This window comes from Taudactylus pleione, unplaced genomic scaffold (genome assembly GCF_031769625.1).
Source record: "Taudactylus pleione unplaced genomic scaffold, aTauple2 ptg000244l, whole genome shotgun sequence".
Lineage (NCBI taxonomy): Eukaryota > Metazoa > Chordata > Amphibia > Anura > Myobatrachidae > Taudactylus > Taudactylus pleione.
In genome coordinates this window covers 3,544,184-3,616,272 of record NW_028284646.1, presented here as the reverse complement: position 1 = coordinate 3,616,272, position 72,089 = coordinate 3,544,184, and positions in this window count along the sequence as shown.

Sequence of the window (72,089 nt, the reverse complement as noted above, 5' to 3'; positions counted from 1 at the left end):
TGTCGCTGCTGCTTTGAGGATGCAGGTGTAGCTACAGCCCACACAATTCACAAAGACAGAAAAAAAAAGAATAATTTTTTTATTGTTTGTGGAGAGCACTTTCAGGGTTACACCACCCTTTGACAGACAGATGCACGCTTGTCGCTGCTGCTTTGAGGATACAGGTGCGGCTACAGCCCACACAATTCACAAAGACAGAAAAAAAAAGAAATTTTTATTGTTTGTGGAGCGCACTTTGAGGGTTACACCACCCTTTAACAGACAGACGCACGCTTGTCGCTGCTACTTTGAGGATGCAGGTGTGGCTACAGCCCACACAATTCACAAAGACAGAAAAAAAAAGAATTTTTTTATTGTTTATGGAGAGCACTTTGATGGTTACACCATCCTTCAACAGACAGACGCACGCTTGTTGCTGCTGCTTTGAGGATGCAGGTGTGGCTACAGCCCACACAATTCACAAAGACAGAAAAAATAAGAATTTTTTTATTGTTTGTGGAGCGCACTTTGAGGGTTACACCACCCTTTAACAGACAGATGCACGCTTCTCCCTGCTGCTTTGAGGATGCAGGTGCGGCTACAGCCCACACAATTCACAAAGACAGAAAAAAAAAGAAGAATTTTTTTATTGTTTGTGGAGCGCACTTTGAGGGTTACACCACCCTTTAACAGACAGACGCACGCTTGTCGCTGCTGCTTTGAGGATGCAGGTGCGGCTACAGCCCACACATTTCACAAAGACAGAAAAAAAAGAATAATTTTTTTATTGTTTATGGAGAGCACTTTGAGGGTTACACCACCCTTCAACAGACAGACGCACGCTTGTTGCTGCTGCTTTGAGGATGCAGGTGTGGCTACAGCCCACACAATTCACAAAGACAGAAAAAAAAGAAGAATTTTTTTATTGTTTGTGGAGCGCACTTTGAGGGTTACACCACCCTTTAACAGACAGACGCATGCTTGTCCCTGCTGCTTTGAGGATGCAGGTGCGGCTACCGCCCACGCAATTCACAAAGACAGAAAAAAAAAGATTTTTTTTATTGTTTATGGAGAGCACTTTGATGGTTACACCACCCTTTAACAGACAGACACACGCTTGTTGCTGCTTTGAGGATGCAGGTGCGGCTACAGCCCACACATTTCACAAAGACAGAAAAAAAAGAATAATTTTTTTATTGTTTATGGAGAGCACTTTGAGGGTTACACCACCCTTCAGCAGACAGACGCACGCTTGTCGCTGCTGCTTTGAGGATGCAGGTGTGGCTACAGCCCACACAATTCACAAAGACAGAAAAAAAAAGAAGAATTTTTTTATTATTTGTGGAGCGCACTTTGAGGGTTACACCACCCTTTGACAGACAGACGCACGCTTGTTGCTGCTGCTTTGAGGATGCAGGTGCGGCTACAGCCCACACAATTCACAAAGACAGAAAAAAAAAGAATTTTTTATTGTTTGTGGAGCGCACTTTGAGTGTTACACCACCCTTTAACAGACAGATGCACGCTTGTCGCTGCTGCTTTGAGGATGCAGGTGCATCTACAGCCCACACAATTCACAAACACAGAAAAAAAATGAATTTTTTTATTGTTTATGGAGAGCACTTTGAGGGTTACACCATCCTTCAACATACAGTCGCACGCTTTTTGCTCCTGCTTTGAGGATGCAGGTGTGGCTACAGCCCACACATTTCACAAAGACAGAAAAAAAAGAATTTTTTTATTGTTTGTGGAGCGCACTTTGAGGGTTACACCACCCTTTAACAGACAGACGCATGCTTGTCCCTGCTGCTTTGAGGATGCAGGTGCGGCTACAGCCCTCACAATTCACAGACAGAAAAAAAAGATGAATTTTTTTATTGTTTGTGGAGCGCACTTTGAGGGTTACACCACCCTTTTACAGACAGACACATGCTTGTCGCTGCTGCTTTGAGGATGCAGGTGCAGCTAGAGCCCACACAATTCACAAAGACAGAAAAAAAAAGAATAATTTTTTTATTGTTTGTGGAGCGCACTTTGAGGGTTACACCACCCTTTGACAGACAGATGCACGCTTGTCGCTGCTGCTTTGAGGATGCAGGTGCGGCTACAGCCCACACAATTCACAAAGACAGAAAAAAAAAAAAATTTTTATTATTTGTGGAGCGCACTTTGAGGGTTACACCACCCTTTAACAGAGAGACGCACGCTTGTCGCTGCTGCTTTGAGGATGCAGGTGTGGCTACAGCCAACACAATTCACAAAGACAGAAAAAAAAAGAATTTTTTTATTGTTTGTGGAGCGCACTTTGAGGGTTACACCACCCTTTTACAGACAGACGCACGCTTGTTGCTGCTGCTTTGAGGATGCAGGTGTGGCTACAGCCCACACAATTCACAAAGACAGAAAAAAAAGAATTTTTTTATTGTTTGTGGAGTGCACTTTGAGGGTTACACCACCCTTTAACAGACAGACACACGCTTCTCCCTGCTGCTTTGAGGATGCAGGTGCGGCTACAGCCCACACAATTCACAAAGACAGAAAAAAAAAGAAGAATTTTTTATTGTTTGTGGAGCGCACTTTGAGGGTTACACCACCCTTTAACAGACAGACGCACGCTTGTCGCTGCTGCTTTGAGGATGCAGGTGCGGCTACAGCCCACACATTTCACAAAGACAGAAAAAAAAGAATAATTTTTTTATTGTTTATGGAGAGCACTTTGAGGGTTACACCACCCTTCACCAGACAGATGCACGCTTGTTGCTGCTGCTTTGAGGATGCAGGTGTGGCTACAGCCCACACAATTCACAAAGACAGAAAAAAAAGAATTTTTTTATTGTTTGTGGAGCGCACTTTGAGGATTACACCACCCTTTAACAGACAGACGCATGCTTGTCCCTGCTGCTTTGAGGATGCAGGTGCGGCTACAGCCCACACAATTCACAAAGACAGAAAAAAAAGAAGAATGTTTTTATTGTTTGTGGAGCGCACTTTGAGGGTTACACCACCCTTTAACAGACAGACGCACACTTGTCGCTGCTGCTTTGAGGATGCAGGTGCGGCTACAGCCCACACATTTCACAAAGACATTAAAAAAAGAATAATTTTTTATTGTTTATGGAGAGCACTTTGAGGGTTACACCACCCTTTAACAGACAGACGCAGGCTTGTCCCTGCTGCTTTGAGGATGCAGGTGCGGCTACAGCCCACACAATTCACAAAGACAGAAAAAAAAGAAGAATTTTTTTATAGTTTGTGGAGCACACTTTGAGGGTTACACCACCCTTTAACAGACAGACGCACGCTTGTCCCTGCTGCTTTGAGGATACAGGTGCGGCTACAGCCCACACAATTCACAAAGACAGAAAAAAAAAGAATAATTTTTTTATTGTTTGTGGAGCGCACTTTGAGGGTTACACCATCCTTCAACAGATAGATGCATGCTTGTCACTGCTGCTTTGAGGATGCAGGTTCAGCTACAGCCCACAAAATTCACAAAGACAGAAAAAAAAAGAATAATTTTTTTATTGTTTGTGGAGCGCACTTTGAGGGATACACCACCCTTTAACAGACAGACGCATGCTTGTCGCTGCTGCTTTGAGGATGCAGGTGCGGCTACAGCCCACACAATTCACAAAGACAGAAAAAAAAAGATGAATTTTTTTATTGTTTGTGGAGCGCACTTTGAGGGTTACACCACCCTTTAACAGACAGACGCACGCTTGTCGCTGCTGCTTTGAGGATGCAGGTGTAGCTACAGCCCACACAATTCACAAAGACAGAAAAAAAAAGAATAATTTTTTTATTGTTTGTGGAGAGCACTTTCAGGGTTACACCACCCTTTGACAGACAGACGCACGCTTGTCGCTGCTGCTTTGAGGATACAGGTGCGGCTACAGCCCACACAATTCACAAAGACAGAAAAAAAAAGAAATTTTTATTGTTTGTGGAGCGCACTTTGAGGGTTACACCACCCTTTAACAGACAGACGCACGCTTGTCGCTGCTACTTTGAGGATGCAGGTGTGGCTACAGCCCACACAATTCACAAAGACAGAAAAAAAAAGAATTTTTTTATTGTTTATGGAGAGCACTTTGATGGTTACACCATCCTTCAACAGACAGACGCACGCTTGTTGCTGCTGCTTTGAGGATGCAGGTGTGGCTACAGCCCACACAATTCACAAAGACAGAAAAAATAAGAATTTTTTTATTGTTTGTGGAGCGCACTTTGAGGGTTACACCACCCTTTAACAGACAGATGCACGCTTCTCCCTGCTGCTTTGAGGATGCAGGTGCGGCTACAGCCCACACAATTCACAAAGACAGAAAAAAAAAGAAGAATTTTTTTATTGTTTGTGGAGCGCACTTTGAGGGTTACACCACCCTTTAACAGACAGACGCACGCTTGTCGCTGCTGCTTTGAGGATGCAGGTGCGGCTACAGCCCACACATTTCACAAAGACAGAAAAAAAAGAATAATTTTTTTATTGTTTATGGAGAGCACTTTGAGGGTTACACCACCCTTCAACAGACAGACGCACACTTGTTGCTGCTGCTTTGAGGATGCAGGTGTGGCTACAGCCCACACAATTCACAAAGACAGAAAAAAAAGAAGAATTTTTTTATTGTTTGTGGAGCGCACTTTGAGGGTTACACCACCCTTTAACAGACAGACGCATGCTTGTCCCTGCTGCTTTGAGGATGCAGGTGCGGCTACCGCCCACGCAATTCACAAAGACAGAAAAAAAAGAAGAATTTTTTTATTGTTTGTGGAGCGCACTTTGAGGGTTACACCACCCTTTAACAGACAGACGCACGCTTGTCGCTGCTGTTTTGAGGATGCAAGTGCGGCTACAGCCCACACATTTCACAAAGACAGAAAAAAAAGAAGAATTTTTTTATTGTTTGTGGAGCGCACTTTGAGGGTTACACAACCCTTTAACAGACAGACACACGCTTGTTGCTGCTGCTTTGAGGATGCAGGTGCGGCTACAGCCCACACAATTCACAAAGACAGAAAAAAAAAGAATTTTTTTATTGTTTATGGAGAGCACTTTGAGGGTTACACCACCCTTTAACAGACAGATGCACGCTTGTTGCTGCTGCTTTGAGGATGCTGGTGTGGCTACAGCCCACACAATTCACAAAGACAGAAAAAAAGAATATTTAATATAGTTTGTGGAGCGCACTTTGAGGGTTACACCACCCTTTAACAGACAGACGCATGCTTTTCCCTGCTGCTTTGAGGATGCAGGTGCGGCTACAGCCCACACAATTCACAAAGACAGAAAAAAAAAGAAGAATTTTTTTATTGTTTGTGGAGCGCACTTTGAGGGTTACACCACCCTTCAACAGACAGACGCATGCTTGTCGCTGCTGCTTTGAGGAGGCAGGTGCGGCTACAGCCCACACAATTCACAAAGACAGAAAAAAAAGATTTTTTTTATTGTTTGTGGTGCACACTTTGAGGGTTACACCACCCTTTTACAGACAGACGCACGCTTGTCGCTGCTGCTTTGAGGATGCAGGTGCGGCTACAGCCCACACAATTCACAAAGACAGAAAAAAAAGAATTTTTTATAGTTTATGGAGAGCACTTTGAGGGATACACCACCCTTCAACAGACAGACGCATGCTTGTTGCTGCTGCTTTGAGGATGCAGATGTGGCTACAGCCCACACAATTCACAAAGACAGAAAAAAAAGAATTTTTTTATTGTTTGAGGAGCGCACTTTGAGGGTTACACCACCCTTTAACAGACAGACGCACGCTTGTCGCTGCTGCTTTCAGGATGCAGGTGTGGCTACAGCCCACACAATTCACAAAGACAGAAAAAAAAAGAATAATTTTTTTATTGTTTGTGGAGCACACTTTGAGGGTTACACCACCCTTTAACAGACAGAAGCACGCTTGTCGCTGCTGCTTTGAGGATGCAGGTGCTGCTACAGCCCACACAATTCACAAAGACAGAAAAAAAAGAATTTTTTTACTGTTTGTGGAGCGCACTTTGAGGGTTACACCACCCTTTAACAGACAGACGCATGCTTGTCGCTGCTGCTTTGAGGATGCAGGTTCAGCTACAGCCCACACAATTCACAAAGACAGAAAAAAAAAGAATAATTTTTTTATTGTTTGTGGAGCGCACTTTGAGGGTTACACCACCCTTTAACAGACAGACACATGCTTGTCGCTGCTGCTTTGAGGATGCAGGTGCGGCTACAGCCCACACAATTCACAAAGACAGAAAAAAAAAATAATATTTTTATTGTTTGTGGAGCGCACTTTGAGGGTTACACCACCTTTAACAAACAGATGCATGCTTGTCGCTGCTGCTTTGAGGATGCAGGTGCGGCTACAGCCCACACAATTCACAAAGACAGAAAAAAAAAGATTTTTTTTATTGTTTGTGGTGCGCACTTTGAGGGTTACACCACCCTTTCCCAGACAGACGCACGCTTGTCGCTGCTGCTTTGAGGATGCAGGTGCGGCTACAGCCCACACAATTCACAAAGACAGAAAAAAAAAGAATTTTTTTATTGTTTATGGAGAGCACTTTGAGGGTTACACCACCCTTCAACAGACAGACGCACGCTTGTTGCTGCTGCTTTGAGGATGCAGGTGCGGCTACAGTCCACACATTTCACAAAAACAGAAAAAAAAGAAGAATTTTTTTATTGTTTGTGGAGCGCACTTTGAGGGTTACTCCACCCTTTAACAGACAGACGCACGCTTGTCCCTGCTGCTTTGAGGATACAGGTGCGGCTACAGCCCACACAATTCACAAAGACAGAAAAATAAAGAATAATTTTTTTATTGTTTGTGGAGCGCACTTTGAGGGTTACACCACCCTTTAACAGACAGATACATGCTTATCACTGCTGCTGCTTTGAGGATGCAGGTTCAGCTACAGCCCACACAATTCACAAAGACAGAAAAAAAAAGAATAATTTTTTTATTGTTTGTGGAGCGCACTTTGAGGGTTACACCACCCTTTAACAGACAGATGCATGCTTGTCGCTGCTGCTTTGAGGATGCAGGTGCAGCTACAGGCCACACAATTCACAAAGACAGAAAAAAAAAGAATTTTTTATTATTTCTGCAGCGCAATTTGAGGGTTACACCACCCTTTAACAGACATATGCACACTTGTCGCTGCTACTTTGAGGATGCAGGTGTGGCTACAGCCCACACAATTCACAAAGACAGAAAAAAAAGAATTTTTTTATTGTTTATGGAGAGCACTTTGATGGTTACACCACCCTTCAACAGACAGACGCACGCTTGTTGCTGCTGCTTTGAGGATGCAGGTGTGGCTACAGCCCACACATTTCACAAAGACAGAAAAAAAAGAAGAATTTTTTTATTGTTTGTGGAGCGCACTTTGAGGGTTACACCACCCTTTAACAGACAGACGCATGGTTGTCGCTGCTGCTTTGAGGATGCAGGTGCGGCTACAGCCCACACATTTCACAAAGACAGAAAAAAAAGAATAATTTTTTTATTGTTTATGGAGAGCATTTTGAGCGTTACACCACCCTTCAACAGACAGACGCACGCTTGTTGCTGCTGCTTTGAGGATGCAGGTGTGGCTACAGCCCACACAATTCACAAAGACAGAAAAAAAAGAAGAATTTTTTTATTGTTTGTGGAGAGCACTTTGAGGGTTACACCACCCTTTAACAGACAGAAGCACACTTGTCGCTGCTGCTTTGAGAATGCAGGTGCGGCTACAGTCCACACATTTCACAAAGACAGAAAAAAAAGAAGAATTTTTTTATTGTTTGTGGAGCGCACTTTGAGGGTTACACCACCCTTTAACAGACAGACGCACGCTTGTCCCTGCTGCTTTGAGGATACAGGTGCGGATACAGCCCACACAATTCACAAAGACAGAAAAATAAAGAATAATTTTTTTATTGTTTGTGGAGCGCACTTTGAGGGTTACACCACCCTTTAACAGACAGATACATGCATGTCGCTGCTGCTTTGAGGATGCAGGTTCAGCTACAGCCCACACAATTCACAAAGACAGAAAAAAAAAGAATAATTTTTTTATTGTTTGTGGAGCGCACTTTGAGGGTTACACCACCCTTTAACAGACAGATGCATGCTTGTCGCTGCTGCTTTGAGGATGCAGGTGCGGCTACAGCCCACACAATTCACAAAGACAGAAAAAAAAAGAATTTTTTATTATTTCTGCAGCGCTCTTTGAGGGTTACACCACCCTTTAACAGACAGATGCACGCTTGTCGCTGCTACTTTGAGGATGCAGGTGAGGCTACAGCCCACACAATTCACAAAGACAGAAAAAAAAAGAATTTTTTTATTGTTTATGGAGAGCACTTTGATGGTTACACCACCCTTCAACAGACAGACGCACGCTTGTTGCTGCTGCTTTGAGGATGCAGGTGTGGCTACAGCCCACACAATTCTCAAAGACAGAAAAAAAAGAAGAATTTTTTTATTGTTTGTGGAGCGCACTTTGAGGGTTACACCACCCTTTAACAGACAGACGCACGCTTGTTGCTGCTGCTTTGAGGATGCAGGTGTGGCTACAGCCCACACAATTCTCAAAGACAGAAAAAAAAGAAGAATTTTTTTATTGTTTGTGGAGCGCACTTTGAGGGTTACACCACCCTTTAACAGACAGACGCACGCTTGTTGCTGCTACTTTGAGGATGCAGGTGTGGCTACAGCCCACACAATTCACAAAGACAGAAAAAAGAAGAATTTTTTTATTGTTTGTGGAGCGCACTTTGAGGGTTACACCACCCTTTAACAGACAGATGCACGCTTCTCCCTGCTGCTTTGAGGATGCAGGTGCGGCTACAGCCCACACAATTCACAAAGACAGAAAAAAAAAGAAGAATTTTTTTATTGTTTGTGGAGCGCACTTTGAGGGTTACACCACCCTTTAACAGACAGACGCACGCTTGTCGCTGCTGCTTTGAGGATGCAGGTGCGGCTACAGCCCACACATTTCACAAAGACAGAAAAAAAAGAATAATTTTTTTATTGTTTATGGAGAGCACTTTGAGGGTTACACCACCCTTCAACAGACAGACGCACGCTTGTTGCTGCTGCTTTGAGGATGCAGGTGTGGCTACAGCCCACACAATTCACAAAGACAGAAAAAAAAGAAGAATTTTTTTATTGTTTGTGGAGCGCACTTTGAGGGTTACACCACCCTTTAACAGACAGACGCATGCTTGTCGCTGCTGTTTTGAGGATGCAAGTGCGGCTACAGCCCACACATTTCACAAAGACAGAAAAAAAAGAAGAATTTTTTTATTGTTTGTGGAGCGCACTTTGAGGGTTACACAACCCTTTAACAGACAGACACACGCTTGTTGCTGCTGCTTTGAGGATGCAGGTGCGGCTACAGCCCACACAATTCACAAGGACAGAAAAAAAAAGAATTTTTTTATTGTTTATGGAGAGCACTTTGAGGGTTACACCACCCTTTAACAGACAGACGCACGCTTGTTGCTGCTGCTTTGAGGATGCTGGTGTGGCTACAGCCCACACAATTCACAAAGACAGAAAAAAAGAATATTTAATATAGTTTGTGGAGCGCACTTTGAGGGTTACACCACCTTTAACAGACAGACGCATGCTTTTCCCTGCTGCTTTGAGGATGCAGGTGCGGCTACAGCCCACACAATTCACAAAGACAGAAAAAAAAAGAAGAATTTTTTTATTGTTTGTGGAGCGCACTTTGAGGGTTACACCACCCTTTAACAGACAGACGCATGCTTGTCGCTGCTGCTTTGAGGAGGCAGGTGCGGCTACAGCCCACACAATTCACAAAGACAGAAAAAAAAGATTTTTTTTATTGTTTGTGGTGCACACTTTGAGGGTTACACCACCCTTTTACAGACAGACGCACGCTTGTCACTGCTGCTTTGAGGATGCAGGTGCGGCTACAGCCCACACAATTCACAAAGACAGAAAAAAAAGAATTTTTTATAGTTTATGGAGAGCACTTTGAGGGTTACACCACCCTTCAACAGACAGATGCATGCTTGTTGCTGCTGCTTTGAGGATGCAGATGTGGCTACAGCCCACACATTTCACAAAGACAGAAAAAAAAGAATTTTTTTATTGTTTGTGGAGCGCACTTTGAGGGTTACACCACCCTTTAACAGACAGACGCATGCTTGTCCCTGCTGCTTTGAGGATGCAGGTGCGGCTACAGCCCTCACAATTCACAGACAGAAAAAAAAGATGAATTTTTTTATTGTTTGTGGAGCGCACTTTGAGGGTTACACCACCCTTTTACAGACAGACGCATGCTTGTCGCTGCTGCTTTGAGGATGCAGGTGCAGCTAGAGCCCACACAATTCACAAAGACAGAAAAAAAAAGAATAATTTTTTTATTGTTTGTGGAGCGCACTTTGAGGGTTACACCACCCTTTGACAGACAGATGCACGCTTGTCGCTGCTGCTTTGAGGATGCAGGTGCGGCTACAGCCCACACAATTCACAAAGACAGAAAAAAAAAATTTTTTTTTTGTTTGTGGAGTGCACTTTGAGGGTTACACCACCCTTTAACAGACAGACACACGCTTCTCCCTGCTGCTTTGAGGATGCAGGTGCGGCTACAGCCCACACAATTCACAAAGACAGAAAAAAAAAGAAGAATTTTTTATTGTTTGTGGACCGCACTTTGAGGGTTACACCACCCTTTAACAGACAGACGCACGCTTGTCGCTGCTGCTTTGAGGATGCAGGTGCGGCTACAGCCCACACATTTCACAAAGACAGAAAAAAAAGAATAATTTTTTTATTGTTTATGGAGAGCACTTTGAGGGTTACACCACCCTTCACCAGACAGATGCACGCTTGTTGCTGCTGCTTTGAGGATGCAGGTGTGGCTACAGCCCACACAATTCACAAAGACAGAAAAAAAAGAATTTTTTTATTGTTTGTGGAGCGCACTTTGAGGATTACACCACCCTTTAACAGACAGACGCATGCTTGTCCCTGCTGCTTTGAGGATGCAGGTGCGGCTACAGCCCACACAATTCACAAAGACAGAAAAAAAAGAAGAATGTTTTTATTGTTTGTGGAGCGCACTTTGAGGGTTACACCACCCTTTAACAGACAGACGCACACTTGTCGCTGCTGCTTTGAGGATGCAGGTGCGGCTACAGCCCACACATTTCACAAAGACATTAAAAAAAGAATAATTTTTTATTGTTTATGGAGAGCACTTTGAGGGTTACACCACCCTTTAACAGACAGACGCAGGCTTGTCCCTGCTGCTTTGAGGATGCAGGTGCGGCTACAGCCCACACAATTCACAAAGACAGAAAAAAAAGAAGAATTTTTTTATAGTTTGTGGAGCACACTTTGAGGGTTACACCACCCTTTAACAGACAGACGCACGCTTGTCCCTGCTGCTTTGAGGATACAGGTGCGGCTACAGCCCACACAATTCACAAAGACAGAAAAAAAAAGAATAATTTTTTTATTGTTTGTGGAGCGCACTTTGAGGGTTACACCATCCTTCAACAGATAGATGCATGCTTGTCACTGCTGCTTTGAGGATGCAGGTTCAGCTACAGCCCACACAATTCACAAAGACAGAAAAAAAAAGAATAATTTTTTTATTGTTTGTGGAGCGCACTTTGAGGGATACACCACCCTTTAACAGACAGACGCATGCTTGTCGCTGCTGCTTTGAGGATGCAGGTGCGGCTACAGCCCACACAATTCACAAAGACAGAAAAAAAAAGATGAATTTTTTTATTGTTTGTGGAGCGCACTTTGAGGGTTACACCACCCTTTAACAGACAGACGCACGCTTGTCGCTGCTGCTTTGAGGATGCAGGTGTAGCTACAGCCCACACAATTCACAAAGACAGAAAAAAAAAGAATAATTTTTTTATTGTTTGTGGAGAGCACTTTCAGGGTTACACCACCCTTTGACAGACAGACGCACGCTTGTCGCTGCTGCTTTGAGGATACAGGTGCGGCTACAGCCCACACAATTCACAAAGACAGAAAAAAAAAGAAATTTTTATTGTTTGTGGAGCGCACTTTGAGGGTTACACCACCCTTTAACAGACAGACGCACGTTTGTCGCTGCTACTTTGAGGATGCAGGTGTGGCTACAGCCCACACAATTCACAAAGACAGAAAAAAAAAGAATTTTTTTATTGTTTATGGAGAGCACTTTGATGGTTACACCATCCTTCAACAGACAGACGCACGCTTGTTGCTGCTGCTTTGAGGATGCAGGTGTGGCTACAGCCCACACAATTCACAAAGACAGAAAAAATAAGAATTTTTTTATTGTTTGTGGAGCGCACTTTGAGGGTTACACCACCCTTAAACAGACAGATGCACGCTTCTCCCTGCTGCTTTGAGGATGCAGGTGCGGCTACAGCCCACACAATTCACAAAGACAGAAAAAAAAAGAAGAATTTTTTTATTGTTTGTGGAGCGCACTTTGAGGGTTACACCACCCTTTAACAGACAGACGCACGCTTGTCGCTGCTGCTTTGAGGATGCAGGTGCGGCTACAGCCCACACATTTCACAAAGACAGAAAAAAAAGAATAATTTTTTTATTGTTTATGGAGAGCACTTTGAGGGTTACACCACCCTTCAACAGACAGACGCACGCTTGTTGCTGCTGCTTTGAGGATGTAGGTGTGGCTACAGCCCACACAATTCACAAAGACAGAAAAAAAAGAAGAATTTTTTTATTGTTTGTGGAGCGCACTTTGAGGGTTACACCACCCTTTAACAGACAGACGCATGCTTGTCCCTGCTGCTTTGAGGATGCAGGTGCGGCTACCGCCCACGCAATTCACAAAGACAGAAAAAAAAAGATTTTTTTTATTGTTTATGGAGAGCACTTTGATGGTTACACCACCCTTTAACAGACAGACACACGCTTGTTGCTGCTTTGAGGATGCAGGTGCGGCTACAGCCCACACATTTCACAAAGACAGAAAAAAAAGAATAATTTTTTTATTGTTTATGGAGAGCACTTTGAGGGTTACACCACCCTTCAGCAGACAGACGCACGCTTGTCGCTGCTGCTTTGAGGATGCAGGTGTGGCTACAGCCCACACAATTCACAAAGACAGAAAAAAAAAGAAGAATTTTTTTATTATTTGTGGAGCGCACTTTGAGGGTTACACCACCCTTTGACAGACAGACGCACGCTTGTTGCTGCTGCTTTGAGGATGCAGGTGCGGCTACAGCCCACACAATTCACAAAGACAGAAAAAAAAAGAATTTTTTATTGTTTGTGGAGCGCACTTTGAGTGTTACACCACCCTTTAACAGACAGATGCACGCTTGTCGCTGCTGCTTTGAGGATGCAGGTGCAGCTACAGCCCACACAATTCACAAACACAGAAAAAAAATGAATTTTTTTATTGTTTATGGAGAGCACTTTGAGGGTTACACCATCCTTCAACATACAGTCGCACGCTTTTTGCTCCTGCTTTGAGGATGCAGGTGTGGCTACAGCCCACACATTTCACAAAGACAGAAAAAAAAGAATTTTTTTATTGTTTGTGGAGCGCACTTTGAGGGTTACACCACCCTTTAACAGACAGACGCATGCTTGTCCCTGCTGCTTTGAGGATGCAGGTGCGGCTACAGCCCTCACAATTCACAGACAGAAAAAAAAGATGAATTTTTTTATTGTTTGTGGAGCGCACTTTGAGGGTTACACCACCCTTTTACAGACAGACGCATGCTTGTCGCTGCTGCTTTGAGGATGCAGGTGCAGCTAGAGCCCACACAATTCACAAAGACAGAAAAAAAAAGAATAATTTTTTTATTGTTTGTGGAGCGCACTTTGAGGGTTACACCACCCTTTGACAGACAGATGCACGCTTGTCGCTGCTGCTTTGAGGATGCAGGTGCGGCTACAGCCCACACAATTCACAAAGACAGAAAAAAAAAAATTTTTTATTATTTGTGGAGCGCACTTTGAGGGTTACACCACCCTTTAACAGAGAGACGCACGCTTGTCGCTGCTGCTTTGAGGATGCAGGTGTGGCTACAGCCAACACAATTCACAAAGACAGAAAAAAAAAGAATTTTTTTATTGTTTGTGGAGCGCACTTTGAGGGTTACACCACCCTTTTACAGACAGACGCACGCTTGTTGCTGCTGCTTTGAGGATGCAGGTGTGGCTACAGCCCACACAATTCACAAAGACAGAAAAAAAAGAATTTTTTTATTGTTTGTGGAGTGCACTTTGAGGGTTACACCACCTTTTAACAGACAGACACACGCTTCTCCCTGCTGCTTTGAGGATGCAGGTGCGGCTACAGCCCACACAATTCACAAAGACAGAAAAAAAAAGAAGAATTTTTTATTGTTTGTGGAGCGCACTTTGAGGGTTACACCACCCTTTAACAGACAGACGCACGCTTGTCGCTGCTGCTTTGAGGATGCAGGTGCGGCTACAGCCCACACATTTCACAAAGACAGAAAAAAAAGAATAATTTTTTTATTGTTTATGGAGAGCACTTTGAGGGTTACACCACCCTTCACCAGACAGATGCACGCTTGTTGCTGCTGCTTTGAGGATGCAGGTGTGGCTACAGCCCACACAATTCACAAAGACAGAAAAAAAAGAATTTTTTTATTGTTTGTGGAGCGCACTTTGAGGATTACACCACCCTTTAACAGACAGACGCATGCTTGTCCCTGCTGCTTTGAGGATGCAGGTGCGGCTACAGCCCACACAATTCACAAAGACAGAAAAAAAAGAAGAATGTTTTTATTGTTTGTGGAGCGCACTTTGAGGGTTACACCACCCTTTAACAGACAGACGCACACTTGTCGCTGCTGCTTTGAGGATGCAGGTGCGGCTACAGCCCACACATTTCACAAAGACATTAAAAAAAGAATAATTTTTTATTGTTTATGGAGAGCACTTTGAGGGTTACACCACCCTTTAACAGACAGACGCAGGCTTGTCCCTGCTGCTTTGAGGATGCAGGTGCGGCTACAGCCCACACAATTCACAAAGACAGAAAAAAAAGAAGAATTTTTTTATAGTTTGTGGAGCACACTTTGAGGGTTACACCACCCTTTAACAGACAGACGCACGCTTGTCCCTGCTGCTTTGAGGATACAGGTGCGGCTACAGCCCACACAATTCACAAAGACAGAAAAAAAAAGAATAATTTTTTTATTGTTTGTGGAGCGCACTTTGAGGGTTACACCATCCTTCAACAGATAGATGCATGCTTGTCACTGCTGCTTTGAGGATGCAGGTTCAGCTACAGCCCACACAATTCACAAAGACAGAAAAAAAAAGAATAATTTTTTTATTGTTTGTGGAGCGCACTTTGAGGGATACACCACCCTTTAACAGACAGACGCATGCTTGTCGCTGCTGCTTTGAGGATGCAGGTGCGGCTACAGCCCACACAATTCACAAAGACAGAAAAAAAAAGATGAATTTTTTTATTGTTTGTGGAGCGCACTTTGAGGGTTACACCACCCTTTAACAGACAGACGCACGCTTGTCGCTGCTGCTTTGAGGATGCAGGTGTAGCTACAGCCCACACAATTCACAAAGACAGAAAAAAAAAGAATAATTTTTTTATTGTTTGTGGAGAGCACTTTCAGGGTTACACCACCCTTTGACAGACAGACGCACGCTTGTCGCTGCTGCTTTGAGGATACAGGTGCGGCTACAGCCCACACAATTCACAAAGACAGAAAAAAAAAGAAATTTTTATTGTTTGTGGAGCGCACTTTGAGGGTTACACCACCCTTTAACAGACAGACGCACGCTTGTCGCTGCTACTTTGAGGATGCAGGTGTGGCTACAGCCCACACAATTCACAAAGACAGAAAAAAAAAGAATTTTTTTATTGTTTATGGAGAGCACTTTGATGGTTACACCATCCTTCAACAGACAGACGCACGCTTGTTGCTGCTGCTTTGAGGATGCAGGTGTGGCTACAGCCCACACAATTCACAAAGACAGAAAAAATAAGAATTTTTTTATTGTTTGTGGAGCGCACTTTGAGGGTTACACCACCCTTTAACAGACAGATGCACGCTTCTCCCTGCTGCTTTGAGGATGCAGGTGCGGCTACAGCCCACACAATTCACAAAGACAGAAAAAAAAAGAAGAATTTTTTTATTGTTTGTGGAGCGCACTTTGAGGGTTACACCACCCTTTAACAGACAGACGCACGCTTGTCGCTGCTGCTTTGAGGATGCAGGTGCGGCTACAGCCCACACATTTCACAAAGACAGAAAAAAAAGAATAATTTTTTTATTGTTTATGGAGAGCACTTTGAGGGTTACACCACCCTTCAACAGACAGACGCACGCTTGTTGCTGCTGCTTTGAGGATGCAGGTGTGGCTACAGCCCACACAATTCACAAAGACAGAAAAAAAAAGAATAATTTTTTTATTGTTTGTGGAGCGCACTTTGAGGGTTACACCATCCTTCAACAGATAGATGCATGCTTGTCACTGCTGCTTTGAGGATGCAGGTTCAGCTACAGCCCACACAATTCACAAAGACAGAAAAAAAAAGAATAATTTTTTTATTGTTTGTGGAGCGCACTTTGAGGGATACACCACCCTTTAACAGACAGACGCATGCTTGTCGCTGCTGCTTTGAGGATGCAGGTGCGGCTACAGCCCACACAATTCACAAAGACAGAAAAAAAAAGATGAATTTTTTTATTGTTTGTGGAGCGCACTTTGAGGGTTACACCACCCTTTAACAGACAGACGCACGCTTGTCGCTGCTGCTTTGAGGATGCAGGTGTAGCTACAGCCCACACAATTCACAAAGACAGAAAAAAAAAGAATAATTTTTTTATTGTTTGTGGAGAGCACTTTCAGGGTTACACCACCCTTTGACAGACAGACGCACGCTTGTCGCTGCTGCTTTGAGGATACAGGTGCGGCTACAGCCCACACAATTCACAAAGACAGAAAAAAAAAGAAATTTTTATTGTTTGTGGAGCGCACTTTGAGGGTTACACCACCCTTTAACAGACAGACGCACGCTTGTCGCTGCTACTTTGAGGATGCAGGTGTGGCTACAGCCCACACAATTCACAAAGACAGAAAAAAAAAGAATTTTTTTATTGTTTATGGAGAGCACTTTGATGGTTACACCATCCTTCAACAGACAGACGCACGCTTGTTGCTGCTGCTTTGAGGATGCAGGTGTGGCTACAGCCCACACAATTCACAAAGACAGAAAAAATAAGAATTTTTTTATTGTTTGTGGAGCGCACTTTGAGGGTTACACCACCCTTTAACAGACAGATGCACGCTTCTCCCTGCTGCTTTGAGGATGCAGGTGCGGCTACAGCCCACACAATTCACAAAGACAGAAAAAAAAAGAAGAATTTTTTTATTGTTTGTGGAGCGCACTTTGAGGGTTACACCACCCTTTAACAGACAGACGCACGCTTGTCGCTGCTGCTTTGAGGATGCAGGTGCGGCTACAGCCCACACATTTCACAAAGACAGAAAAAAAAGAATAATTTTTTTATTGTTTATGGAGAGCACTTTGAGGGTTACACCACCCTTCAACAGACAGACGCACGCTTGTTGCTGCTGCTTTGAGGATGCAGGTGTGGCTACAGCCCACACAATTCACAAAGACAGAAAAAAAAGAAGAATTTTTTTATTGTTTGTGGAGCGCACTTTGAGGGTTACACCACCCTTTAACAGACAGACGCATGCTTGTCCCTGCTGCTTTGAGGATGCAGGTGCGGCTACCGCCCACGCAATTCACAAAGACAGAAAAAAAAGAAGAATTTTTTTATTGTTTGTGGAGCGCACTTTGAGGGTTACACCACCCTTTAACAGACAGACGCACGCTTGTCGCTGCTGTTTTGAGGATGCAAGTGCGGCTACAGCCCACACATTTCACAAAGACAGAAAAAAAAGAAGAATTTTTTTATTGTTTGTGGAGCGCACTTTGAGGGTTACACAACCCTTTAACAGACAGACACACGCTTGTTGCTGCTGCTTTGAGGATGCAGGTGCGGCTACAGCCCACACAATTCACAAAGACAGAAAAAAAAAGAATTTTTTTATTGTTTATGGAGAGCACTTTGAGGGTTACACCACCCTTTAACAGACAGATGCACGCTTGTTGCTGCTGCTTTGAGGATGCTGGTGTGGCTACAGCCCACACAATTCACAAAGACAGAAAAAAAGAATATTTAATATAGTTTGTGGAGCGCACTTTGAGGGTTACACCACCCTTTAACAGACAGACGCATGCTTTTCCCTGCTGCTTTGAGGATGCAGGTGCGGCTACAGCCCACACAATTCACAAAGACAGAAAAAAAAAGAAGAATTTTTTTATTGTTTGTGGAGCGCACTTTGAGGGTTACACCACCCTTTAACAGACAGACGCATGCTTGTCGCTGCTGCTTTGAGGAGGCAGGTGCGGCTACAGCCCACACAATTCACAAAGACAGAAAAAAAAGATTTTTTTTATTGTTTGTGGTGCACACTTTGAGGGTTACACCACCCTTTTACAGACAGACGCACGCTTGTCGCTGCTGCTTTGAGGATGCAGGTGCGGCTACAGCCCACACAATTCACAAAGACAGAAAAAAAAGAATTTTTTATAGTTTATGGAGAGCACTTTGAGGGATACACCACCCTTCAACAGACAGACGCATGCTTGTTGCTGCTGCTTTGAGGATGCAGATGTGGCTACAGCCCACACAATTCACAAAGACAGAAAAAAAAGAATTTTTTTATTGTTTGAGGAGCGCACTTTGAGGGTTACACCACCCTTTAACAGACAGACGCATGCTTGTCCCTGCTGCTTTGAGGATGCAGGTGCGGCTACCGCCCACGCAATTCACAAAGACAGAAAAAAAAGAAGAATTTTTTTATTGTTTGTGGAGCGCACTTTGAGGGTTACACCACCCTTTAACAGACAGACGCACGCTTGTCGCTGCTGTTTTGAGGATGCAAGTGCGGCTACAGCCCACACATTTCACAAAGACAGAAAAAAAAGAAGAATTTTTTTATTGTTTGTGGAGCGCACTTTGAGGGTTACACAACCCTTTAACAGACAGACACACGCTTGTTGCTGCTGCTTTGAGGATGCAGGTGCGGCTACAGCCCACACAATTCACAAAGACAGAAAAAAAAAGAATTTTTTTATTGTTTATGGAGAGCACTTTGAGGGTTACACCACCCTTTAACAGACAGATGCACGCTTGTTGCTGCTGCTTTGAGGATGCTGGTGTGGCTACAGCCCACACAATTCACAAAGACAGAAAAAAAGAATATTTAATATAGTTTGTGGAGCGCACTTTGAGGGTTACACCACCCTTTAACAGACAGACGCATGCTTTTCCCTGCTGCTTTGAGGATGCAGGTGCGGCTACAGCCCACACAATTCACAAAGACAGAAAAAAAAAGAAGAATTTTTTTATTGTTTGTGGAGCGCACTTTGAGGGTTACACCACCCTTTAACAGACAGACGCATGCTTGTCGCTGCTGCTTTGAGGAGGCAGGTGCGGCTACAGCCCACACAATTCACAAAGACAGAAAAAAAAGATTTTTTTTATTGTTTGTGGTGCACACTTTGAGGGTTACACCACCCTTTTACAGACAGACGCACGCTTGTTGCTGCTGCTTTGAGGATGCAGGTGCGGCTACAGCCCACACAATTCACAAAGACAGAAAAAAAAGAATTTTTTATAGTTTATGGAGAGCACTTTGAGGGATACACCACCCTTCAACAGACAGACGCATGCTTGTTGCTGCTGCTTTGAGGATGCAGATGTGGCTACAGCCCACACAATTCACAAAGACAGAAAAAAAAGAATTTTTTTATTGTTTGAGGAGCGCACTTTGAGGGTTACACCACCCTTTAACAGACAGACGCACGCTTGTCGCTGCTGCTTTCAGGATGCAGGTGTGGCTACAGCCCACACAATTCACAAAGACAGAAAAAAAAAGAATAATTTTTTTATTGTTTGTGGAGCACACTTTGAGGGTTACACCACCCTTTAACAGACAGAAGCACGCTTGTCGCTGCTGCTTTGAGGATGCAGGTGCTGCTACAGCCCACACAATTCACAAAGACAGAAAAAAAAGAATTTTTTTACTGTTTGTGGAGCGCACTTTGAGGGTTACACCACCCTTTAACAGACAGACGCATGCTTGTCGCTGCTGCTTTGAGGATGCAGGTTCAGCTACAGCCCACACAATTCACAAAGACAGAAAAAAAAAGAATAATTTTTTTATTGTTTGTGGAGCGCACTTTGAGGGTTACACCACCCTTTAACAGACAGACACATGCTTGTCGCTGCTGCTTTGAGGATGCAGATGCGGCTACAGCCCACACAATTCACAAAGACAGAAAAAAAAAAAAAATTTTTTATTGTTTGTGGAGCGCACTTTGAGGGTTACACCACCTTTAACAAACAGATGCATGCTTGTCGCTGCTGCTTTGAGGATGCAGGTGAGGCTACAGCCCACACAATTCACAAAGACAGAAAAAAAAAGATTTTTTTTATTGTTTGTGGTGCGCACTTTGAGGGTTACACCACCCTTTCCCAGACAGACGCACGCTTGTCGCTGCTGCTTTGAGGATGCAGGTGCGGCTACAGCCCACACAATTCACAAAGACAGAAAAAAAAGAATTTTTTATTGTTTGTGAAGCGCACTTTGAGGGTTACACCACCCTTTAACAGACAGACGCACGCTTGTCGCTGCTGCTTTGAGGATGCAGGTGCGGCTACAGCCCACACAATTCACAAAGACAGAAAAAAAAAGAATTTTTTTATTGTTTATGGAGAGCACTTTGAGGGTTACACCACCCTTCAACAGACAGACGCACGCTTGTTGCTGCTGCTATGAGGATGCAGGTGCGGCTACAGTCCACACATTTCACAAAAACAGAAAAAAAAGAAGAATTTTTTTATTGTTTGTGGAGCGCACTTTGAGGGTTACTCCACCCTTTAACAGACAGACGCACGCTTGTCCCTGCTGCTTTGAGGATACAGGTGCGGCTACAGCCCACACAATTCACAAAGACAGAAAAATAAAGAATAATTTTTTTATTGTTTGTGGAGCGCACTTTGAGGGTTACACCACCCTTTAACAGACAGATACATGCTTATCACTGCTGCTGCTTTGAGGATGCAGGTTCAGCTACAGCCCACACAATTCACAAAGACAGAAAAAAAAAGAATAATTTTTTTATTGTTTGTGGAGCGCACTTTGAGGGTTACACCACCCTTTAACAGACAGATGCATGCTTGTCGCTGCTGCTTTGAGGATGCAGGTGCAGCTACAGGCCACACAATTCACAAAGACAGAAAAAAAAAGAATTTTTTATTATTTCTGCAGCGCAATTTGAGGGTTACACCACCCTTTAACAGACATATGCACACTTGTCGCTGCTACTTTGAGGATGCAGGTGTGGCTACAGCCCACACAATTCACAAAGACAGAAAAAAAAGAATTTTTTTATTGTTTATGGAGAGCACTTTGATGGTTACACCACCCTTCAACAGACAGACGCACGCTTGTTGCTGCTGCTTTGAGGATGCAGGTGTGGCTACAGCCCACACATTTCACAAAGACAGAAAAAAAAGAAGAATTTTTTTATTGTTTGTGGAGCGCACTTTGAGGGTTACACCACCCTTTAACAGACAGACGCATGCTTGTCGCTGCTGCTTTGAGGATGCAGGTGCGGCTACAGCCCACACATTTCACAAAGACAGAAAAAAAAGAATAATTTTTTTATTGTTTGTGGAGAGCACTTTGAGGGTTACACCACCCTTTAACAGACAGAAGCACACTTGTCGCTGCTGCTTTGAGAATGCAGGTGCGGCTACAGTCCACACATTTCACAAAGACAGAAAAAAAAGAAGAATTTTTTTATTGTTTGTGGAGCGCACTTTGAGGGTTACACCAGCCTTTAACAGACAGACGCACGCTTGTCCCTGCTGCTTTGAAGATACAGGTGCGGATACAGCCCACACAATTCACAAAGACAGAAAAATAAAGAATAATTTTTTTATTGTTTGTGGAGCGCACTTTGAGGGTTACACCACCCTTTAACAGACAGATACATGCATGTCGCTGCTGCTTTGAGGATGCAGGTTCAGCTACAGCCCACACAATTCACAAAGACAGAAAAAAAAAGAAGAATTTTTTTATTGTTTGTGGAGCGCACTTTGAGGGTTACACCACCCTTTAACAGACAGATGCATGCTTGTCGCTGCTGCTTTGAGGATGCAGGTGCGGCTACAGCCCACACAATTCACAAAGACAGAAAAAAAAAGAATTTTTTATTATTTCTGCAGCGCTCTTTGAGGGTTACACCACCCTTTAACAGACAGATGCACGCTTGTCGCTGCTACTTTGAGGATGCAGGTGAGGCTACAGCCCACACAATTCACAAAGACAGAAAAAAAAAGAATTTTTTTATTGTTTATGGAGAGCACTTTGATGGTTACACCACCCTTCAACAGACAGACGCACGCTTGTTGCTGCTGCTTTGAGGATGCAGGTGTGGCTACAGCCCACACAATTCTCAAAGACAGAAAAAAAAGAAGAATTTTTTTATTGTTTGTGGAGCGCACTTTGAGGGTTACACCACCCTTTAACAGACAGACGCACGCTTGTTGCTGCTGCTTTGAGGATGCAGGTGTGGCTACAGCCCACACAATTCTCAAAGACAGAAAAAAAAGAAGAATTTTTTTATTGTTTGTGGAGCGCACTTTGAGGGTTACACCACCCTTTAACAGACAGACGCACGCTTGTTGCTGCTACTTTGAGGATGCAGGTGTGGCTACAGCCCACACAATTCACAAAGACAGAAAAAAGAAGAATTTTTTTATTGTTTGTGGAGCGCACTTTGAGGGTTACACCACCCTTTAACAGACAGATGCACGCTTCTCCCTGCTGCTTTGAGGATGCAGGTGCGGCTACAGCCCACACAATTCACAAAGACAGAAAAAAAAAGAAGAATTTTTTTATTGTTTGTGGAGCGCACTTTGAGGGTTACACCACCCTTTAACAGACAGACGCACGCTTGTCGCTGCTGCTTTGAGGATGCAGGTGCGGCTACAGCCCACACATTTCACAAAGACAGAAAAAAAAGAATAATTTTTTTATTGTTTATGGAGAGCACTTTGAGGGTTACACCACCCTTCAACAGACAGACGCACGCTTGTTGCTGCTGCTTTGAGGATGCAGGTGTGGCTACAGCCCACACAATTCACAAAGACAGAAAAAAAAGAAGAATTTTTTTATTGTTTGTGGAGCGCACTTTGAGGGTTACACCACCCTTTAACAGACAGACGCATGCTTGTCCCTGCTGCTTTGAGGATGCAGGTGCGGCTACCGCCCACGCAATTCACAAAGACAGAAAAAAAAGAAGAATTTTTTTATTGTTTGTGGAGCGCACTTTGAGGGTTACACCACCCTTTAACAGACAGACGCACGCTTGTCGCTGCTGTTTTGAGGATGCAAGTGCGGCTACAGCCCACACATTTCACAAAGACAGAAAAAAAAGAAGAATTTTTTTATTGTTTGTGGAGCGCACTTTGAGGGTTACACAACCCTTTAACAGACAGACACACGCTTGTTGCTGCTGCTTTGAGGATGCAGGTGCGGCTACAGCCCACACAATTCACAAGGACAGAAAAAAAAAGAATTTTTTTATTGTTTATGGAGAGCACTTTGAGGGTTACACCACCCTTTAACAGACAGACGCACGCTTGTTGCTGCTGCTTTGAGGATGCTGGTGTGGCTACAGCCCACACAATTCACAAAGACAGAAAAAAAGAATATTTAATATAGTTTGTGGAGCGCACTTTGAGGGTTACACCACCTTTAACAGACAGACGCATGCTTTTCCCTGCTGCTTTGAGGATGCAGGTGCGGCTACAGCCCACACAATTCACAAAGACAGAAAAAAAAAGAAGAATTTTTTTATTGTTTGTGGAGCGCACTTTGAGGGTTACACCACCCTTTAACAGACAGACGCATGCTTGTCGCTGCTGCTTTGAGGAGGCAGGTGCGGCTACAGCCCACACAATTCACAAAGACAGAAAAAAAAGAATTTCTTTATTGTTTGTGGTGCACACTTTGAGGGTTACACCACCCTTTTACAGACAGACGCACGCTTGTCACTGCAGCTTTGAGGATGCAGGTGCGGCTACAGCCCACACAATTCACAAAGACAGAAAAAAAAGAATTTTTTATAGTTTATGGAGAGCACTTTGAGGGTTACACCACCCTTCAACAGACAGATGCATGCTTGTTGCTGCTGCTTTGAGGATGCAGATGTGGCTACAGCCCACACAATTCACAAAGACAGAAAAAAAAAGAATTTTTTTATTGTTTGTGGAGCGCACTTTGAGGGTTACACCACCCTTTAACAGACAGACGCACGCTTGTCGCTGCTGCTTTCAGGATGCAGGTGTGGCTACAGCCCACACAATTCACAAAGACAGAAAAAAAAAGAATAATTTTTTTATTGTTTGTGGAGCACACTTTGAGGGTTACACCACCCTTTAACAGACAGAAGCACGCTTGTCGCTGCTGCTTTGAGGATGCAGGTGCTGCTACAGCCCACACAATTCACAAAGACAGAAAAAAAAGAATTTTTTTACTGTTTGTGGAGCGCACTTTGAGGGTTACACCACCCTTTAACAGACAGACGCATGCTTGTCGCTGCTGCTTTGAGGATGCAGGTTCAGCTACAGCCCACACAATTCACAAAGACAGAAAAAAAAAGAATAATTTTTTTATTGTTTGTGGAGCGCACTTTGAGGGTTACACCACCCTTTAACAGACAGACACATGCTTGTCGCTGCTGCTTTGAGGATGCAGGTGCGGCTACAGCCCACACAATTCACAAAGACAGAAAAAAAAAAATAATTTTTTTATTGTTTGTGGAGCGCACTTTGAGGGTTACACCACCTTTAACAAACAGATGCATGCTTGTCGCTGCTGCTTTGAGGATGCAGGTGCGGCTACAGCCCACACAATTCACAAAGACAGAAAAAAAAAGATTTTTTTTATTGTTTGTGGTGCGCACTTTGAGGGTTACACCACCCTTTCCCAGACAGACGCACGCTTGTCGCTGCTGCTTTGAGGATGCAGGTGCGGCTACAGCCCACACAATTCACAAAGACAGAAAAAAAAGAATTTTTTATTGTTTGTGAAGCGCACTTTGAGGGTTACACCACCCTTTAACAGACAGACGCACGCTTGTCGCTGCTGCTTTGAGGATGCAGGTGCGGCTACAGTCCACACATTTCACAAAGACAGAAAAAAAAGAAGAATTTTTTTATTGTTTGTGGAGCGCACTTTGAGGGTTACACCACCCTTTAACAGACAGACGCACGCTTGTCCCTGCTGCTTTGAGGATACAGGTGCGGCTACAGCCCACACAATTCACAAAGACAGAAAAATAAAGAATAATTTTTTTATTGTTTGTGGAGCGCACTTTGAGGGTTACACCACCCTTTAACAGACAGATACATGCTTATCACTGCTGCTTTGAGGATGCAGGTTCAGCTACAGCCCACACAATTCACAAAGACAGAAAAAAAAAGAATAATTTTTTTATTGTTTGTGGAGCGCACTTTGAGGGTTACACCACCCTTTAACAGACAGATGCATGCTTGTCGCTGCTGCTTTGAGGATGCAGGTGCAGCTACAGGCCACACAATTCACAAAGACAGAAAAAAAAAGAATTTTTTATTATTTCTGCAGCGCAATTTGAGGGTTACACCACCCTTTAACAGACATATGCACGCTTGTCGCTGCTACTTTGAGGATGCAGGTGTGGCTACAGCCCACACAATTCACAAAGACAGAAAAAAAAGATTTTTTTTATTGTTTATGGAGAGCACTTTGATGGTTACACCACCCTTCAACAGACAGACGCACGCTTGTTGCTGCTGCTTTGAGGATGCAGGTGTGGCTACAGCCCACACATTTCACAAAGACAGAAAAAAAAGAATTTTTTTATTGTTTGTGGAGTGCACTTTGAGGGTTACACCACCCTTTAACAGACAGACACACGCTTCTCCCTGCTGATTTGAGGATGCAGGTGCGGCTACAGCCCACACAATTCACAAAGACAGAAAAAAAAGAAGAATTTTTTTATTGTTTGTGGAGCGCACTTTGAGGGTTACACCACCCTTTAACAGACAGATGCACGCTTGTCGCTGCTGCTTTGAGGATGCAGGTGCGGCTACAGCCCACACATTTCACAAAGACAGAAAAAAAAGAATAATTTTTTTATTGTTTATGGAGAGCACTTTGAGCGTTACACCACCCTTCAACAGACAGACGCACGCTTGTTGCTGCTGCTTTGAGGATGCAGGTGTGGCTACAGCCCACACAATTCACAAAGACAGAAAAAAAAGAAGAATTTTTTTATTGTTTGTGGAGAGCACTTTGAGGGTTACACCACCCTTTAACAGACAGAAGCACACTTGTCGCTGCTGCTTTGAGAATGCAGGTGCGGCTACAGTCCACACATTTCACAAAGACAGAAAAAAAAGAAGAATTTTTTTATTGTTTGTGGAGCGCACTTTGAGGGTTACACCACCCTTTAACAGACAGACGCACGCTTGTCCCTGCTGCTTTGAGGATACAGGTGCGGCTACAGCCCACACAATTCACAAAGACAGAAAAATAAAGAATAATTTTTTTATTGTTTGTGGAGCGCACTTTGAGGGTTACACCACCCTTTAACAGACAGATACATGCATGTCGCTGCTGCTTTGAGGATGCAGGTTCAGCTACAGCCCACACAATTCACAAAGACAGAAAAAAAAAGAATAATTTTTTTATTGTTTGTGGAGCGCACTTTGAGGGTTACACCACCCTTTAACAGACAGATGCATGCTTGTCGCTGCTGCTTTGAGGATGCAGGTGCGGCTACAGCCCACACAATTCACAAAGACAGAAAAAAAAAGAATTTTTTATTATTTCTGCAGCGCTCTTTGAGGGTTACACAACCCTTTAACAGACAGATGCACGCTTGTCGCTGCTACTTTGAGGATGCAGGTGTGGCTACAGCCCACACAATTCACAAAGACAGAAAAAAAAGAAGAATTTTTTTATTGTTTATGGAGAGCACTTTGATGGTTACACCACCCTTCAACAGACAGACGCACGCTTGTTGCTGCTGCTTTGAGGATGCAGGTGTGGCTACAGCCCACACAATTCTCAAAGACAGAAAAAAAAGAATAATTTTTTTATTGTTTATGGAGAGCACTTTGAGGGTTACACCACCCTTTAACAGACAGACGCATGCTTGTCCCTGCTGCTTTGAGGATGCAGGTGCGGCTACAGCCCACACAATTCACAAAGACAGAAAAAAAAGAAGTATTTTTTTATTGTTTGTGGAGCGCACTTTAAGGGTGACACCACCCTTTGACAGACAGACGCACGCTTGTTGCTGCTGCTTTGAGGATGCAGGTGTGGCTACAGCCCACATAATTCACAAAGACAGAAAAAAAAGAATTTTTTTATTGTTTGTGGAGTGCACTTTGAGGGTTACACCACCCTTTAACAGACAGACGAACGCTTCTCCCTGCTGATTTGAGGATGCAGGTGTGGCTACAGCCCACACAATTCACAAAGACAGAAAAAAAAGAAGAATTTTTTTATTGTTTGTGGAGCGCACTTTGAGGGTTACACCACCCTTTAACAGACAGACGCACGCTTGTCGCTGCTGCTTTGAGGATGCAGGTGCGGCTACAGCCCACACATTTCACAAAGACAGAAAATAAAGAAGAATTTTATTGTTTATGGAGAGCACTTTGAGGGTTACACAACCCTTTAACAGACAGACACACGCTTGTTGCTGCTGCTTTGAGGATGCAGGTGCGGCTACAGCCCACACAATTCACAAAGACAGAAAAAAAAAGAATATTTAATATAGTTTGTGGAGCGCACTTTGAGGGTTACACCACCCTTTAACAGACAGACGCATGCTTTTCCCTGCTGCTTTGAGGATGCAGGTGCGGCTACAGCCCACACAATTCACAAAGACAGAAAAAAAAAGAAGAATTTTTTTATTGTTTGTGGAGCGCACTTTGAGGGTTACACCACCCTTTAACAGACAGAAGCATGCTTGTCGCTGCTGCTTTCAGGATGCAGGTGTGGCTACAGCCCACACAATTCACAAAGACAGAAAAAAAAAGAATAATTTTTTTATTGTTTGTGGAGCACACTTTGAGGGTTACACCACCCTTTAACAGACAGACGCACGCTTGTCGCTGCTGCTTTGAGGATGCAGGTGCTGCTACAGCCCACACAATTCACAAAGACAGAAAAAAAAGAATTTTTTTACTGTTTGTGGAGCGCACTTTGAGGGTTACACCACCCTTTAACAGACAGACGCATGCTTGTCGCTGCTGCTTTGAGGATGCAGGTTCAGCTACAGCCCACACAATTCACAAAGACAGAAAAAAAAAGAATAATTTTTTTATTGTTTGTGGAGCGCACTTTGAGGGTTACACCACCCTTTAACAGACAGACACATGCTTGTCGCTGCTGCTTTGAGGATGCAGGTGCGGCTACAGCCCACACAATTCACAAAGACAGAAAAAAAAAAATAATTTTTTTATTGTTTGTGGAGCGCACTTTGAGGGTTACACCACCCTTTAACAGACAGATGCATGCTTGTCGCTGCTGCTTTGAGGATGCAGGTGCAGCTACAGGCCACACAATTCACAAAGACAGAAAAAAAAAGAATTTTTTATTATTTCTGCAGCGCAATTTGAGGGTTACACCACCCTTTAACAGACATATGCACGCTTGTCGCTGCTACTTTGAGGATGCAGGTGTGGCTACAGCCCACACAATTCACAAAGACAGAAAAAAAAGATTTTTTTTATTGTTTATGGAGAGCACTTTGATGGTTACACCACCCTTCAACAGACAGACGCACGCTTGTTGCTGCTGCTTTGAGGATGCAGGTGTGGCTACAGCCCACACATTTCACAAAGACAGAAAAAAAAGAATTTTTTTATTGTTTGTGGAGTGCACTTTGAGGGTTACACCACCCTTTAACAGACAGACACACGCTTCTCCCTGCTGATTTGAGGATGCAGGTGCGGCTACAGCCCACACAATTCACAAAGACAGAAAAAAAAGAAGAATTTTTTTATTGTTTGTGGAGCGCACTTTGAGGGTTACACCACCCTTTAACAGACAGACGCACGCTTGTCGCTGCTGCTTTGAGGATGCAGGTGCGGCTACAGCCCACACATTTCACAAAGACAGAAAAAAAAGAATAATTTTTTTATTGTTTATGGAGAGCACTTTGAGCGTTACACCACCCTTCAACAGACAGACGCACGCTTGTTGCTGCTGCTTTGAGGATGCAGGTGTGGCTACAGCCCACACAATTCACAAAGACAGAAAAAAAAGAAGAATTTTTTTATTGTTTGTGGAGAGCACTTTGAGGGTTACACCACCCTTTAACAGACAGAAGCACACTTGTCGCTGCTGCTTTGAGAATGCAGGTGCGGCTACAGTCCACACATTTCACAAAGACAGAAAAAAAAGAAGAATTTTTTTATTGTTTGTGGAGCACACTTTGAGGGTTACACCACCCTTTAACAGACAGATACATGCATGTCGCTGCTGCTTTGAGGATGCAGGTTCAGCTACAGCCCACACAATTCACAAAGACAGAAAAAAAAAGAATAATTTTTTTATTGTTTGTGGAGCGCACTTTGAGGGTTACACCACCCTTTAACAGACAGATGCATGCTTGTCGCTGCTGCTTTGAGGATGCAGGTGCGGCTACAGCCCACACAATTCACAAAGACAGAAAAAAAAAGAATTTTTTATTATTTCTGCAGCGCTCTTTGAGGGTTACACAACCCTTTAACAGACAGATGCACGCTTGTCGCTGCTACTTTGAGGATGCAGGTGTGGCTACAGCCCACACAATTCACAAAGACAGAAAAAAAAGAAGAATTTTTTTATTGTTTATGGAGAGCACTTTGATGGTTACACCACCCTTCAACAGACAGACGCACGCTTGTTGCTGCTGCTTTGAGGATGCAGGTGTGGCTACAGCCCACACAATTCTCAAAGACAGAAAAAAAAGAATAATTTTTTTATTGTTTATGGAGAGCACTTTGAGGGTTACACCACCCTTTAACAGACAGACGCATGCTTGTCCCTGCTGCTTTGAGGATGCAGGTTCGGCTACAGCCCACACAATTCACAAAGACAGAAAAAAAAGAAGTATTTTTTTATTGTTTGTGGAGCGCACTTTAAGGGTGACACCACCCTTTGACAGACAGACGCACGCTTGTTGCTGCTGCTTTGAGGATGCAGGTGTGGCTACAGCCCACATAATTCACAAAGACAGAAAAAAAAGAATTTTTTTATTGTTTGTGGAGTGCACTTTGAGGGTTACACCACCCTTTAACAGACAGACGAACGCTTCTCCCTGCTGATTTGAGGATGCAGGTGTGGCTACAGCCCACACAATTCACAAAGACAGAAAAAAAAGAAGAATTTTTTTATTGTTTGTGGAGCGCACTTTGAGGGTTACACCACCCTTTAACAGACAGACGCACGCTTGTCGCTGCTGCTTTGAGGATGCAGGTGCGGCTACAGCCCACACATTTCACAAAGACAGAAAATAAAGAAGAATTTTTTTATTGTTTATGGAGAGCACTTTGAGGGTTACACAACCCTTTAACAGACAGACACACGCTTGTTGCTGCTGCTTTGAGGATGCAGGTGCGGCTACAGCCCACACAATTCACAAAGACAGAAAAAAAAAGAATATTTAATATAGTTTGTGGAGCGCACTTTGAGGGTTACACCACCCTTTAACAGACAGACGCATGCTTTTCCCTGCTGCTTTGAGGATGCAGGTGCGGCTACAGCCCACACAATTCACAAAGACAGAAAAAAAAAGAAGAATTTTTTTATTGTTTGTGGAGCGCACTTTGAGGGTTACACCACCCTTTAACAGACAGACGCATGCTTGTCGCTGCTGCTTTCAGGATGCAGGTGTGGCTACAGCCCACACAATTCACAAAGACAGAAAAAAAAAGAATAATTTTTTTATTGTTTGTGGAGCACACTTTGAGGGTTACACCACCCTTTAACAGACAGAAGCACGCTTGTCGCTGCTGCTTTGAGGATGCAGGTGCTGCTACAGCCCACACAATTCACAAAGACAGAAAAAAAAGAATTTTTTTACTGTTTGTGGAGCGCACTTTGAGGGTTACACCACCCTTTAACAGACAGACGCATGCTTGTCGCTGCTGCTTTGAGGATGCAGGTTCAGCTACAGCCCACACAATTCACAAAGACAGAAAAAAAAAGAATAATTTTTTTATTGTTTGTGGAGCGCACTTTGAGGGTTACACCACCCTTTAACAGACAGACACATGCTTGTCGCTGCTGCTTTGAGGATGCAGGTGCGGCTACAGCCCACACAATTCACAAAGACAGAAAAAAAAAATAATTTTTTTATTGTTTGTGGAGCGCACTTTGAGGGTTACACCACCTTTAACAAACAGATGCATGCTTGTCGCTGCTGCTTTGAGGATGCAGGTGCGGCTACAGCCCACACAATTCACAAAGACAGAAAAAAAAAGATTTTTTTTATTGTTTGTGGTGCGCACTTTGAGGGTTACACCACCCTTTCCCAGACAGATGCACGCTTGTCGCTGCTGCTTTGAGGATGCAGGTGCGGCTACAGCCCACACAATTCACAAAGACAGAAAAAAAAGAATTTTTTACTGTTTGTGAAGCGCACTTTGAGGGTTACACCACCCTTTAACAGACAGACGCACGCTTGTCGCTGCTGCTTTGAGGATGCAGGTGCGGCTACAGCCCACACAATTCACAAAGACAGAAAAAAAAAGAATTTTTTTATTGTTTATGGAGAGCACTTTGAGGGTTACACCACCCTTCAACAGACAGACGCACGCTTGTTGCTGCTGCTTTGAGGATGCAGGTGCGGCTACAGTCCACACATTTCACAAAGACAGAAAAAAAAGAAGAATTTTTTTATTGTTTGTGGAGCGCACTTTGAGGGTTACACCACCCTTTAACAGACAGATGCATGCTTGTCGCTGCTGCTTTGAGGATGCAGGTGCAGCTACAGGCCACACAATTCACAAAGACAGAAAAAAAAAGAATTTTTTATTATTTCTGCAGCGCAATTTGAGGGTTACACCACCCTTTAACAGACATATGCACGCTTGTCGCTGCTACTTTGAGGATGCAGGTGTGGCTACAGCCCACACAATTCACAAAGACAGAAAAAAAAGAATTTTTTTATTGTTTATGGAGAGCACTTTGATGGTTACACCACCCTTCAACAGACAGACGCACGCTTGTTGCTGCTGCTTTGAGGATGCAGGTGTGGCTACAGCCCACACATTTCACAAAGACAGAAAAAAAAGAATTTTTTATTGTTTGTGGAGTGCACTTTGAGGGTTACACCACCCTTTAACAGACAGACACACGCTTCTCCCTGCTGATTTGAGGATGCAGGTGCGGCTACAGCCCACACAATTCACAAAGACAGAAAAAAAAGAATTTTTTTATTGTTTGTGGAGCGCACTTTGAGGGTTACACCACCCTTTAACAGACAGACGCACGCTTGTCGCTGCTGCTTTGAGGATGCAGGTGCGGCTACAGCCCACACATTTCACAAAGACAGAAAAAAAAGAATAATTTTTTTATTGTTTATGGAGAGCACTTTGAGCGTTACACCACCCTTCAACAGACAGACACACGCTTGTTGCTGCTGCTTTGAGGATGCAGGTGTGGCTACAGCCCACACAATTCACAAAGACAGAAAAAAAAGAAGAATTTTTTTATTGTTTGTGGAGAGCACTTTGAGGGTTACACCACCCTTTAACAGACAGAAGCACACTTGTCGCTGCTGCTTTGAGAATGCAGGTGCGGCTACAGTCCACACATTTCACAAAGACAGAAAAAAAAGAAGAATTTTTTTATTGTTTGTGGAGCGCACTTTGAGGGTTACACCACCCTTTAACAGACAGACGCACGCTTGTCCCTGCTGCTTTGAGGATACAGGTGCGGCTACAGCCCACACAATTCACAAAGACAGAAAAATAAAGAATAATTTTTTTATTGTTTGTGGAGCGCACTTTGAGGGTTACACCACCCTTTAACAGACAGATACATGCATGTCGCTGCTGTTTGAGGATGCAGGTTCAGCTACAGCCCACACAATTCACAAAGACAGAAAAAAAAAGAATAATTTTTTTATTGTTTGTGGAGCGCACTTTGAGGGTTACACCACCCTTTAACAGACAGATGCATGCTTGTCGCTGCTGCTTTGAGGATGCAGGTGCGGCTACAGCCCACACAATTCACAAAGACAGAAAAAAAAAGAATTTTTTATTATTTCTGCAGCGCTCTTTGAGGGTTACACCACCCTTTAACAGACAGATGCACGCTTGTCGCTGCTACTTTGAGGATGCAGGTGTGGCTACAGCCCACACAATTCACAAAGACAGAAAAAAAAAGAATTTTTTTATTGTTTATGGAGAGCACTTTGATGGTTACACCACCCTTCAACAGACAGACGCATGCTTGTTGCTGCTGCTTTGAGGATGCAGGTGTGGCTACAGCCCACACAATTCTCAAAGACAGAAAAAAAAGAAGAATTTTTTTATTGTTTGTGGAGCGCACTTTGAGGGTTACACCACCCTTCAACAGACAGACGCACGCTTGTCGCTGCTGCTTTGAGGATGCAGGTGCGGCTACAGCCCACACATTTCACAAAGACAGAAAAAAAAGAATAATTTTTTTATTGTTTATGGAGAGCACTTTGAGGGTTACACCACCCTTCAACAGACAGATGCACGCTTGTTGCTGCTGCTTTGAGGATGCAGGTGTGGCTACAGCCCACACAATTCACAAAGACAGAAAAAAAAGAATTTTTTTATTGTTTGTGGAGCGCACTTTGAGGGTTACACCACCCTTTAACAGACAGACGCATGCTTGTCCCTGCTGCTTTGAGGATGCAGGTGCGGCTACAGCCCACACAATTTACAAAGACAGAAAAAAAAGAAGTATTTTTTTATTGTTTGTGGAGCGCACTTTGAGGGTGACACCACCCTTTGACAGACAGACGCACGCTTGTTGCTGCTGCTTTGAGGATGCAGGTGTGGCTACAGCCCACATAATTCACAAAGACAGAAAAAAAAGAATTTTTTTATTGTTTGTGGAGTGCACTTTGAGGGTTACACCACCCTTTAACAGACAGACGAACGCTTCTCCCTGCTGATTTGAGGATGCAGGTGTGGCTACAGCCCACACAATTCACAAAGACAGAAAAAAAAGAAGAATTTTTTTATTGTTTGTGGAGCGCACTTTGAGGGTTACACCACCCTTTAACAGACAGACGCACGCTTGTCGCTGCTGCTTTGAGGATGCAGGTGCGGCTACAGCCCACACATTTCACAAAGACAGAAAATAAAGAAGAATTTTTTTATTGTTTATGGAGAGCACTTTGAGGGTTACACAACCCTTTAACAGACAGACACACGCTTGTTGCTGCTGCTTTGAGGATGCAGGTGCGGCTACAGCCCACACAATTCACAAAGACAGAAAAAAAAAGAATATTTAATATAGTTTGTGGAGCGCACTTGGAGGGTTACACCACCCTTTAACAGACAGACGCATGCTTTTCCCTGCTGCTTTGAGGATGCAGGTGCGGCTACAGCCCACACAATTCTCAAAGACAGAAAAAAAAAGAAGAATTTTTTTATTGTTTGTGGAGCGCACTTTGAGGGTTACACCACCCTTTAACAGACAGACGCATGCTTGTCGCTGCTGCTTTGAGGAGGCAGGTGCGGCTACAGCCCACACAATTCACAAAGACAGAAAAAAAAGATTTTTTTTATTGTTTGTGGTGCACACTTTGAGGGTTACACCACCCTTTTACAGACAGACGCATGCTTGTTGCTGCTGCTTTGAGGATGCAGATGTGGCTACAGCCCACACAATTCACAAAGACAGAAAAAAAAAGAATTTTTTTACTGTTTGTGGAGCGCACTTTGAGGGTTACACCACCCTTTAACAGACAGACGCATGCTTGTCGCTGCTGCTTTCAGGATGCAGGTGTGGCTACAGCCCACACAATTCACAAAGACAGAAAAAAAAAGAATAATTTTTTTATTGTTTGTGGAGCACACTTTGAGGGTTACACCACCCTTTAACAGACAGAAGCACGCTTGTCGCTGCTGCTTTGAGGATGCAGGTGCTGCTACAGCCCACACAATTCACAAAGACAGAAAAAAAAGAATTTTTTTACTGTTTGTGGAGCGCACTTTGAGGGTTACACCACCCTTTAACAGACAGAAACATGCTTGTCGCTGCTGCTTTGAGGATGCAGGTGCGGCTACAGCCCACACAATTCACAAAGACAGAAAAAAAAAATAATTTTTTTATTGTTTGTGGAGCGCACTTTGAGGGTTACACCACCTTTAACAAACAGATGCATGCTTGTCGCTGCTGCTTTGAGGATGCAGGTGCGGCTACAGCCCACACAATTCACAAAGACAGAAAAAAAAAGATTTTTTTTATTGTTTGTGGTGCGCACTTTGAGGGTTACACCACCCTTTCCCAGACAGATGCACGCTTGTCGCTGCTGCGTTGAGGATGCAGGTGCGGCTACAGCCCACACAATTCACAAAGACAGAAAAAAAAGAATTTTTTACTGTTTGTGAAGCGCACTTTGAGGGTTACACCACCCTTTAACAGACAGACGCACGCTTGTCGCTGCTGCTTTGAGGATGCAGGTGCGGCTACAGCCCACACAATTCACAAAGACAGAAAAAAAAAGAATTTTTTTATTGTTTATGGAGAGCACTTTGAGGGTTACACCACCCTTCAACAGACAGACGCACGCTTGTTGCTGCTGCTTTGAGGATGCAGGTGCGGCTACAGTCCACACATTTCACAAAGACAGAAAAAAAAGAAGAATTTTTTTATTGTTTGTGGAGCGCACTTTGAGGGTTACACCACCCTTTAACAGACAGACGCACGCTTGTCCCTGCTGCTTTGAGGATACAGGTGCGGCTACAGCCCACACAATTCACAAAGACAGAAAAATAAAGAATAATTTTTTTATTGTTTGTGGAGCGCACTTTGAGGGTTACACCACCCTTTAACAGACAGATACATGCTTGTCACTGCTGCTTTGAGGATGCAGGTTCAGCTACAGCCCACACAATTCACAAAGACAGAAAAAAAAAGAATAATTTTTTTATTGTTTGTGGAGCGCACTTTGAGGGTTACACCACCCTTTAACAGACAGATGCATGCTTGTCGCTGCTGCTTTGAGGATGCAGGTGCAGCTACAGGCCACACAATTCACAAAGACAGAAAAAAAAAGAATTTTTTATTATTTCTGCAGCGCAATTTGAGGGTTACACCACCCTTTAACAGACATATGCACGCTTGTCGCTGCTACTTTGAGGATGCAGGTGTGGCTACAGCCCACACAATTCACAAAGACAGAAAAAAAAGAATTTTTTTATTGTTTATGGAGAGCACTTTGATGGTTACACCACCCTTCAACAGACAGACGCACGCTTGTTGCTGCTGCTTTGAGGATGCAGGTGTGGCTACAGCCCACACATTTCACAAAGACAGAAAAAAAAGAATTTTTTTATTGTTTGTGGAGTGCACTTTGAGGGTTACACCACCCTTTAACAGACAGACACACGCTTCTCCCTGCTGATTTGAGGATGCAGGTGCGGCTACAGCCCACACAATTCACAAAGACAGAAAAAAAAGAATTTTTTTATTGTTTGTGGAGCGCACTTTGAGGGTTACACCACCCTTTAACAGACAGACGCACGCTTGTCGCTGCTGCTTTGAGGATGCAGGTGCGGCTACAGCCCACACATTTCACAAAGACAGAAAAAAAAGAATAATTTTTTTATTGTTTATGGAGAGCACTTTGAGCGTTACACCACCCTTCAACAGACAGACGCACGCTTGTTGCTGCTGCTTTGAGGATGCAGGTGTGGCTACAGCCCACACAATTCACAAAGACAGAAAAAAAAGAAGAATTTTTTTATTGTTTGTGGAGAGCACTTTGAGGGTTACACCACCCTTTAACAGACAGAAGCACACTTGTCGCTGCTGCTTTGAGAATGCAGGTGCGGCTACAGTCCACACATTTCACAAAGACAGAAAAAAAAGAAGAATTTTTTTATTGTTTGTGGAGCGCACTTTGAGGGTTACACCACCCTTTAACAGACAGACGCACGCTTGTCCCTGCTGCTTTGAGGATACAGGTGCGGCTACAGCCCACACAATTCACAAAGACAGAAAAATAAAGAATAATTTTTTTATTGTTTGTGGAGCGCACTTTGAGGGTTACACCACCCTTTAACAGACAGATACATGCATGTCGCTGCTGTTTGAGGATGCAGGTTCAGCTACAGCCCACACAATTCACAAAGAGAAAAAAAAAGAATAATTTTTTTATTGTTTGTGGAGCGCACTTTGAGGGTTACACCACCCTTTAACAGACAGATGCATGCTTGTCGCTGCTGCTTTGAGGATGCAGGTGCGGCTACAGCCCACACAATTCACAAAGACAGAAAAAAAAAGAATTTTTTATTATTTCTGCAGCGCTCTTTGAGGGTTACACCACCCTTTAACAGACAGATGCACGCTTGTCGCTGCTACTTTGAGGATGCAGGTGTGGCTACAGCCCACACAATTCACAAAGACAGAAAAAAAAAGAATTTTTTTATTGTTTATGGAGAGCACTTTGATGGTTACACCACCCTTCAACAGACAGACGCACGCTTGTTGCTGCTGCTTTGAGGATGCAGGTGTGGCTACAGCCCACACAATTCTCAAAGACAGAAAAAAAAGAAGAATTTTTTTATTGTTTGTGGAGCGCACTTTGAGGGTTACACCACCCTTCAACAGACAGACGCACGCTTGTCGCTGCTGCTTTGAGGATGCAGGTGCGGCTACAGCCCACACATTTCACAAAGACAGAAAAAAAAGAATAATTTTTTTATTGTTTATGGAGAGCACTTTGAGGGTTACACCACCCTTCAACAGACAGACGCACGCTTGTTGCTGCTGCTTTGAGGATGCAGGTGTGGCTACAGCCCACACAATTCACAAAGACAGAAAAAAAAGAATTTTTTTATTGTTTGTGGAGCGCACTTTGAGGGTTACACCACCCTTTAACAGACAGATGCATGCTTGTCCCTGCTGCTTTGAGGATGCAGGTGCGGCTACAGCCCACACAATTCACAAAGACAGAAAAAAAAGAAGTATTTTTTTATTGTTTGTGGAGCGCACTTTGAGGGTGACACCACCCTTTGACAGACAGACGCACGCTTGTTGCTGCTGCTTTGAGGATGCAGGTGTGGCTACAGCCCACACAATTCACAAAGACAGAAAAAAAAGAATTTTTTTATTGTTTGTGGAGTGCACTTTGAGGGTTACACCACCCTTTGACAGACAGACGCACGCTTGTCGCTGCTGCTTTGAGGATGCAGGTGCGGCTACAGCCCACACATTTCACAAAGACAGAAAATAAAGAATAATTTTTTTATTGTTTATGGAGAGCACTTTGAGGGTTACACCACCCTTCAACAGACAGACGCACGCTTGTTGCTGCTGCTTTGAGGATGCAGGTGTGGCTACAGCCCACACAATTCACAAAGACAGAAAAAAAAGAATTTTTTTATAGTTTGTGGAGCGCACTTTGAGGGTTACACCACCCTTTAACAGACAGACGCATGCTTGTCCCTGCTGCTTTGAGGATGCAGGTGCCGCTACAGCCCACACATTTCACAAAGACAGAAAAAAAAGAAGAATTTTTTTATTGTTTGTGGAGCGCACTTTGAGGGTTACACCACCCTTTAACAGACAGACGCACGCTTGTCCCTGCTGCTTTGAGGATACAGGTGCGGCTACAGCCCACACAATTCACAAAGACAGAAAAATAAAGAATAATTTTTTTATTGTTTGTGGAGCGCACTTTGAGGGTTACACCACCCTTTAACAGACAGATACATGCTTGTCACTGCTGCTTTGAGGATGCAGGTTCAGCTACAGAACACACAATTCACAAAGACAGAAAAAAAAAGAATAATTTTTTTATTGTTTGTGGAGCGCACTTTGAGGGTTACACCACCCTTTAACAGACAGATGCATGCTTGTCGCTGCTGCTTTGAGGATGCAGGTGCAGCTACAGGCCACACAATTCACAAAGACAGAAAAAAAAAGAATTTTTTATTATTTCTGCAGCGCAATTTGAGGGTTACACCACCCTTTAACAGACATATGCACGCTTGTCGCTGCTACTTTGAGGATGCAGGTGTGGCTACAGCCCACACAATTCACAAAGACAGAAAAAAAAGAATTTTTTTATTGTTTATGGAGAGCACTTTGATGGTTACACCACCCTTCAACAGACAGACGCACGCTTGTTGCTGCTGCTTTGAGGATGCAGGTGTGGCTACAGCCCACACATTTCACAAAGACAGAAAAAAAAGAATTTTTTTATTGTTTGTGGAGTGCACTTTGAGGGTTACACCACCCTTTAACAGACAGACACACGCTTCTCCCTGCTGATTTGAGGATGCAGGTGCGGCTACAGCCCACACAATTCACAAAGACAGAAAAAAAAGAAGAATTTTTTTATTGTTTGTGGAGCGCACTTTGAGGGTTACACCACCCTTTAACAGACAGACGCACGCTTGTCGCTGCTGCTTTGAGGATGCAGGTGCGGCTACAGCCCACACATTTCACAAAGACAGAAAAAAAAGAATAATTTTTTTATTGTTTATGGAGAGCACTTTGAGCGTTACACCACCCTTCAACAGACAGACGCACGCTTGTTGCTGCTGCTTTGAGGATGCAGGTGTGGCTACAGCCCACACAATTCACAAAGACAGAAAAAAAAGAAGAATTTTTTTATTGTTTGTGGAGAGCACTTTGAGGGTTACACCACCCTTTAACAGACAGAAGCACACTTGTCGCTGCTGCTTTGGAAATGCAGGTGCGGCTACAGTCCACACATTTCACAAAGACAGAAAAAAAAGAAGAATTTTTTTATTGTTTGTGGAGCGCACTTTGAGGGTTACACCACCCTTTAACAGACAGACGCACGCTTGTCCCTGCTGCTTTGAGGATACAGGTGCGGCTACAGCCCACACAATTCACAAAGACAGAAAAATAAAGAATAATTTTTTTATTGTTTGTGGAGCGCACTTTGAGGGTTACACCACCCTTTAACAGACAGATACATGCATGTCGCTGCTGCTTTGAGGATGCAGGTTCAGCTACAGCCCACACAATTCACAAAGACAGAAAAAAAAAGAATAATTTTTTTATTGTTTGTGGAGCGCACTTTGAGGGTTACACCACCCTTTAACAGACAGATGCATGCTTGTTGCTGCTGCTTTGAGGATGCAGGTGCGGCTACAGCCCACACAATTCACAAAGACAGAAAAAAAAAGAATTTTTTATTATTTCTGCAGCGCTCTTTGAGGGTTACACCACCCTTTAACAGACAGATGCACGCTTGTCGCTGCTACTTTGAGGATGCAGGTGTGGCTACAGCCCACACAATTCACAAAGACAGAAAAAAAAAGAATTTTTTTATTGTTTATGGAGAGCACTTTGATGGTTACACCACCCTTCAACAGACAGACGCACGCTTGTTGCTGCTGCTTTGAGGATGCAGGTGTGGCTACAGCCCACACAATTCTCAAAGACAGAAAAAAAAGAAGAATTTTTTTATTGTTTATGGAGAGCACTTTGAGGGTTACACCACCCTTCAACAGACAGACGCACGCTTGTCGCTGCTGCTTTGAGGATGCAGGTGCGGCTACAGCCCACACAATTCACAAAGACAGAAAAAAAAGAATTTTTTTATTGTTTGTGGAGCGCACTTTGAGGGTTACACCACCCTTTAACAGACAGACGCATGCTTGTCCCTGCTGCTTTGAGGATGCAGGTGCGGCTACAGCCCACACAATTCACAAAGAGAAAAAAAAGAAGAATTTTTTTATTGTTTGTGGAGAGCACTTTGAGGGTTACACCACCCTTTAACAGACAGATGCATGCTTGTCCCTGCTGCTTTGAGGATGCAGGTGCGGCTACAGCCCACACAATTCACAAAGACAGAAAAAAAAGAAGAATTTTTTTATTGTTTGTGGAGAGCACTTTGAGGGTTACACCACCCTTTAACAGACAGAAGCACACTTGTCACTGCTGCTTTGAGGATGCAGGTGCGGCTACAGTCCACACATTTCACAAAGACAGAAAAAAAAGAAGAATTTTTTTATTGTTTGTGGAGCGCACTTTGAGGGTTACACCACCCTCTAACAGACAGACGCACGCTTGTCCCTGCTGCTTTGAGGATACAGGTGCGGCTACAGCCCACACAATTCACAAAGACAGAAAAATAAAGAATAATTTTTTTATTGTTTGTGGAGCGCACTTTGAGGGTTACACCACCCTTTAACAGACAGATGCATGCTTGTCGCTGCTGCTTTGAGGATGCAGGTTCAGCTACAGCCCACACAATTCACAAAGACAGAAAAAAAAAGAATAATTTTTTTATTGTTTGTGGAGCGCACTTTGAGGGTTACACCACCCTTTAACAAACAGATGCACGCTTGTCGCTGCTGCTTTGAGGATGCAGGTGCGGCTACAGCCCACACAATTCACAAGGACAGAAAAAATTTTTTTTATTGTTTGTGGAGCGCACTTTGAGGGTTACACCACCCTTTAACAGACAGACGCACGCTTGTCGCTGCTGCTTTGAGGATGCAGGTGTGGCTACAGCCCACACAATTCACAAAGACAGAAAAAAGAAGAATAATTTTTTTATTGTTTGTGGAGCGCACTTTGAGGGTTACACCATCCTTCAACAGACAGTCGCACGAATGTTGCTGCTGCTTTGAGGATGCAGGTGTGGCTACAGCCCACACAATTCACAAAGACAGAAAAAAAAGAATTTTTTTATTGTTTGTGGAGCACACTTTGAGGGTTACACCACCCTTTAACAGACAGACGCATGCTTGTCCCTGCTGCTTTGAGAATGCAGGTGCGGCTACAGCCCACACAATTCACAAAGACAGAAAAAAAAGAAGAATTTTTTTATTGCTTGTTGAGCGCACTTTGAGGGTTACACCACCATTTTACAGACAGACGCACGCTTGTCGCTGCTGCTTTGAGGATGCAGGTGCAGCTAGAGCCCACACAATTCACAAAGACAGAAAAAAAAATAATAATTTTTTTATTGTTTGTGGAGCGCACTTTGAGGGTTACACCACCATTTGACAGACAGATGCACACTTGTCGCTGCTGCTTTGAGGATGCAGGTGCGGCTACAGCCCACACAATTCACAAAGACAGAAAAAAAAATGAATTTTTTATTATTTGTGGAGCGCACTTTGAGGGTTACACCACCCTTTAACAGACAGACGCACGCTTGTCACTGCTACTTTGAGGATGCAGGTGTGGCTCACAAAGACAGAAAAAAAAGATTTTTTTTATTGTTTACGGAGAGCACTTTGATGGTTACACCACCCTTCAACAGACAGACGCATGCTTGTTGCTGCTGCTTTGAGGATGCAGGTGTGGCTACAGCCCACACAATTCACAAAGACAGAAAAAAAAGAATAATTTTTTTATTGTTTATGGAGAGCACTTTGAGGGTTACACCACCCTTTAACAGACAGACGCACGCTTGTTGCTGCTGCTTTGAGGATGCAGGTGTGGCTACAGCCCACACAATTCACAAAGACAGAAAAAAAGAATTTTATTATTGTTTGTGGAGCGCACTTTGAGTGTTACACCACCCTTTAACAGACAGACGCATGCTTGTCCCTGCTGCTTTGCGGATGCAGGTGCGGCTACAGCCCACACAATTCACAAAGACAGAAAAAAAAAGAATTTTTTTATTGTTTATGGAGAGCACTTTGATGGTTACACCACCCTTCAACAGACAGACGCACGCTTGTTGCTGCTGCTTTGAGGATGCAGGTGTGGCTACAGCCCACACAATTCACAAAGACAGAAAAAAAAGAATTTTTTTATTGTTTGTGGAGTGCACTTTGAGGGTTACACCACCCTTTAACAGACAGACGCACGCTTCTCCCTGCTGATTTGAGGATGCAGGTGCGGCTACAGCCCACACAATTCACAAAGAGAAAAAAAAGAAGAATTTTTTTATTTTTTGTGGAGCGCACTTTGAGGGTTACAACACCCTTTAACAGACAGACGCACGCTTGTCGCTGCTGCTTTGAGGATGCTGGTGCGGCTACAGCCCACACAATTCACAAAGACAGAAAAAAAAGAATTTTTTTATTGTTTGTGGAGCGCACTTTGAGGGTTACACCACCCTTTAACAGACAGACGCATGCTTGTCCCTGCTGCTTTGAGGATGCAGGTGCGGCTACAGCCCACACAATTCACAAAGACAGAAAAAAAAGAAGAATTTTTTTATTGTTTGTGGAGAGCACTTTGAGGGTTACACCAACCTTCAACAGACAGAAGCACACTTGTTGCTGCTGCTTTGAGGATGCAGGTGTGGCTACAGCCCACACAATTCACAAAGACAGAAAAAAAAGAATTTTTTTATTGCTTGTGGAGCGCACTTTGAGGGTTACACCACCCTTTAACAGACAGACGCACGCTTGTCACTGCTGCTTTGAGGATGCAAGTGCGGCTACAGCCCACACAATTCACAAAGACAGAAAAAAAAACAATAATTTTTTTATTGTTTGTGGAGCACACTTTGAGGGTTACACCACCCTTTAACAGACAGACACACGCTTGTCGCTGCTGCTTTGAGGATGCAGGTGCGGCTACAGCCCACACAATTCACAAAGACAGAAAAAAAAAGAATTTTTTTATTGTTTATGGAGAGCACTTTGAGGGTTACACCACCCTTTAACAGACAGACGCACGCTTGTTGCTGCTGCTTTGAGGATGCAGGTGTGGCTACAGCCCACACAATTCACAAAGACAGAAAAAAAGAATTTTATTATTGTTTGTGGAGCGCACTTTGAGGGTTACACCACCCTTTAACAGACAGACGCATGCTTGTCCCTGCTGCTTTGCGGATGCAGGTGTGGCTACAGCCCACACAATTCACAAAGACAGAAAAAAAGAATTTTATTATTGTTTGTGGAGCGCACTTTGAGGGTTACACCACCCTTTAACAGACAGACGCATGCTTGTCCCTGCTGCTTTGCGAATGCAGGTGCGGCTACAGCCCACACAATTCACAAAGACAGAAAAAAAATGAATTTTTTTATTGTTTATGGAGAGCACTTTGATGGTTACACCACCCTTTAACAGACAGACGCATGCTTGTCGCTGCTGCTTTGAGGATGCAGGTTCAGCTACAGCCCACACAATTCACAAAGACAGAAAAAAAAAGAATAATTTTTTTATTGTTTGTGGAGCGCACTTTGAGGGTTACACCACCCTTTAACAGACAGACACATGCTTGTCGCTGCTGCTTTGAGGATGCAGGTGCGGCTACAGCCCACACAATTCACAAAGACAGAAAAAAAGAATTTTATTATTGTTTGTGGAGCGCACTTTGAGGGTTACACCACCCTTTAACAGACAGACGCATGCTTGTCCCTGCTGCTTTGCGAATGCAGGTGCGGCTACAGCCCACACAATTCACAAAGACAGAAAAAAAATGAATTTTTTTATTGTTTATGGAGAGCACTTTGATGGTTACACCACCCTTTAACAGACAGACGCATGCTTGTCGCTGCTGCTTTGAGGATGCAGGTTCAGCTACAGCCCACACAATTCACAAAGACAGAAAAAAAAAGAATAATTTTTTTATTGTTTGTGGAGCGCACTTTGATGGTTACACCACCTTTAACAAACAGATGCATGCTTGTCGCTGCTGCTTTGAGGATGCAGGTGCGGCTACAGCCCACACAATTCACAAAGACAGAAAAAAAAGAATTTTTTATTGTTTGTGAAGCGCACTTTGAGGGTTACACCACCCTTTAACAGACAGACGCACGCTTGTCGCTGCTGCTTTGAGGATGCAGGTGCGGCTACAGCCCACACAATTCACAAAGACAGAAAAATAAAGAATTTTTTTATTGTTTATGGAGAGCACTTTGAGGGTTACACCACCCTTCAACAGACAGACGCACGCTTGTTGCTGCTGCTTTGAGGATGCAGGTGCGGCTACCGCCCACACAATTCACAAAGACAGAAAAAAAAGAAGAATTTTTTTATTGTTTGTGGAGCGCACTTTGAGGGTTACACCACCCTTTAACAGACAGATGCACGCTTGTCACTGCTGCTTTCAGGATGCAGGTGCGGCTACAGCCCACACAATTCACAAAGACAGAAAAAAAAAAATGTTATTGTTTGTGGAGTGCACTTTGAGGGTTACACCACCCTTTAACAGACAGATGCATGCTTGTCGCTGCTGCTTTGAGGATGCAGGTGTGGCTACAGCCCACACAATTCACAAAGACAGAAAAAAAAAGAATCATTTTTTTATTGTTTGTGGAGCGCACTTTGAGGGTTACACCACCCTTTGACAGACAGACGCACGCTTGTCGCTGCTGCTTTGAGGATGCAGGTGCGGCTGCAGCCCACACAATTCACACAGACAGAAAAAAAAGAATTTTTTATTGTTTGTGGAGTGCACTTTGAGGTTTACACCACCCTTTAACAGACAGATGCACGCTTGTCGCTGCTGCTTTGAGGATGCAGGTGCAGCTACAGCCCACACAGTTCACAAACACAGAAAAAATTTTTTTTTTTTATTGTTTATGGAGAGCACTTTGAGGGTTACACCATCCTTCAACAGATAGTCGCACGCTTGTTGCTGCTGCTTTGAGGATGCAGGTGTGGCTACAGCCCACACAATTCACAAAGACAGAAAAAAAAGAATTTTTTTATTGTTTGTGGAGTGCACTTGAGGGTTACACCACCCTTTAACAGACATACGCATGCTTGTCCCTGCTGCTTTGAGGATGCAGGTGCGGCTACAGCCCACACAATTCACAAAGACAGAAAAAAAAGAAGTATTTTTTTATTGTTTGTGGAGCGCACTTTGAGGGTGACACCACCCTTTGACAGACAGACGCACACTTGTCACTGCTGCTTTGAGGATGCAGGTGCGGCTACAGTCCACACATTTCACAAAGACAGAAAAAAAAGAAGAATTTTATTATTGTTTGTGGAGCGCACTTTGAGGGTTACACCACCCTTTAACAGACAGACGCACGCTTGTCCCTGCTGCTTTGAGGATACAGGTGCGGCTACAGCCCACACAATTCACAAAGACAGAAAAATAAAGAATAATTTTTTTATTGTTTCTGGAGCGCACTTTGAGGGTTACACCACCCTTTAACAGACAGATGCATGCTTGTCGCTGCTGCTTTGAGGATGCAGGTTCAGCTACAGCCCACACAATTCACAAAGACAGAAAAAAAAAGAATAATTTTTTTATTGTTTGTGGAGCGCACTTTGAGGGTTACACCACCCTTTAACAAACAGATGCACGCTTGTCGCTGCTGCTTTGAGGATGCAGGTGCGGCTACAGCCCACACAATTCACAAAGACAGAAAAAAATTTTTTTATTGTTTGTGGAGCGCACTTTGAGGGTTACACCACCCTTTAACAGACAGACGCACGCTTGTCACTGCTGCTTTGAGGATGCAGGTGTGGCTACAGCCCACACAATTCACAAAGACAGAAAAAAGAAGAATAATTTTTTAATTGTTTGTGGAGCGCACTTTGAGGGTTACACCATCCTTCAACAGACAGTCGCACGAATGTTGCTGCTGCTTTGAGGATGCAGGTGTGGCTACAGCCCACACAATTCACAAAGACAGAAAAAAAAGAATTTTTTTATTGTTTGTGGAGCACACTTTGAGGGTTACACCACCCTTTAACAGACAGATGCATGCTTGTCCCTGCTGCTTTGAGAATGCAGGTGCGGCTACAGCCCACACAATTCACAAAGACAGAAAAAAAAGAAGAATTTTTTTATTGCTTGTTGAGCGCACTTTGAGGGTTACACCACCATTTTACAGACAGACGCACGCTTGTCGCTGCTGCTTTGAGGATGCAGGTGCAGCTAGAGCCCACACAATTCACAAAGACAGAAAAAAAAATAATAATTTTTTTATTGTTTGTGGAGCGCACTTTGAGGGTTACACCACCATTTGACAGACAGATGCACACTTGTCGCTGCTGCTTTGAGGATGCAGGTGCGGCTACAGCCCACACAATTCACAAAGACAGAAAAAAAAATGAATTTTTTATTATTTGTGGAGCGCACTTTGAGGGTTACACCACCCTTTAACAGACAGACGCACGCTTGTCACTGCTACTTTGAGGATGCAGGTGTGGCTCACAAAGACAGAAAAAAAAGATTTTTTTTATTGTTTACGGAGAGCACTTTGATGGTTACACCACCCTTCAACAGATAGACGCATGCTTGTTGCTGCTGCTTTGAGGATGCAGGTGTGGCTACAGCCCACACAATTCACAAAGACAGAAAAAAAAGAATAATTTTTTTATTGTTTATGGAGAGCACTTTGAGGGTTACACCACCCTTTAACAGACAGACGCACGCTTGTTGCTGCTGCTTTGAGGATGCAGGTGTGGCTACAGCCCACACAATTCACAAAGACAGAAAAAAAGAATTTTATTATTGTTTGTGGAGCGCACTTTGAGTGTTACACCACCCTTTAACAGACAGACGCATGCTTGTCCCTGCTGCTTTGCGGATGCAGGTGCGGCTACAGCCCACACAATTCACAAAGACAGAAAAAAAAAGAATTTTTTTATTGTTTATGGAGAGCACGTTGATGGTTACACCACCCTTCAACAGACAGACGCACGCTTGTTGCTGCTGCTTTGAGGATGCAGGTGTGGCTACAGCCCACACAATTCACAAAGACAGAAAAAAAAGAATTTTTTTATTGTTTGTGGAGTGCACTTTGAGGGTTACACCACCCTTTAACAGACAGACGCACGCTTCTCCCTGCTGATTTGAGGATGCAGGTGCGGCTACAGCCCACACAATTCACAAAGAGAAAAAAAAGAAGAATTTTTTTATTTTTTGTGGAGCGCACTTTGAGGGTTACACCACCCTTTAACAGACAGACGCACGCTTGTCGCTGCTGCTTTGAGGATGCAGGTGCGGCTACAGCCCACACAATTCACAAAGACAGAAAAAAAAGAATTTTTTTATTGTTTGTGGAGCGCACTTTGAGGGTTACACCACCCTTTAACAGACAGACGCATGCTTGTCCCTGCTGCTTTGAGGATGCAGGTGCGGCTACAGCCCACACAATTCACAAAGACAGAAAAAAAAGAAGAATTTTTTTATTGTTTGTGGAGAGCACTTTGAGGGTTACACCACCCTTTAACAGACAGAAGCACACTTGTCGCTGCTGCTTTGAGGATGCAGGTGCGGCTACAGTCCACACATTTCACAAAGACAGAAAAAAAAGAATAATTTTTTTATTGTTTATGGAGAGCACTTTGAGGGTTACACCAACCTTCAACAGACAGACGCACACTTGTTGCTGCTGCTTTGAGGATGCAGGTGTGGCTACAGCCCACACAATTCACAAAGACAGAAAAAAAAGAATTTTTTTATTGCTTGTGGAGCACTTTGAGGGTTACACCACCCTTTCACAGACAGACGCACGCTTGTCGCTGCTGCTTTGAGGATGCAAGTGCGGCTACAGCCCACACAATTCACAAAGACAGAAAAAAAAACAATAATTTTTTTATTGTTTGTGGAGCGCACTTTGAGGGTTACACCACCGTTTAACAGACAGACACACGCTTGTCGCTGCTGCTTTGAGGATGCAGGTGCGGCTACAGCCCACACAATTCACAAAGACAGAAAAAAAAAGAATTTTTTTATTGTTTATGGAGAGCACTTTGAGGGTTACACCACCCTTTAACAGACAGACGCACGCTTGTTGCTGCTGCTTTGAGGATGCAGGTGTGGCTACAGCCCACACAATTCACAAAGACAGAAAAAAAGAATTTTATTATTGTTTGTGGAGCGCACTTTGAGGGTTACACCACCCTTTAACAGACAGACGCATGCTTGTCCCTGCTGCTTTGCGGATGCAGGTGCGGCTACAGCCCACACAATTCACAAAGAAAGAAAAAAAGAATTTTATTATTGTTTGTGGAGCGCACTTTGAGGGTTACACCACCCTTTAACAGACAGACGCATGCTTGTCCCTGCTGCTTTGCGGATGCAGGTGCGGCTACAGCCCACACAATTCACAAAGACAGAAAAAAAAAGAATTTTTTTATTGTTTATGGAGAGCACTTTGATGGTTACACCACCCTTTAACAGACAGACGCATGCTTGTCGCTGCTGCTTTGAGGATGCAGGTTCAGCTACAGCCCACACAATTCACAAAGACAGAAAAAAAAAGAATAATTTTTTTATTGTTTGTGGAGCGCACTTTGAGGGTTACACCACCCTTTAACAGACAGACACATGCTTGTCGCTGCTGCTTTGAGGATGCAGGTGCGGCTACAGCCCACACAATTCACAATGACAGAAAAAAAAAAAAAAAAATTTTATTGTTTGTGGAGCGCACTTTGAGGGTTACACCACCTTTAACAAACAGATGCATGCTTGTCGCTGCTGCTTTGAGGATGCAGGTGCGGCTACAGCCCACACAATTCACAAAGACAGAAAAAAAAGAAGAATTTTTTTATTGTTTGTGGAGAGCACTTTGAGGGTTACACCACCCTTTAACAGACAGAAGCACACTTGTCGCTGCTGCTTTGAGGATGCAGGTGCGGCTACAGTCCACACATTTCACAAAGACAGAAAAAAAAGAATAATTTTTTTATTGTTTATGGAGAGCACTTTGAGGGTTACACCAACCTTCAACAGACAGACGCACACTTGTTGCTGCTGCTTTGAGGATGCAGGTGTGGCTACAGCCCACACAATTCACAAAGACAGAAAAAAAAGAATTTTTTTATTGCTTGTGGAGCGCACTTTGAGGGTTACACCACCCTTTAACAGACAGACGCACGCTTGTCGCTGCTGCTTTGAGGATGCAAGTGCGGCTACAGCCCACACAATTCACAAAGACAGAAAAAAAAACAATAATTTTTTTATTGTTTGTGGAGCGCACTTTGAGGGTTACACCACCCTTTAACAGACAGACACACGCTTGTCGCTGCTGCTTTGAGGATGCAGGTGCGGCTACAGCCCACACAATTCACAAAGACAGAAAAAAAAAGAATTTTTTTATTGTTTATGGAGAGCACTTTGAGGGTTACACCACCCTTTAACAGACAGACGCACGCTTGTTGCTGCTGCTTTGAGGATGCAGGTGTGGCTACAGCCCACACAATTCACAAAGACAGAAAAAAAGAATTTTATTATTGTTTGTGGAGCGCACTTTGAGGGTTACACCACCCTTTAACAGACAGACGCATGCTTGTCCCTGCTGCTTTGCGGATGCAGGTGCGGCTACAGCCCACACAATTCACAAAGACAGAAAAAAAGAATTTTATTATTGTTTGTGGAGCGCACTTTGAGGGTTACACCACCCTTTAACAGACAGACGCATGCTTGTCCCTGCTGCTTTGCGGATGCAGGTGCGGCTACAGCCCACACAATTCACAAAGACAGAAAAAAAAAGAATTTTTTTATTGTTTATGGAGAGCACTTTGATGGTTACACCACCCTTTAACAGACAGACGCATGCTTGTCGCTGCTGCTTTGAGGATGCAGGTTCAGCTACAGCCCACACAATTCACAAAGACAGAAAAAAAAAGAATAATTTTTTTATTGTTTGTGGAGCGCACTTTGAGGGTTACACCACCCTTTAACAGACAGACACATGCTTGTCGCTGCTGCTTTGAGGATGCAGGTGCGGCTACAGCCCACACAATTCACAAAGACAGAAAAAAAAAAAAAATTTTATTGTTTGTGGAGCGCACATTGAGGGTTACACCACCTTTAACAAACAGATGCATGCTTGTCGCTGCTGCTTTGAGGATGCAGGTGCGGCTACAGCCCACACAATTCACAAAGACAGAAAAAAAAAGATTTTTTTTATTGTTTGTGGTGCGCACTTTGAGGGTTACACCACCCTTTGCCAGACAGACGCACGCTTGTCGCTGCTGCTTTGAGGATGCAGGTGCGGCTACAGCCCACACAATTCACAAAGACAGAAAAAAAAGAATTTTTTATTGTTTGTGACGCGCACTTTGAGGGTTACACCACCCTTTAACAGACAGACACATGCTTATCGCTGCTGCTTTGAGGATGCAGGTGCGGCTACAGCCCACACAATTCACAATGACAGAAAAAAAAAAAAAAAATTTTTATTGTTTGTGGAGCGCACTTTGAGGGTTACACCACCTTTAACAAACAGATGCACACTTGTTGCTGCTGCTTTGAGGATGCAGGTGTGGCTACAGCCCACACAATTCACAAAGACAGAAAAAAAAGAATTTTTTTATTGCTTGTGGAGCGCACTTTGAGGGTTACACCACCCTTTAACAGACAGATGCACGCTTGTCGCTGCTGCTTTGAGGATGCAAGTGCGGCTACAGCCCACACAATTCACAAAGACAGAAAAAAAAAACAATAATTTTTTTATTGTTTGTGGAGCGCACTTTGAGGGTTACACCACCCTTTAACAGACAGACACACGCTTGTCGCTGCTGCTTTGAGGATGCAGGTGCGGCTACAGCCCACACAATTCACAAAGACAGAAAAAAAAAGAATTTTTTTATTGTTTATGGAGAGCACTTTGAGGGTTACACCACCCTTTAACAGACAGACGCACGCTTGTTGCTGCTGCTTTGAGGATGCAGGTGTGGCTACAGCCCACACAATTCACAAAGACAGAAAAAAAGAATTTTATTATTGTTTGTGGAGCGCACTTTGAGGGTTACACCACCCTTTAACAGACAGACGCATGCTTGTCCCTGCTGCTTTGCGGATGCAGGTGCGGCTACAGCCCACACAATTCACAAAGACAGAAAAAAAGAATTTTATTATTGTTTGTGGAGCGCACTTTGAGGGTTACACCACCCTTTAACAGACAGATGCATGCTTGTCCCTGCTGCTTTGCGGATGCAGGTGCGGCTACAGCCCACACAATTCACAAAGACAGAAAAAAAAAGAATTTTTTTATTGTTTATGGAGAGCACTTTGATGGTTACACCACCCTTTAACAGACAGACGCATCCTTGTCGCTGCTGCTTTGAGGATGCAGGTTCAGCTACAGCCCACACAATTCACAAAGACAGAAAAAAAAAGAATAATTTTTTTATTGTTTGTGGAGCGCACTTTGAGGGTTACACCACCCTTTAACAGACAGACACATGCTTGTCGCTGCTGCTTTGAGGATGCAGGTGCGGCTACAGCCCACACAATTCACAAAGACAGAAAAAAAAAAAAAATTTTTTATTGTTTGTGGAGCGCACATTGAGGGTTACACCACCTTTAACAAACAGATGCATGCTTGTCGCTGCTGCTTTGAGGATGCAGGTGCGGCTACAGCCCACACAATTCACAAAGACAGAAAAAAAAAGATTTTTTTTATTGTTTGTGGTGCGCACTTTGAGGGTTACACCACCCTTTGCCAGACAGACGCACGCTTGTCGCTGCTGCTTTGAGGATGCAGGTGCGGCTACAGCCCACACAATTCACAAAGACAGAAAAAAAAGAATTTTTTATTGTTTGTGACGCGCACTTTGAGGGTTACACCACCCTTTAACAGACAGACGCACGCTTGTCGCTGCTGCTTTGAGGATGCAGGTGCGGCTACAGCCCACACAATTCACAAAGACAGAAAAATAAAGAATTTTTTTATTGTTTATGGAGAGCACTTTGAGGGTTACACCACCCTTCAACAGACAGACGCACGCTTGTTGCTGCTGCTTTGAGGATGCAGGTGCGGCTACCGCCCACACAATTCACAAAGACAGAAAAAAAAGAAGAATTTTTTTATTGTTTGTGGAGCGCACTTTGAGGGTTACACCACCCTTTAACAGACAGACGCACGCTTGTCACTGCTGCTTTCAGGATGCAGGTGCGGCTACAGCCCACACAATTCACAAAAAAGAAAAAAAAAATGTTATTGTTTGTGGAGTGCACTTTGAGGGTTACACCACCCTTTAACAGACAGATGCATGCTTGTCGCTGCTGCTTTGAGGATGCAGGTGTGGCTACAGCCCACACAATTCACAAAGACAGAAAAAAAAAGAATCATTTTTTTATTGTTTGTGGAGCGCACTTTGAGGGTTACACCACCCTTTGACAGACAGACGCACGCTTGTCGCTGCTGCTTTGAGGATGCAGGTGCGGCTACAGCCCACACAATTCACACAGACAGAAAAAAAAGAATTTTTTATTGTTTGTGGAGTGCACTTTGAGGTTTACATCACCCTTTAACAGACAGATGCACGCTTGTCGCTGCTGCTTTGAGGATGCAGGTGCAGCTACAGCCCACACAGTTCACAAACACAGAAAAAAAATTTTTTTTTTATTGTTTATGGAGAGCACTTTGAGGGTTACACCATCCTTCAACAGATAGTCGCACGCTTGTTGCTGCTGCTTTGAGGATGCAGGTGTGGCTACAGCCCACACAATTCACAAAGACAGAAAAAAAAGAATTTTTTTATTGTTTGTGGAGTGCACTTGAGGGTTACACCACCCTTTAACAGACATACGCATGCTTGTCCCTGCTGCTTTGAGGATGCAGGTGCGGCTACAGCCCACACAATTCACAAAGACAGAAAAAAAAGAAGTATTTTTTTATTGTTTGTGGAGCGCACTTTGAGGGTGACACCACCCTTTGACAGACAGACGCACGCTTGTTGCTGCTGCTTTGAGGATGCAGGTGTGGCTACAGCCCACACAATTCACAAAGACAGAAAAAAAAGAATTTTTTTATTGTTTGTGGAGTGCACTTTGAGGGTTACACCACCCTTTAACAGACAGACGAACGCTTCTCCCTGCTGATTTGAGGATGCAGGTGTGGCTACAGCCCACACAATTCACAAAGACAGAAAAAAAAGAAGAATTTTTTTATTGTTTGTGGAGCGCACTTTGAGGGTTACACCACCCTTCAACAGACAGACGCACGCTTGTTGCTGCTGCTTTGAGGATGCAGGTGTGGCTACAGCCCACACAATTCACAAAGACAGAAAAAAAGAATTTTATTATTGTTTGTGGAGCGCACTTTGAGGGTTACACCACCCTTTAACAGACAGACGCATGCTTGTCCCTGCTGCTTTGCGGATGCAGGTGCGGCTACAGCCCACACAATTCACAAAGACAGAAAAAAAAAGAATTTTTTTATTGTTTATGGAGAGCACTTTGATGGTTACACCACCCTTTAACAGACAGACGCATGCTTGTCGCTGCTGCTTTGAGGATGCAGGTTCAGCTACAGCCCACACAATTCACAAAGACAGAAAAAAAAAGAATAATTTTTTTATTGTTTGTGGAGCGCACTTTGAGGGTTACACCACCCTTTAACAGACAGACACATGCTTGTCGCTGCTGCTTTGAGGATGCAGGTGCGGCTACAGCCCACACAATTCACAAAGACAAAAAAAAAAAAAAAATTTTTTATTGTTTGTGGAGCGCACTTTGAGGGTTACACCACCTTTAACAAACAGATGCATGCTTGTCGCTGCTGCTTTGAGGATGCAGGTGCGGCTACAGCCCACACAATTCACAAAGACAGAAAAAAAAAGATTTTTTTTATTGTTTGTGGTGCGCACTTTGAGGGTTACACCACCCTTTGCCAGACAGACGCACGCTTGTCGCTGCTGCTTTGAGGATGCAGGTGCGGCTACAGCCCACACAATTCACAAAGACAGAAAAAAAAGAATTTTTTATTGTTTGTGAAGCGCACTTTGAGGGTTACACCACCCTTTAACAGACAGACGCACGCTTGTCGCTGCTGCTTTGAGGATGCAGGTGCGGCTACAGCCCACACAATTCACAAAGACAGAAAAATATAGAATTTTTTTATTGTTTATGGAGAGCACTTTGAGGGTTACACCACCCTTCAACAGACAGACGCACGCTTGTCACTGCTGCTTTCAGGATGCAGGTGCGGCTACAGCCCACACAATTCACAAAGACAGAAAAAAAAAATGTTATTGTTTGTGGAGCGCACTTTGAGGGTTACACCACCCTTTAACAGACAGATGCATGCTTGTCGCTGCTGCTTTGAGGATGCAGGTGTGGCTACAGCCCACACAATTCACAAAGACAGAAAAAAAAAGAATCATTTTTTTATTGTTTGTGGAGCGCACTTTGAGGGTTACACCACCCTTTGACAGACAGACGCACGCTTGTCGCTGCTGCTTTGAGGATGCAGGTGCGGCTACAGCCCACACAATTCACACAGACAGAAAAAAAGAATTTTTTATTGTTTGTGGAGTGCACTTTGAGGTTTACACCACCCTTTAACAGACAGATGCACGCTTGTCGCTGCTGCTTTGAGGATGCAGGTGCAGCTACAGCCCACACAGTTCACAAACACAGAAAAAAAAAATTTTTTTATTGTTTATGGAGAGCACTTTGAGGGTTACACCATCCTTCAACAGATAGTCGCACGCTTGTTGCTGCTGCTTTGAGGATGCAGGTGTGGCTACAGCCCACACAATTCACAAAGACAGAAAAAAAAGATTTTTTTTATTGATTGTGGAGCGCACTTGAGGGTTACACCACCCTTTAACAGACAGACGCATGCTTGTCCCTGCTGCTTTGAGGATGCAGGTGCGGCTACAGCCCACACAATTCACAAAGACAGAAAAAAAAGAAGTATTTTTTTATTGTTTGTGGAGCGCACTTTGAGGGTGACACCACCCTTTGACAGACAGACGCACGCTTGTTGCTGCTGCTTTGAGGATGCAGGTGTGGCTACAGCCCACACAATTCACAAAGACAGAAAAAAAATAATTTTTTTATTGTTTGTGGAGTGCACTTTGAGGGTTACACCACCCTTTAACAGACAGACGAACGCTTCTCCCTGCTGATTTGAGGATGCAGGTGTGGCTACAGCCCACACAATTCACAAAGACAGAAAAAAAAGAAGAATTTTTTTATTGTTTGTGGAGCGCACTTTGAGGGTTACACCACCCTTCAACAGACAGACGCACGCTTGTTGCTGCTGCTTTGAGGATGCAGGTGTGGCTACAGCCCACACAATTCACAAAGACAGAAAAAAAAGAATTTTTTTATAGTTTGTGGAGCGCACTTTGAGGGTTACACCACCCTTTAACAGACAGACGCATGCTTGTCCCTGCTGCTTTGAGGATGCAGGTGCGGCTACAGCCCACACATTTCACAAAGACAGAAAAAAGAAGAATTTTTTTATTGTTTGTGGAGAGCACTTTGAGGGTTACACCACCCTTTAACAGACAGAAGCACACTTGTCGCTGCTGCTTTGAGGATGCAGGTGCGGCTACAGTCCACACATTTCACAAAGACAGAAAAAAAAGAAGAATTTTTTTATTGTTTGTGGAGCGCACTTTGAGGGTTACACCACCCTTTAACAGACAGACGCACGCTTGTCCCTGCTGCTTTGAGGATACAGGTTCAGCTACAGCCCACACAATTCACAAAGACAGAAAAATAAAGAACAATTTTTTTATTGTTTGTGGAGCGCACTTTGAGGGTTACACCACCCTTTAACAGACAGATACATGCTTGTCACTGCTGCTTTGAGGATGCAGGTTCAGCTACAGCCCACACAATTCACAAAGACAGAAAAAACAAGAAAATTTTTTTTATTGTTTGTGGAGCGCACTTTGAGGGTTACACCACCCTTTAACAGACAGATGCATGCTTGTCGCTGCTGCTTTGAGGATGCAGGTGCAGCTACAGCCCACACAATTCACAAAGACAGAAAAAAAAATAATTTTTTATTATTTCTGCAGCGCAATTTGAGGGTTACACCACCCTTTAACAGACATATGCACGCTTGTCGCTGCTACTTTGAGGATGCAGGTGTGGCTACAGCTCACACAATTCACAAAGACAGAAAAAAAAGAATTTTTTTATTGTTTATGGAGAGCACTTTGATGGTTACACCACCCTTCAACAGACAGACGCACGCTTGTTGCTGCTGCTTTGAGGATGCAGGTGTGGCTACAGCCCACACATTTCACAAAGACAGAAAAAAAAGAATTTTTTTATTGTTTGTGGAGTGCACTTTGAGGGTTACACCACCCTTTAACAGACAGACACACGCTTCTCCCTGCTGATTTGAGGATGCAGGTGCGGCTACAGCCCACACAATTCACAAAGACAGAAAAAAAAGAAGAATTTTTTTATTGTTTGTGGAGCGCACTTTGAGGGTTACACCACCCTTTAACAGACAGACGCACGCTTGTCGCTGCTGCTTTGAGGATGCAGGTGCGGCTACAGCCCACACATTTCACAATGACAGAAAAAAAAGAATAATTTTTTTATTGTTTATGGAGAGCACTTTGAGCGTTACACCACCCTTCAACAGACAGACGCACGCTTGTTGCTGCTGCTTTGAGGATGCAGGTGTGGCTACAGCCCACACAATTCACAAAGACAGAAAAAAAAGAAGAATTTTTTTATTGTTTGTGGAGAGCACTTTGAGGGTTACACCACCCTTTAACAGACAGAAGCACACTTGTCGCTGCTGCTTTGAGAATGCAGGTGCGGCTACAGTCCACACATTTCACAAAGACAGAAAAAAAAGAAGAATTTTTTTATTGTTTGTGGAGTGCACTTTGAGGGTTACACCACCCTTTAACAGACAGACGCACGCTTGTCCCTGCTGCTTTGAGGATACAGGTGCGGCTACAGCCCACACAATTCACAAAGACAGAAAAATAAAGAATAATTTTTTTATTGTTTGTGGAGCGCACTTTGAGGGTTACACCACCCTTTAACAGACAGATACATGCATGTCGCTGCTGCTTTGAGGATGCAGGTTCAGCTACAGCCCACACAATTCACAAAGACAGAAAAAAAAAGAATAATTTTTTTATTGTTTGTGGAGCGCACTTTGAGGGTTACACCACCCTTTAACAGACAGATGCATGCTTGTCGCTGCTGCTTTGAGGATGCAGGTGCGGCTACAGCCCACACAATTCACAAAGACAGAAAAAAAAAGAATTTTTTATTATTTCTGCAGCGCTCTTTGAGGGTTACACCACCCTTTAACAGACAGATGCACGCTTGTCGCTGCTACTTTGAGGATGCAGGTGTGGCTACAGCCCACACAATTCACAAAGACAGAAAAAAAAAGAATTTTTTTATTGTTTATGGAGAGCACTTTGATGGTTACACCACCCTTCAACAGACAGACGCACGCTTGTTGCTGCTGCTTTGAGGATGCAGGTGTGGCTACAGCCCACACAATTCACAAAGACAGAAAAAAAAGAAGAATTTTTTTATTGTTTGTGGAGCGAACTTTGAGGGTTACACCACCCTTCAACAGACAGACGCACGCTTGTCGCTGCTGCTTTGAGGATGCAGGTGCGGCTACAGCCCACACATTTCACAATGACAGAAAAAAAAGAATAATTTTTTTATTGTTTATGGAGAGCACTTTGAGGGTTACAACACCCTTCAACAGACAGACGCACGCTTGTTGCTGCTGCTTTGAGGATGCAGGTGTGGCTACAGCCCACACAATTCACAAAGACAGAAAAAAAAGAATTTTTTTATTGTTTGTGGAGCGCACTTTGAGGGTTACACCACCCTTTAACAGACAGACGCATGCTTGTCCCTGCTGCTTTGAGGATGCAGGTGCGGCTACAGCCCACACAATTCACAAAGACAGAAAAAAAAGAAGAATTTTTTTATTGTTTGTGGAGCGCACTTTGAGGGTTACACCACCCTTTAACAGACAGACGCACGCTTGTCCCTGCTGCTTTGAGGATACAGGTGCGGCTACAGCCCACACAATTCACAAAGACAGAAAAATAAAGAATAATTTTTTTATTGTTTGTGGAGCGCACTTTGAGGGTTACACCACCCTTTAACAGACAGATGCATGCTTGTCGCTGCTGCTTTGAGGATGCAGGTTCAGCTACAGCCCACACAATTAACAAAGACAGAAAAAAAAAGAATAATTTTTTTATTGTTTGTGGAGCGCACTTTGAGGGTTACACCACCCTTTAACAAACAGATGCACGCTTGTCGCTGCTGCTTTGAGGATGCAGGTGCGGCTACAGCCCACACAATTCACAAGGACAGAAAAAATTTTTTTTATTGTTTGTGGAGCGCACTTTGAGGGTTACACCACCCTTTAACAGACAGACGCACGCTTGTCGCTGCTGCTTTGAGGATGCAGGTGTGGCTACAGCCCACACAATTCACAAAGACAGAAAAAAGAAGAATAATTTTTTTATTGTTTGTGGAGCGCACTTTGAGGGTTACACCATCCTTCAACAGACAGTCGCACGAATGTTGCTGCTGCTTTGAGGATGCAGGTGTGGCTACAGCCCACACAATTCACAAAGACAGAAAAAAAAGAATTTTTTTATTGTTTGTGGAGCACACTTTGAGGGTTACACCACCCTTTAACAGACAGACGCATGCTTGTCCCTGCTGCTTTGAGAATGCAGGTGCGGCTACAGCCCACACAATTCACAAAGACAGAAAAAAAAGAATTTTTTTATTGCTTGTTGAGCGCACTTTGAGGGTTACACCACCATTTTACAGACAGACGCACGCTTGTCGCTGCTGCTTTGAGGATGCAGGTGTGGCTACAGCCCACACAATTCACAAAGACAGAAAAAAAAGAATTTTTTTATTGTTTGTGGAGCACACTTTGAGGGTTACACCACCCTTTAACAGACAGATGCATGCTTGTCCCTGCTGCTTTGAGAATGCAGGTGCGGCTACAGCCCACACAATTCACAAAGACAGAAAAAAAAGAAGAATTTTTTTATTGTTTGTGGAGCGCACTTTGAGGGTTACACCACCCTTTAACAGACAGATGCATGCTTGTCCCTGCTGCTTTGAGGATGCAGGTGCGGCTACAGCCCACACATTTCACAAAGACAGAAAAAAAAGAAGAATTTTTTTATTGTTTGTGGAGAGCACTTTGAGGGTTACACCACCCTTTAACAGACAGAAGCACACTTGTCACTGCTGCTTTGAGGATGCAGGTGCGGCTACAGTCCACACATTTCACAAAGACAGAAAAAAAAGAAGAATTTTTTTATTGTTTGTGGAGCGCACTTTGAGGGTTACACCACCCTTTAACAGACAGACGCACGCTTGTCCCTGCTGCTTTGAGGATACAGGTGCGGCTACAGCCCACACAATTCACAAAGACAGAAAAATAAAGAATAATTTTTTTATTGTTTGTGGAGCGCACTTTGAGGGTTACACCACCCTTTAACAGACAGATGCATGCTTGTCGCTGCTGCTTTGAGGATGCAGGTTCAGCTACAGCCCACACAATTCACAAAGACAGAAAAAAAAAGAATAATTTTTTTATTGTTTGTGGAGCGCACTTTGAGGGTTACACCACCCTTTAACAAACAGATGCACGCTTGTCGCTGCTGCTTTGAGGATGCAGGTGCGGCTACAGCCCACACAATTCACAAGGACAGAAAAAAAAATTTTTATTGTTTGTGGAGCGCACTTTGAGGGTTACACCACCCTTTAACAGACAGACGCACGCTTGTCGCTGCTGCTTTGAGGATGCAGGTGTGGCTACAGCCCACACAATTCACAAAGACAGAAAAAAGAAGAATAATTTTTTTATTGTTTGTGGAGTGCACTTTGAGGGTTACACCATCCTTCAACAGACAGTCGCACGAATGTTGCTGCTGCTTTGAGGATGCAGGTGTGGCTACAGCCCACACAATTCACAAAGACAGAAAAAAAAGAATTTTTTTATTGTTTGTGGAGCACACTTTGAGGGTTACACCACCCTTTAACAGACAGACGCATGCTTGTCCCTGCTGCTTTGAGAATGCAGGTGCGGCTACAGCCCACACAATTCACAAAGACAGAAAAAAAAGAAGAATTTTTTTATTGCTTGTTGAGCGCACTTTGAGGGTTACACCACCATTTTACAGAGAGACGCACGCTTGTCCCTGCTGCTTTGAGGATACAGGTGTGGCTACAGCCCACACAATTCACAAAGACAGAAAAAAAAGAATTTTTTTATTGTTTGTGGAGCACACTTTGAGGGTTACACCACCCTTTAACAGACAGATGCATGCTTGTCCCTGCTGCTTTGAGAATGCAGGTGCGGCTACAGCCCACACAATTCACAAAGACAGAAAAAAAAGAAGAATTTTTTTATTGTTTGTGGAGCGCACTTTGAGGGTTACACCACCCTTTGACAGACAGATGCACACTTGTCGCTGCTGCTTTGAGGATGCAGGTGCGGCTACAGCCCACACAATTCACAAAGACAGAAAAAAAAATTAATTTTTTATTATTTGTGGAGCGCACTTTGAGGGTTACACCACCCTTTAACAGACAGACGCACGCTTGTCACTGCTACTTTGAGGATGCAGGTGTGGCTCACAAAGACAGAAAAAAAAGATTTTTTTTATTGTTTACGGAGAGCACTTTGATGGTTACACCACCCTTCAACAGACAGACGCATGCTTGTTGCTGCTGCTTTGAGGATGCAGGTGTGGCTACAGCCCACACAATTCACAAAGACAGAAAAAAAAGAATAATTTTTTTATTGTTTATGGAGAGCACTTTGAGGGTTACACCACCCTTTAACAGACAGACGCACGCTTGTTGCTGCTGCTTTGAGGATGCAGGTGTGGCTACAGCCCACACATTCACAAAGACAGAAAAAAAGAATTTTATTATTGTTTGTGGAGCGCAATTTGAGTGTTACACCACCCTTTAACAGACAGACGCATGCTTGTCCCTGATGCTTTGCGGATGCAGGTGCGGCTACAGCCCACACAATTCACAGACAGAAAAAAAAAGAATTTTTTTATTGTTTATGGAGAGCACTTTGATGGTTACACCACCCTTCAACAGACAGACGCACGCTTGTTGCTGCTGCTTTGAGGATGCAGGTGTGGCTACAGCCCACACAATTCACAAAGACAGAAAAAAAAGAATTTTTTTATTGTTTGTGGAGTGCACTTTGAGGGTTACACCACCCTTTAACAGACAGACGCACGCTTCTCCCTGCTGATTTGAGGATGCAGGTGCGGCTACAGCCCACACAATTCACAAAGAGAAAAAAAAGAAGAATTTTTTTATTTTTTGTGGAGCGCACTTTGAGGGTTACACCACCCTTTAACAGACAGACGCACGCTTGTCGCTGCTGCTTTGAGGATGCAGGTGCAGCTACAGCCCACACAATTCACAAAGACAGAAAAAAAAGAATTTTTTTATTGTTTGTGGAGCGCACTTTGAGGGTTACACCACCCTTTAACAGACAGACGCATGCTTGTCCCTGCTGCTTTGAGGATGCAGGTGCGGCTACAGCCCACAAGATTCACAAAGACAGAAAAAAAAGAAGAATTTTTTTATTGTTTGTGGAGAGCACTTTGAGGGTTACACCACCCTTTAACAGACAGAAGCACACTTGTCGCTGCTGCTTTGAGGATGCAGGTGCGGCTACAGTCCACACATTTCACAAAGACAGAAAAAAAAGAATAATTTTTTTATTGTTTATGGAGAGCACTTTGAGGGTTACACCAACCTTCAACAGACAGACGCACACTTGTTGCTGCTGCTTTGAGGATGCAGGTGTGGCTACAGCCCACACAATTCACAAAGACAGAAAAAAAAGAATTTTTTTATTGCTTGTGGAGCGCACTTTGAGGGTTACACCACCCTTTAACAGACAGACGCACGCTTGTCGCTGCTGCTTTGAGGATGCAAGTGCGGCTACAGCCCACACAATTCACAAAGACAGAAAAAAAAAGAATAATTTTTTTATTGTTTGTGGAGAGCACTTTGAGGGTTACACCACCCTTTAACAGACAGACACACGCTTGTCGCTGCTGCTTTGAGGATGCAGGTGCGGCTACAGCCCACACAATTCACAAAGACAGAAAAAAAAAGAATTTTTTTATTGTTTATGGAGAGCACTTTGAGGGTTACACCACCCTTTAACAGACAGACGCACGCTTGTTGCTGCTGCTTTGAGGATGCAGGTGTGGCTACAGCCCACACAATTCACAAAGACAGAAAAAAAGAATTTTATTATTGTTTGTGGAGCGCACTTTGAGGGTTACACCACCCTTTAACAGACAGACGCATGCTTGTCCCTGCTGCTTTGCGGATGCAGGTGCGGCTACAGCCCACACAATTCACAAAGACAGAAAAAAAAAGAATTTTTTTATTGTTTATGGAGAGCACTTTGATGGTTACACCACCCTTCAACAGACAGACGCACGCTTGTTGCTGCTGCTTTGAGGATGCAGGTGTGGCTACAGCCCACACAATTCACAAAGACAGAAAAAAAAGAATTTTTTTATTGTTTGTGGAGTGCACTTTGAGGGTTACACCACCCTTTAACAGACAGACGCACGCTTCTCCCTGCTGATTTGAGGATGCAGGTGCGGCTACAGCCCACACAATTCACAAAGAGAAAAAAAAGAAGAATTTTTTTATTGTTTGTGGAGCGCACTTTGAGGGTTACACCACCCTTTAACAGACAGACGCACGCTTGTCGCTGCTGTTTTGAGGATGCAGGTGCGGCTACAGCCCACACAATTCACAAAGACAGAAAAAAAAGAATTTTTTTATTGTTTGTGGAGCACACTTTGAGGGTTACACCACCCTTTAACAGACAGACGCATGCTTGTCCCTGCTGCTTTGAGGATGCAGGTGCGGCTACAGCCCACACAATTCACAAAGACAGGAAAAAAAGAAGAATTTTTTTATTGTTTGTGGAGAGCACTTTGAGGGTTATACCACCCTTTAACAGACAGAAGCACACTTGTCGCTGCTGCTTTGAGGATGCAGGTGCGGCTACAGTCCACACATTTCACAAAGACAGAAAAAAAAGAAGAATTTTTTTATTGTTTGTGGTGCGCACTTTGAGGGTTACACCACCCTTTAACAGACAGACGCACGCTTGTCCCTGCTGCTTTGAGGATACAGGTGCGGCTACAGCCCACACAATTCACAAAGACAGAAAAATAAAGAATAATTTTTTTATTGTTTGTGGAGCGCACTTTGAGGGTTACACCACCCTTTAACAGACAGATGCATGCTTGTTGCTGCTGCTTTGAGGATGCAGGTTCAGCTACAGCCCACACAATTCAGAAAGACAGAAAAAAAAAAAAATGTATTGTTTGTGGAGCGCACTTTGAGGGTTACACCACCCTTTAACAAACAGATGCACGCTTGTCGCTGCTGCTTTGAGGATGCAGGTGCGGCTACAGCCCACACAATTCACAAAGACAGAAAAAAAATTTTTTTATTGTTTGTGGAGCGCACTTTGAGGGTTACACCACCCTTTAACAGACAGACGCACGCTTGTCGCTGCTGCTTTGAGGATGCAGGTGTGGCTACAGCCCACACAATTCACAAAGACAGAAAAAAGAAGAATAATTTTTTTATTGTTTGTGGAGCGCACTTTGAGGGTTACACCTCCCTTTGACAGACAGACGCACGCTTGTCGCTGCTGCTTTGTGTATGCAGGTGCAGCTACGTCCAACACAATTCACAAAGACAAAAAAAAAAGAATTTTTTATTGTTTGTGGAGCACACTTTGAGGGTTACACCGCCCTTTAACAGACAGATGCACGCTTGTACCTGCTGCTTTGAGGATGCAGGTGCAGCTACAGCCCACACAATTCACAAACACAGAAAAAAAAAGAATTTTTTTATTGCTTGTTGAGCGCACTTTGAGGGTTACACCACCCTTTTACAGACAGACGCACGCTTGTCGCTGCTCCTTTGAGGATGCAGGTGCAGCTAGAGCCCACACAATTCACAAAGACAGAAAAAAAAAAAATAATTTTTTTATTGCTTGTTGAGCGCACTTTGAGGGTTACACCACCCTTTGACAGACAGATGCACGCTTGTCGCTGCTGCTTTGAGGATGCAGGTGCGGCTACAGCCCACACAATTCACAAAGACAGAAAAAAAAAGAATAATTTTTTTATTGTTTGTGGAGCGCACTTTGAGGGTTACACCACCCTTTAACAGACAGATGCATGCTTGTCGCTGCTGCTTTGAGGATGCAGGTTCAGCTACAGCCCACACAATTCACAAAGACAGAAAAAAAAAGAATAATTTTTTTATTGTTTGTGGAGCGCACTTTGAGGGTTACACCACCCTTTAACAAACAGATGCACGCTTGTCGCTGCTGCTTTGAGGATGCAGGTGCGGCTACAGCCCACACAATTCACAAGGACAGAAAAAAAATTTTTTATTGTTTGTGGAGCGCACTTTGAGGGTTACACCACCCTTTAACAGACAGACGCACGCTTGTCGCTGCTGCTTTGAGGATGCAGGTGTGGCTACAGCCCACACAATTCACAAAGACAGAAAAAAGAAGAATAATTTTTTTATTGTTTGTGGAGCGCACTTTGAGGGTTACACCATCCTTCAACAGACAGTCGCACGAATGTTGCTGCTGCTTTGAGGATGCAGGTGTGGCTACAGCCCACACAATTCACAAAGACAGAAAAAAAATAATTTTTTTATTGTTTGTGGAGCACACTTTGAGGGTTACACCACCCTTTAACAGACAGACGCATGCTTGTCCCTGCTGCTTTGAGAATGCAGGTGCGGCTACAGCCCACACAATTCACAAAGACAGAAAAAAAAGAATTTTTTTATTGCATGTTGAGCGCACTTTGAGGGTTACACCACCATTTTACAGACAGACGCATGCTTGTCGCTGCTGCTTTGAGGATGCAGGTGTGGCTACAGCCCACACAATTCACAAAGACAGAAAAAAAAGAATTTTTTTATTGTTTGTGGAGCACACTTTGAGGGTTACACCACCCTTTAAAAGACAGATGCATGCTTGTCCCTGCTGCTTTGAGAATGCAGGTGCGGCTACAGCCCACACAATTCACAAAGACAGAAAAAAAAGAAGAATTTTTTATTGTTTGTGGAGCGCACTTTGAGGGTTACACCACCCTTTAACAGACAGATGCATGCTTGTCCCTGCTGCTTTGAGGATGCAGGTGCGGCTACAGCCCACACAATTCACAAAGACAGAAAAAAAAGAAGAATTTTTTTATTGTTTGTCGAGAGCACTTTGAGGGTTACACCACCCTTTAACAGACAGAAGCACACTTGTCACTGCTGCTTTGAGGATGCAGGTGCGGCTACAGTCCACACATTTCACAAAGACAGAAAAAAAAGAAGAATTTTTTTATTGTTTGTGGAGCGCACTTTGAGGGTTACACCACCCTTTAACAGACAGACGCACGCTTGTCCCTGCTGCTTTGAGGATACAGGTGCGGCTACAGCCCACACAATTCACAAAGACAGAAAAATAAAGAATAATTTTTTTATTGTTTGTGGAGCGCACTTTGAGGGTTACACCACCCTTTAACAGACAGATGCATGCTTGTCGCTGCTGCTTTGAGGATGCAGGTTCAGCTACAGCCCACACAATTCACAAAGACAGAAAAAAAAAGAATAATTTTTTTATTGTTTGTGGAGCGCACTTTGAGGGTTACACCACCCTTTAACAAACAGATGCACGCTTGTCGCTGCTGCTTTGAGGATGCAGGTGCGGCTACAGCCCACACAATTCACAAGGACAGAAAAAAATTTTTTTATTGTTTGTGGAGCGCACTTTGAGGGTTACACCACCCTTTAACAGACAGACGCACGCTTGTCGCTGCTGCTTTGAGGATGCAGGTGTGGCTACAGCCCACACAATTCACAAAGACAGAAAAAAGAAGAATAATTTTTTTATTGTTTGTGGAGCGCACTTTGAGGGTTACACCATCCTTCAACAGACAGTCGCACGAATGTTGCTGCTGCTTTGAGGATGCAGGTGTGGCTACAGCCCACACAATTCACAAAGACAGAAAAAAAAGAATTTTTTTATTGTTTGTGGAGCACACTTTGAGGGTTACACCACCCTTTAACAGACAGACGCATGCTTGTCCCTGCTGCTTTGAGAATGCAGGTGCGGCTACAGCCCACACAATTCACAAAGACAGAAAAAAAAGAAGAATTTTTTTATTGCTTGTTGAGCGCACTTTGAGGGTTACACCACCATTTTACAGACAGACGCACGCTTGTCCCTGCTGCTTTGAGGATACAGGTGTGGCTACAGCCCACACAATTCACAAAGACAGAAAAAAAAGAATTTTTTTATTGTTTGTGGAGCACACTTTGAGGGTTACACCACCCTTTAACAGACAGATGCATGCTTGTCCCTGCTGCTTTGAGAATGCAGGTGCGGCTACAGCCCACACAATTCACAAAGACAGAAAAAAAAGAAGAATTTTTTTATTGTTTGTGGAGCGCACTTTGAGGGTTACACCACCCTTTGACAGACAGATGCACACTTGTCGCTGCTGCTTTGAGGATGCAGGTGCGGCTACAGCCCACACAATTCACAAAGACAGAAAAAAAAATTAATTTTTTATTATTTGTGGAGCGCACTTTGAGGGTTACACCACCCTTTAACAGACAGACGCACGCTTGTCACTGCTACTTTGAGGATGCAGGTGTGGCTCACAAAGACAGAAAAAAAAGATTTTTTTTATTGTTTACGGAGAGCACTTTGATGGTTACACCACCCTTCAACAGACAGACGCATGCTTGTTGCTGCTGCTTTGAGGATGCAGGTGTGGCTACAGCCCACACAATTCACAAAGACAGAAAAAAAAGAATAATTTTTTTATTGTTTATGGAGAGCACTTTGAGGGTTACACCACCCTTTAACAGACAGACGCACGCTTGTTGCTGCTGCTTTGAGGATGCAGGTGTGGCTACAGCCCACACATTCACAAAGACAGAAAAAAAGAATTTTATTATTGTTTGTGGAGCGCAATTTGAGTGTTACACCACCCTTTAACAGACAGACGCATGCTTGTCCCTGATGCTTTGCGGATGCAGGTGCGGCTACAGCCCACACAATTCACAAAGACAGAAAAAAAAAGAATTTTTTTATTGTTTATGGAGAGCACTTTGATGGTTACACCACCCTTCAACAGACAGACGCACGCTTGTTGCTGCTGCTTTGAGGATGCAGGTGTGGCTACAGCCCACACAATTCACAAAGACAGAAAAAAAAGAATTTTTTTATTGTTTGTGGAGTGCACTTTGAGGGTTACACCACCCTTTAACAGACAGACGCACGCTTCTCCCTGCTGATTTGAGGATGCAGGTGCGGCTACAGCCCACACAATTCACAAAGAGAAAAAAAAGAAGAATTTTTTTATTTTTTGTGGAGCGCACTTTGAGGGTTACACCACCCTTTAACAGACAGACGCACGCTTGTCGCTGCTGCTTTGAGGATGCAGGTGCAGCTACAGCCCACACAATTCACAAAGACAGAAAAAAAAGAATTTTTTTATTGTTTGTGGAGCGCACTTTGAGGGTTACACCACCCTTTAACAGACAGACGCATGCTTGTCCCTGCTGCTTTGAGGATGCAGGTGCGGCTACAGCCCACAAGATTCACAAAGACAGAAAAAAAAGAAGAATTTTTTTATTGTTTGTGGAGAGCACTTTGAGGGTTACACCACCCTTTAACAGACAGAAGCACACTTGTCGCTGCTGCTTTGAGGATGCAGGTGCGGCTACAGTCCACACATTTCACAAAGACAGAAAAAAAATAATAATTTTTTTATTGTTTATGGAGAGCACTTTGAGGGTTACACCAACCTTCAACAGACAGACGCACACTTGTTGCTGCTGCTTTGAGGATGCAGGTGTGGCTACAGCCCACACAATTCACAAAGACAGAAAAAAAAGAATTTTTTTATTGCTTGTGGAGCGCACTTTGAGGGTTACACCACCCTTTAACAGACAGACGCACGCTTGTCGCTGCTGCTTTGAGGATGCAAGTGCGGCTACAGCCCACACAATTCACAAAGACAGAAAAAAAAAGAATAATTTTTTTATTGTTTGTGGAGCGCACTTTGAGGGTTACACCACCCTTTAACAGACAGACACACGCTTGTCGCTGCTGCTTTGAGGATGCAGGTGCGGCTACAGCCCACACAATTCACAAAGACAGAAAAAAAAAGAATTTTTTTATTGTTTATGGAGAGCACTTTGAGGGTTACACCACCCTTTAACAGACAGACGCACGCTTGTTGCTGCTGCTTTGAGGATGCAGGTGTGGCTACAGCCCACACAATTCACAAAGACAGAAAAAAAGAATTTTATTATTGTTTGTGGAGCGCACTTTGAGGGTTACACCACCCTTTAACAGACAGACGCATGCTTGTCCCTGCTGCTTTGCGGATGCAGGTGCGGCTACAGCCCACACAATTCACAAAGACAGAAAAAAAAAGAATTTTTTTATTGTTTATGGAGAGCACTTTGATGGTTACACCACCCTTCAACAGACAGACGCACGCTTGTTGCTGCTGCTTTGAGGATGCAGGTGAGGCTACAGCCCACACAATTCACAAAGACAGAAAAAAAAGAATTTTTTTATTGTTTGTGGAGTGCACTTTGAGGGTTACACCACCCTTTAACAGACAGACGCACGCTTCTCCCTGCTGATTTGAGGATGCAGGTGCGGCTACAGCCCACACAATTCACAAAGAGAAAAAAAAGAAGAATTTTTTTATTGTTTGTGGAGCGCACTTTGAGGGTTACACCACCCTTTAACAGACAGACGCACGCTTGTCGCTGCTGCTTTGAGGATGCAGGTGCGGCTACAGCCCACACAATTCACAAAGACAGAAAAAAAAGAATTTTTTTATTGTTTGTGGAGCACACTTTGAGGGTTACACCACCCTTTAACAGACAGACGCATGCTTGTCCCTGCTGCTTTGAGGATGCAGGGGCGGCTACAGCCCACACAATTCACAAAGACAGGAAAAAAAGAAGAATTTTTTTATTGTTTGTGGAGAGCACTTTGAGGGTTATACCACCCTTTAACAGACAGAAGCACACTTGTCGCTGCTGCTTTGAGGATGCAGGTGCGGCTACAGTCCACACATTTCACAAAGACAGAAAAAAAAGAAGAATTTTTTTATTGTTTGTGGTGCGCACTTTAAGGGTTACACCACCCTTTAACAGACAGACGCACGCTTGTCCCTGCTGCTTTGAGGATACAGGTGCGGCTACAGCCCACACAATTCACAAAGACAGAAAAATAAAGAATAATTTTTTTATTGTTTGTGGAGCGCACTTTGAGGGTTACACCACCCTTTAACAGACAGATGCATGCTTGTTGCTGCTGCTTTGAGGATGCAGGTTCAGCTACAGCCCACACAATTCAGAAAGACAGAAAAAAAAAAAATTTTATTGTTTGTGGAGCGCACTTTGAGGGTTACACCACCCTTTAACAAACAGATGCACGCTTGTCGCTGCTGCTTTGAGGATGCAGGTGCGGCTACAGCCCACACAATTCACAAAGACAGAAAAAATTTTTTTTTATTGTTTGTGGAGCGCACTTTGAGGGTTACACCACCCTTTAACAGACAGACGCACGCTTGTCGCTGCTGCTTTGAGGATGCAGGTGTGGCTACAGCCCACACAATTCACAAAGACAGAAAAAAGAAGAATAATTTTTTTATTGTTTGTGGAGCGCACTTTGAGGGTTACACCTCCCTTTGACAGACAGACGCACGCTTGTCGCTGCTGCTTTGTGTATGCAGGTGCAGCTACGTCCAACACAATTCACAAAGACAAAAAAAAAAGAATTTTTTATTGTTTGTGGAGCACACTTTGAGGGTTACACCGCCCTTTAACAGACAGATGCACGCTTGTACCTGCTGCTTTGAGGATGCAGGTGCAGCTACAGCCCACACAATTCACAAACACAGAAAAAAAAAGAATTTTTTTATTGCTTGTTGAGCGCACTTTGAGGGTTACACCACCCTTTTACAGACAGACGCACGCTTGTCGCTGCTCCTTTGAGGATGCAGGTGCAGCTAGAGCCCACACAATTCACAAAGACAGAAAAAAAAATAATAATTTTTTTATTGCTTGTTGAGCGCACTTTGAGGGTTACACCACCCTTTGACAGACAGATGCACGCTTGTCGCTGCTGCTTTGAGGATGCAGGTGCGGCTACAGCCCACACAATTCACAAAGACAGAAAAAAAAAGAATAATTTTTTTATTGTTTGTGGAGCGCACTTTGAGGGTTACACCACCCTTTAACAGACAGATACATGCTTGTCACTGCTGCTTTGAGGATGCAGGTGTGGCTCACAAAGACAGAAAAAAAAAGATTTTTTTTATTGTTTTAGGAGAGCACTTTGATGGTTACACCACCCTTCAACAGACAGACGCACGCTTGTTGCTGCTGCTTTGAGGATGCAGGTGTGGCTACAGCCCACACAATTCACAAAGACAGAAAAAAAAGAATAATTTTTTTATTGTTTATGGAGAGCACTTTGAGGGTTACACCACCCTTCAACAGACAGACGCACGCTTGTTGCTGCTGCTGCTTTGAGGATGCAGGTGTGGCTACAGCTCACACAATTCACAAAGACAGAAAAAAAAAGAATTTTTTTATTGTTTATGGAGAGCACTTTGAGGGTTACACCACCCTTCAACAGACAGACGCACGCTTGTTGCTGCTGCTTTGAGGATCCAGGTGTGGCTACAGCCCACACATTTCACAAAGACAGAAAAAAAAGAATAATTTTTTTATTCTTTATGGAGAGCACTTTGAGGGTTACACCACCCTTCAACAGACAGACGCACGCTTGTTGCTGCTGCTTTGAGGATGCAGGTGTGGCTACAGCCCACACAATTCACAAAGACAGAAAAAAAAGAATTTTTTTATTGTTTGTGGAGCGCACTTTGAGGGTTACACCACCCTTTAACAGACAGACGCACGCTTGTCGCTGCTGCTTTGAGGAGGCAAGTGCGGCTACAGCCCACACAATTCACAAAGACAGAAAAAAAAAGAATAATTTTTTTATTGTTTGTGGAGCGCACTTTGAGGGTTACACCACCCTTTAA